Consider the following 72089-nt stretch of genomic DNA (forward strand, 5'->3'; position numbering starts at 1 on the left):
CCAAAGTATACAATAATGTATTTTTTGGCATTTAGATTCAGACCATGATTTTAATACCAGTTATTCATTTGAGGCAAACCTTCTGGTGTGATGGCTAACTCATTTGGGGATTCAATTACTGCTCCTAGCTTGCAGTTATCTGCAAACTTAGTCAGCCAGAGCCCTTTGATGTTGGCTTTTATTTCAGAAAAGTAGAGGCTAAAGAGCAGAAGCCCCAACTGCAGGACTCCAATGGTGACTGGTCTCTTTATGGAGATAATTTCCCCTATTTTGATTATCTGCATCATATATGTGAGCCATTTGGTAATCCAGTGGTAACTTAGGGGGTTTAGTCCCAGTTTAATTAGCTTTATATTATGCCTGAGTGGAGAATTATGCCAAAATCTTTGGCCAGGTTGAGTTAAATGGTGTGTACTATTTTGCCTTCATCCACTGTTTTGGTGACCTTTTCAAAAAATCCACCAGGCTGAGTAAGCATGAACTGGGACTGATATGGCCACACTGAGATGGGCCCAGTGTTTAGAGGTTCCCAATGTCCTGACTGATTAATACCATGATAAGTCTTTTCCATGCCCTCTGATACTGCAAAAGCTATTCTGAATTTGCCAAAGTTCTCCTGAGTTTGCCAAAATATTTCTAAGTTTTGCAAAGTTTTTCTGTGTTTGTAGAAGTTCTCCTACATTTGTGCATTTTTTCTGTATTTCTGAACATTTCTCAGGGTTTGTGAACTTATTTCCAAGGATTCCTGATAGTGCAGAAGTTCTGACATTTGTTGTAAAGCATTTGTTACTGCTCTTTAGCTCAAAACCAGTTTGTTTTACATTAAGAGGGTTTTTTTTCACTCTAGTGGGAGCAGGGGTCTGATTCAACCCATCCAAGTTGGGAACTGCTGGTGGAAGGCTTATTGTGTGTTTATCTGATTGGCCTGAGGACTTAACTGTATAAAGGTCTTTCAGCCTGCTGGTATAAAAGAGATGCACACATGCAGTTACCTGTGCCTTCTATATAAGCAAATCTCTCCAGTTTAAAATCCTCTATAGGAAATGCTCTCCATAGTCTCCCACTGTTCACAGATGCTGGAAGAACTGCCAATTTTTGCACAGGGCAGCAACAGTGCAGGTCATAGTATACTACTAAACACTGTCACTTAGACCTTTAAGTGACTCTCTCCTCCTCCGTCCCATATACTAAAGATCTGGTGTAATGGCTAGGTGCTTCTCTGTCATCTCTGCTTCTGACCTGGTGGATATGGGCATCTTGATGCAGCGTAGCTACTGCCTCATGTTCACTGACAACTATTTAATTTAAGAACAGACAAACACAGTGTGTGTAAGAGATGCAAATACATAATGTCAATAGAGACAAAGCTCTCACATGCACACATGAAAAATGCAAACCAGGTTGTTAGCGTTGCACCCAAAACACTCACTACCAACACTAAGGAGCAAACACATAGACCCAAATATCCAGAGGTACTCACTTGTAATCTATCCAAACCCCTAAGACCTCCTGAAAGCATCTCTTAGTGGTTCTGCACACATTCAAAAAAGACAGCATCTCACGCAACACATAACTCTGAAAATCATAGTAGCCCCATTCCAATCACATAAGGCAATATACCGCATAGCCAAACATTCTAGTTATTGGGGATGCCCTTGTAAGACATACTGAAGTTCCCCCTACCAGGTTAAACAAGGGGGAGATCACAGTGAGCTGTCTGTATGGAGGCAGGATCTGCTAGATAACACATGTACTTAGGTCTTTAAACCACAAATACCAGTATGACACAGTCATAGTCCATGTTGGCGTAAATGCCCTAAGATGTACCTCACTGGACTATATGAAGAGAGACATGGTGGAGCTCTCTAAATATGTGTCCAAAGTGGGTATAAATCTAGCCTTGAGTATCATCTTACCTTCACCAATGATGATGCCACAGTACCAGCAAAAAATTATTGATTTCAACAATTGGCTTAGTTTCTGGTGTCACAACAAGGGAATACAATATCTGTCAGCCTGGAGAGACATGATCAATAAACCATGAAGCTTAGTCAGATAGTTTGCACTTGTCACTACTTGGCTTCCAGATAGTGGCATAAACTTTATCTATCCCCATAGTGCCTTATTTTAGGCTGTACAAAGTTGTTAAACCCTTCAACATAGCAAAAATCACTCATGACTTCTTAAAGGTACTGCTGCTGAATGCTAGGAGTTTAAATAAAAAACTGCACTCCCTGGAAGCACTCCTAACCATTGAAAATGCAGACATATGTGCAGTCACGGAAACATAGAACCACAGAAAGCACCCCGGCTATCAAAGTAGCATGACTCGCTTGAGCGGCTCCATACCCAACTAACCATAGGTGCGACCCCCTATCACATCCTTGCTAGTTACATATCCTTTAACATGAGTTTGGAAAGCCACACCTCCTATTTAAACCTACTGGATTCTCTTAACATTCAGCTTAACACCATACGTATGGGTGATTTCAACTACACCTCTGTAAAATGGGAGACTTATATGACCCATAATTCAGTTGCTCAAAGTTTTTTTGACTTTGTCAGCACAAACACCCTGGAGCAACTAGCTAGCTCCCCAAATAGAAGCACAAATATCCTAGACCTAGTATTTCTGAACATGGAGGGATGCTACCCCCTTTCATGCATTAACTTCTCCCTGGTACAATCTGAGCACAAAATGATCTGCTTTAGTATTAAAACTAATCTAGAACCCCCATCAGACTCCAAACCTATAAAGTAATTTGCTAAGTCCAATTACCTCAAACTAAGTGACAGCCTATTAAACTTCCCAACCTTTCTGAACCAGGATGATACTGAGGCCTACTCTGAGCTGTACACAAATGCACTGTACAACCACATTCATAGCTGCATATTTGAGGCAGTACCTCTCTGAGTCAAACCTATGATTATTGGCAAAAATAAACCACCCTGGTGGACCACTAGCATAAACAGGCTATTCAACAAAAGGAAAAAATGTTCTCCAAAGCCAAGAAGGAACAGACAAAACAGTGTAAAAAAGACACTCATTAGTCTAAACAAACAAATTAGAGAGCTGGTCAAGTCTGACAAAGCAAACTATGAGGCAAAGATAGCCTCCCAGGTGAAAAATAACCATAATGCTTTTTTAATTATGTTTGTAACCTCAAGGGAAATGCTCAACAATGTGCTGAGTTAATCATGAATGCCAACACTTATACCCAGCCCAAAACTATAGCAAACCTGCTGACTGACAAGTTCAGTTCAGACATCTCCCCCCATAACTTCCTACCACACCCAAAGAAATACCCGCGACCAACCCCCTATCAGCCATTACAAGAGAACAGATCCTTACTGTGCTTGCTAAAGCCAAAACCACAGTCTTCATGGGTCCCGCAAACATTCCAGGATGCTTGTTAAATAGCTTAAAACAGAATCTGTCAGGATCACTAGAAACTCTCTTTAACCACAGCCTCCAGACTGGCTTTGTCCCAGAGGAATGGAGGACTGCAACAGTTGTCCCTCTGCACAAGGGGACCCTATCAACTGAACCAGGGAACTACAGACCCATAAGCTTGACCAGTCTTATCTGCAAAGCCATGGAGATAATTATCATGGACCTGATCAATAACAATATAGTAACACCCTAAAAACTGGACCAGCCCCAATTTGGCTTTGTTAAAGGGAGGTCTTACCTGTTCAGTCTGGTGGACTTCTTTGAGAAAGTCACCAGGGCCATGAATGAGAGCAAAAAATGGCACACACCGCTTATCTAGACCTAGCCAAAGCTTTCAACACAATCCCCTACTCAGGGATCATTGATAAACTCACTGAGTTAGGCATAAACCCCTACATCATTAGATGGATAGCCAACTGGCTCACTGACAGGACACATGTCATCTGGATAGGTGAATCCACTTCTGATAAGAAACCTGTTACTGGCAATGTCCCATATGGCTCAGTGTTGGAACCCCTCCTGTTTTGTATATATTTCTCTGAAGTGAAAGCCAATGTTGGGGGCCTCTGGCTCACCAAGTTCGCTGACAACTATAAGCTGGGAACAATCAATGAATCCCCAGATGATGTTGACATCTTACAAATAGGCCTATAAATGACAAACGACTGGTGCCAAACCATGATCTGAGACTAAATGCTAAAAAATGAGTAATCATACCTGTTGCTCGTCCCTCTAAGTACAGAAGGCAAACAGTGGGGTAGTTTGTTTAGATGCTTTATTACATAGAAACATATCAGCATGGATGGCATCATCATAAAATATAAACAAACTGATTAACAGACATACCTTACATACATGCATGCTCACGTCTCAAGAGCTTACTACAAAATGGCTGTCAGGCTCGCACATGCTCAATATTTTTACACTCTTTACATCTAATAGGTTCATAGACATTTGATAGGTTCATAGATTAGTATTAGGCTAATTGCTCTTATGGGCCACTTTAAGCCTAGCCAATTACCCCCTGTGAGAATCAAACCCCGTAATTTGTGTCTATAAGGCAAACACCTTAACCATTAAGCCAACCTCCCACCCAGAAAAAACAGTGGCATTTGGCCAATATCCTAGTACCTACCTATGAACCTATAAGAGCAGCAACTTCTTCGACTGTACGCATTGGATGATGTGGTCTTTTCAGTGCCTTGTTCAAATCTCGTGGATCAGTACATATTCTAAAGTCATCTGAGCTTTTCTTATGAGCTAACACCATGGAAGATACCCATTCAGTTGGTTCACTGACTGGACAAATTACACCTTGTTGCACCATTTTTTCTTGTTTGGCTTTGACTCTGTCCTGCATGGCTACTGGAACTTTTCAAGCTGGCCTGCTAACTGGGCTGACATCCGCTTCTGACTTCATGGAGCACATAACTGGAAGCTTGCCTAGTTTATCTTCGAAAAGATCAGCATAGGAAGAAAAAATAGACTGGGTGAAATTAGAATAGTTGTCTTTTAAGCTAACACAATGGACTTCCTTATTAAATGAAAGCAATTCCATTTTCAAACTGTCTCTGAACCCTAATAATGACTGGACATGCTTTTTGATGACATAAATAACAAGTTGTAGCTTCTCCCAGCAAGGTAACAGGAAAGCATTACTGAGGCTTCCATTTGTATCTCTTCACCACCATAAGCATCAAGCTTTGCATGCTTTGCCAAATCAAGCCTTTCACTTTCACATACTCTAGCAAATGTTTCTGCTGACATAACATTGCACTTTGAACCAGTGTCAACTTTGAGCTCTATGGGTTTCAATTTATCTGAACAGTACAAAAAACGTCATTCTTTGCTTATAAATCTACTGCATTAACTGTTTCACTAAGCACTGACGCACCATCAACATAAAAATTAGGGTCACAGCTTTCTAATTGATCAACTAATTTCTTGAAAGTTTCTCTTTTAATAAAAGAATGTGTGTGTCTTAATTTATAAAACCTTTTGAAATTATTCCACTTATTACATTTGTGGTGTTGTTGACCAAAAGCTAAGCACCTTACCCTTTTAAATTCATGATTTCTACCACAGTTACGACAGTTAGCAATGAAACTAGGTTGGGGTCCATGCTTTGAATTTGCTGACTCACTCTTATGTGTCACTGAGATTGTGCGAACTCTGGAATTTGAAAACTCTGGAGTTTACCAGTGAGTGCTGCAGGGGCTAGAGTTGCTGCCATGTGCTTAGGCCTGTTTCTTTTAATCACAAGTTGCATATTATCAACATGAGCTCTAGAAGTTACTGGAAGCATGTATTTCTCATTTTTAAGCATATTTGTGTGCTTTTCTGTGAGCTGGTATATCTGACAAATCTCAGTGGCCTTATTCAAAGTTAAATCACTGTCACAAAGCAAAATCTTTTTCACAGCATCATCTTTAATACCACATACAACTCTGTCTTTTATCAACTTATCCCTTAAATCAGCAAATCTGCACATTTTAGCCTTGTTTCTCAAGTCAGTTTATATATGCTGCAAAAGTTTCACCAGGCTTTTGATCTCTTGTGTAAAATATGTGCTTTCCATTGTAATGTTTGTTTGGGGGCTTACACATTTTCTCTAAATTTACATTTTTAGCACTCAGGGTCCTCCTTTGACTCAGAGGTACAACAATATAATGGTTTTCTCCCTTTCTTGCAAAGATAGTGGGTGCATACACAAAGGAACGTTCCCTTTCTATGGCTTCTGACCCAGTTAACTTAAACAGAATAAATGCCTTTGTACAGTCATCTTTATCAGAAAATGCAGCCTGTATGAAAATGTATTCTTGCTCAAACTCTCTCCAGTTCTCTGCAATATTAGTATCAAACATAAGCGGACCTGGTTTTCAAAATCTGTCTGTCATGTCCACAAAGTATGTACAAACACATTGAAAAGAAGCCCCTTGTAATCATATACAAAAAAGCTTATCTCTCAGCAGCTTGCAGTAACATTCGAATGCACAATAAACTATTTAAAATACTGTACTTTGCAAAATATGCTCTAAAATTGCTGTATTTTGTGAAATAACTGTACTGTAACATTGCACAAAACATGCGAACACTTCATATGCTTCTTATAACTCAGATAGCCTTATTTAATATGAAAAATAAATGCTGTGTAAAAATGCAGTCGTTTCTTTTTATTTTATTCATTTTATACAATTCGGACTTTATTTCAAACATTTTCCATAGTAATTTTAATATTTCTGTCAGTATCAGATATTTTGATTTATTTAAGGCAAGAAAAAAACATTTATATGCCATGAAGAAGATTAAACTGGAGAATGCCCTAGCAAGTCATGTCTACAATCACCCTGGCCACGATTTTACATTTATGATCATTGACCAGTTGAACTATGAGAATTGGGGGGGGGGGACTGAATCCCTGAAATTAGAAATGAAGGAGCTTATGTGGCAGTTGAGACTTGAAGCCTACCATCACCCCGGCCTCAATAGTATGTTATCTATCAGCTGTGTCCTTAAGCTGAGGAGTTTGGAAAGATGATGCATGGGGGGTATAACATCAGGTGTGATTTGGACATAGGACCGGCTGAGCGATCTTGATATATATTTTATATTTTATACCATGTTTGGTAGATGGAATGTCTTTTTATCAATATTTGAAATATCATGGCATGCTTTTTATTTATTTTAATGTGTCAGTCTTATTATGCGTATTTGGTTCAAAGTAAGTGTGCTTTTATAATATTATTAACTTTCGATTGCATTATTTAAGTGCTATGTAAGGAACAGTATTAGTTTTATAGTTGTATATTTTATATCACATACAACTTTTTATATTGTGTGTTTATGGGATAGGAACATTTTAGTTAGATTGAAGCTACTTGTGCCTGTTCCTTTAAGGTAATTGGAGGGTGTGTTTTGTAATAGACTTTGCTTGCAATGGCTTTAAATGTAGAAGCACTTAAGTGTGAGTTGTTATTTTTCAAAGTCTGAAGAAGTTGGTGCAGGGCGCCGACGAAAAGCAGTATCGTGGTGCTTAATAAAACTGAAGTTGTTAGTTTATTGGCGTCTTGTTTGCTTATCCCTTTGGAATTTAAAAAGACCTGCTTCAGTGAGTTTGGCTATCTGGCTTTGTTTATCTTTGATGAGTTTCACCTCTCTGACTGTGCTTATTGGAGGTGTTTAGTTCTGCTGCTTGGAATTAGGAACTGTGTTGGCTTAGTAGCAGCTTGTTGTTTTTGCCTTTGACTTCCAGAACAAGCATATGTGTGTTTGGGAGGCGTTTAGTCCTGCTGTTTGGCATCAGGAGCTGTGCTGGTTTAGTAGCATTTTGATTTATTTAAATATTGTTTAGAGCGTTATGTATGCTTCGTTTTATATTTTGTGAATATGAAATTATTTGGGCAAGGTTTAAAATCTGAAATTTGTTTCTGATCTGTTTTGCGAATAATACCCACAAGTAGGGGTGATTCACTCCTATATATTCCTTCAATGCTAACCAGATGCCTCTCGGATTCAAATTGGAGAAACTGGAACTCTTTCTGGCAAGAAGTCATTTTAACCATGCTTCTTCTGACACTATGTCACTCATCCCTCTAAGTACAGAAGATGAACAGTTCGTTTAGATGCTTTATTACATAGAAACACATCAGGATGCATAGCATCATCATAAAATATACACAAACTGATTAACAGACAGAACTTACGTACATGCACGCTCACATCTCAAAAGCTTAGTCCAAAAGGGCAGTCAGGCTCGCATGTGCTCAGTATTTATAAACTTGTGCAAGCCCTTGGATAACTTCTTAAAGCTATACACACACACATATTGCTCTACAATGCCCTACAGTAAACCAGATAGCTCTGCAAATTATAATATTTATAGCACACCCCTAAATGTAGACCCAGTGATGAGGGACCTAGGAACACAGATAGTAACCTAAACTTTGACCACCATGTAGCTACAATAGTGAGGAAATCCTTCTGTGTGGCTCAACTTATAAGTAAACGCATGGCATCAAGATCAAAGGAAGTCATAGTGCCATTGTATGTGGCCCTTATCATAGCCATAACTGAATACAATGCTCTCTTCTGCATGTACCTAACCATGTGCTTACACCAACTGGAGTGGCCCCAAAAGTTTCTCACTAAAAAAATACAAAGACAAACATCTTATGCATACTGACTAAAATCTATATCCCATTACTCTGTATCATATTGTTTATTGAGAAGGGACTTATGCCTGACCTACAAGGCATTCTCTAATCCAGCCCTGATGAAAATATTACATATTTCCAAGAAAAAGTATACAAGGGTTATGCATTCTGTGATGCCCATGCACTGACCCAGCAATCAAGGAGCCTCAATCCTCATCATTAACACCAGTGAGGGGCATCCACATTGGGAAGGATAACAAATACACACACAGTAAAGTATAATTTCCCTTAAGAGCACACAGAGGTCACAGTCAGTCTGGGGCTGGTTTCTCTCTTTCTCTCCAGATCCCCAATAAGACTCCCCACTGGCACAGTTATTGAGTGGGGTCCTTAGCCAGGGTCCCAAGCCAAGTCCTCCTAGCGCTCTCTCTGTCCAACCAGTGCTTCATGTCACTAAAAACATGACTAACTAACTAATAAAAAGATCTACTACTAGACATCTATCAGAATAAATATGAAGAATTATTAACTGAAATACTTTTAACAAAGATTGCTTTCATACCAAATAAATACTTCATCAGGTTTGTGTGTAAAAAAACATACCATAATATTAATGAACATGTGTATAAATCTACACGTGAACACCTAAGTTGGCTGAAAACCATAGCTATAATTGCTAAGGTGGAAATACAGTGAAACATTTTTAAAATAAAGCATTAAGGCCTTGGAAATCTGTTCAAGTGTGGCATCTAACTTAGAAAGCACTTAGTCTGAACTTGTACATTTTTAACACAAGCAGCTATTAATAGCCCAGTATATGTAAAATGCTTTACAGCTGACTCTGTATAATACAAACTAGCTTTTGCAGTAATCTCTTCTTGTGCTGTAATATCTCTTCTGGAGTTGGGACAATAAAAGCCATTTCTTTTACTCATAAATATGTCATAGCATCTGTGTCTGCCTCTTTGGGGCTTGGTGCAGGGGAGAGATCAACATGCATGTCAACATTGGAAAAAGTATTTCCTTCTGTCCGGCTCCTAATATTTCCCCCTTTATGGTAGCTGAAAGTAGATTCAGTCAAGTATCCTACTTGTTAAACCTTCTTTCCACTCTCCTGTCTCTCTCTTGTCTTGTACCAATATCTCATCCTCTTTGCAGTACTGAAATACACATACCTTCAGAATCATCTCCCAATTTTACTGTTACATGGATTATTTTTATTACTACAGTGTACTTTATGCTGGCGAGACCCACTCCCCTAATCCCAATTCCTCCCCCACCTCCACTTACATTACACTGTACTTATATCCCAATACTCCCAACCCCTTTCTTCTCAACTTCCAATAGCATCTCAATCCACAAAACAAACCATCCATTTCCGGTTACTCCAAAAATACCTAGACATACATCCACACCCGCCTAGTTATATCTGCTTAATTCAATTTCACCTTTCACCCCCATTTCCTTTATTGCAGTTGACATATTCTTAGATCACTTCCTCTCATTCTCTGTCTTCTCTTTCTTCCAATTTCTTACCTCCTCTATTTTACCACATATTCCACCACCATTTGTCTTTCTTGCAATCTCCACATTTGTCCCTCCTACCAGATCTGTATTTGTTTCATACACTTAAATGTATCACATTCTACCACAACTGTCCATATCCCTACTCCCTAATTACACAATCACTTCTATCTTAACCTCCTCCACCTGTTTTTCTTAATCTCTTACTCTATGATATAACGTCTTTTCTCTACTAAACCCATATTCCTTTCACTCATACCCCTAAGTACCACTGTTAACCTACCGATAGCACTCTGTTCTATATATATGATAACTCCATCACATAGTGTTATACAGTCCAATAACACTTTTACCCCCATTCTTACTTATTGCCCACTTAACTTCTTTTCATTCCCACTTCCACTGTCCATACACCCAGTACCATACCGACAACACATGCACTGTACCAACAAACCCAAGTCAGCTTACTTTCTCAGATCATGCCTTCTCCAGCACTTATAGCTATGTTTTCAAATACAATCTGTACCTTTATAAGCAAATTGAAATGAAACTAGCCACAAAAATAAAAACAAGATAAAATGCCTCATCCTCTACCACCATACTCCACTTCACCTACAACTAAATGGAGATATCCACTCTATCCCTGGACCCATAAACCTTCTATTTTCAAATCAAGCAGGCCAATATCAGAACTATCCCTCCTCAAACAGGCTCTTCTCTATACATCCTTCACATTAACATCAGAAGTATATGTAATAAAATGATTCATTTTCTTGTATGGCTAGCTTTGTACTCTCCAGATATAGTCATTCTCACAGAAACTTGGCTAAAACCTGAAATAAAAGATAACTAAATACATCCAAGCTATAATATATTAATAGCAGACAGAAAAAGATAAGAGCAGGATGAGTTGCTATTTTCTATAAAAATGATCTCCAGGTAACTCACTTTCCTTGCACCCTTCCATGGTTCAAGAATACTGAAATCCACATCACTTCCTTCAATTAAACCCACATAAGTCCTTATACATAACAGCCGTTTATATTCCTAAGGTAACACACCATTAGATGGATTTTTCAGAATATATTGTAAACCAGTCAATACTGACATCACCCAGGATAATTGTTTTTATTTGAATGTGAATAGACATCCAGAAGAGGATGTCCATTAATACAACAAAAAGATTTTTCAACTGGGCATTGTCAAACCTCACACACACACACACACACACAGACACACACACAGACACACACACACACACACACACACACACACACACACACACACACACACACACACACACACACACACACACAAAAAGTCCCTAGAGACGTTAACATTAAATGTCTCTCAATCTCTGCAAGCAGCCCTGGAGACTCTATAAACCTGGTATGGCCTCTGTCAATTGATTATTAATACCAGTAATGGAACAATTCTGAATTGGGTTTCGACCTCAGAACCCAGTAATTTCACATTTTCTGGAACTCTGGCAGACTCACTTAGTGACCACCTCATCATATTTACTACTAGACAGTAAGCTTCTATACACAGTCAACAATACACAAAACAAACTGACAGTCTATGTCGCTTCAATAAAGATGCCCTAATCTCAGATCTAATAGTAGTAAATTGGGATAACCTCAAATATCTTCTCTTAGATGATGCCATAGTAAAGTAATACCTTCTTAAATATTTTAAATGAGGATGTCCCTGTAAGAAGCAAATGTGCTAAAGCTAACCTTGCCAATGGTTTTCCAAAAAATACTAAACAAAAAATGAAGCAGGGAGACAAAAATGACTTTTATAGACCGCTTACAAACCTTGCCAAATATTGCATAAGTTCTGATAAAAAACATATTACTGAAATTTCCAAACATCAGCTCATAGCGACCCCAAAACATTCTGGTCCTCTGTAAATATGGTATTAAACCCTGGATACACTGTGCCACCTATTCCCACTACAAACAATGCTAATGATTCAAAAAATATTTCCAGTCTATTTAATACTCACCTTCTACAGCAACCCAAGCTTGCTCCATGCAACCCAACTCAACTTGTCAACTACCTTCACAACTTCTCTTTGTAACCAGTACCTACTTCAACCATTAAAAGGCTTCTGCCCATCTCTCTTGCACAAGATCACGTACCAACTAAATATATTAGAATATCAGCGGTACCAAAAGCCTTCCCAGTATTGATCTTAATAAACCACTCTATCAAGGAATCCTACGTCCCCTTACTTTGGAAGAAATGTTGCAACATACACTTCCAAAAAGGTGCTAACTCTACAAACATTATCAGCTATAGACCCATTGCTAAATTACCCTCCACCTAAAATCCATAGAAAATGCATACACACTCAGCTACTCAGTCATGCCACACAATTTTCCCTGCTATCCTCTTCTTAACATGTTTTTTTCTTCACCACAGCACCACCACTGCCCTAGTCAACTTCATTAATGCTGTCAATTTAAGTAGAAATGAAGGCAACCTTGTAGCAGCCCTTTTCCTTGACCACTCCAAAGCCTTCAGCACTGTTGCTCATCCCATTCTGCTACAAAACCTCTGATCTAAGACTCAACAGCAATGTACTGACATGGTTCCATAGTTCTCTCTCTAATAGATCTCATAGGTTCATAGGTTCATAGGTTGGTACTAGGCTATCAGCCCTAGGGCCTATACAAGCCTAGCCATAACAATTCCCTGGCTATTTCTTCCCACACTATTTACTTCCCTTAGGTGGCAGAATGATCTTTTCTCCACTTTTCTTCCCATAACAGTAGGCATCCCCTAAGGTTCCATTCTTGTCCCTACTCTTTAACATCTTCATCAATGACGTCTCTAAAACAACGAAAGTTGCATCATTAATATGATATGCAAGTGACTCCACTATCATCTGCCCAGCAAAAAGCCTAGATAATTTACAAGAATTAACACAATTCCCTCATTTCAGAAGAAATCTGGCTAACCAAATCATAATTATTTCTTAACCTCAAAAATCTAACCTTATTCTTTTTACTCCCAAACTGAACACACAGAAAAATAATCTCTATTACATCTACAAACAAAATAAAATTGAACTAGTTTCACACACTAAACTTCTAGATATATACAATGATGAAAATCTAAAATTCAGTTACCATATTTAGCACTCATTCAAAAAAGCTCATCAGAAGTTAGGCTTCCTCTATAGAGCTAAACTTTTCCTGACCACATCTGCAAAGAAACATATTGCCACTTCTCTCCTTCTGTCCACATTACTCTTGTCAGCACCAATATTTACCAACATGCAATCCACCCTGCTAAACAAGTTAGACCAATGTACGATAAGATTGCGAAATTTCTCACAACCTAGTCCTATAGGGCTCTTCACTGCACAGTTCTCAGACAACCAAGAAATGCAAAAAAAAACCATTATGGCCAGGATTCCAAAGAACGTACTCAGACAGTCGAAAAAATATAAAAATTTAATACAATAAATAAACCAAATAATCGTGTAGTAACAAACATCTAAAACTTTAAAAACAATACATTCAAGTGTGCTACGGGTTAAGCGCTTTCATCCACTCCCATTGTGAACTTCATCAGAACACGTAGCACATCAGACTGATTGTTTAAATATGACTTTTTTGGTGCCAATGGGCTAATTCATTTAGTCCACATATTTAAAGCTGTATACTTCCTATATAACATTAACTACAGCTATGTAACTTTGCTAATGCATTAATATTAGTATATCATCACAAACATTGCGTACATACTAACTGACATAAACTAAACCTAGATATTCATATTCTATGACCTCATGCCCTAGCTACAAAAATGGGCTTAACAGGAATGTTATAATTTAGACCTGGGGGGGGTAGTAGCATCAAGCAACAATTGCCACTTTACTTCCTTTTGTCCCAATATAGGCTTTATGTTAACACCTCTAGGATTTATCCTAACCTGTTCTAAAATACCAAATTTAAAATTATGGCTATTCCCCCACTTCTCAACATGCCTATATAAGGCATTATTTTTATTATTTTTCCTAAACTTGTATAGGTGGTCATAGATTCTGTTCTTAAGACTTCTGTCAGTTTTTCCCACGTAATATCCAGGACATATTGTACATTTGACTAAATATATTACATGTTTAGTATTACAATTCCCTGTTTTAAATGTAACCATAGTTTTGTTGATATCCCCCAAAACTATCTTATCATCCTCTAATATAGTGTGGCATTGCCCACATGTCCCGCACTTCCTGGTATGACCATTTTTACTATTCATCCTAATAATTACCCCACATTTTTCTAGGCTACTCTTTAAATTCAACCCAATCTTATATACAAACACTGGTGCCTCACCCACAACTTGTGTAATATTCTCATCTGCCTTTAAGATATTCCAGTTGTGCGTAATAACTTTTTTAACTTGATTTACAAAAGGACTGTACTCTAAAATGCAAGCAAGGTTAAAATGCAATTCACTACCAGCAGATGTAGAAATAAGAGGCGGTTTCTGTACCAGTCCCATACCCAATAAAGGTTTATATTTACTGCCCCATTCACTTATGACATATCTAGTAATATCATTAATTAATCCTTTAGGATAACCCTGTTCACTGAACACGCGTCATATAAAATTTATCTCCCGCACCATATCTTCGTATTGTGAAGTCATTCTGGCAGCTCTAATACACTGCCCTTTTAATATATTTTTCAATTGACTTCTTGGATGATTACTTGAATATTCTAAGTAGGCATTACTAAAAGTATCCTTCCTATGAATACATGACTTAAACCCAGTAGGTGTGTGGCTGACAAAAGTATCCAAATAGGCTATACCTTCAATGTTGTGATTATATGTAAATTAAAAAAATGTACTTGTGTTGTTCAAATATTCAATGAATTTCTTAAATTTATCCAGAGAGTCATCCCATAAAATAAATATATCTTCCAAAAAATGAGTGTAGTATTTAATACTACCAGAAAACTCACTCTTGAACACATATTTATCTTTCCAATCAAGCATGACAAGACTGGCAAAGATGGGAGCACAAGCAGCTTCCATCATTACCCCTTGGTCTGCCTGTATTGTTCTCCTTCATAGTAGATATAATTGTGTTCCAAAACAATGGACATACATTCTAATATAAGGCTGATACTATCCTACTCCAAACCAGCATACTTCCTGATGCTGTTACAAAAGGCATCCAAGCCTTCTTGCTTCGGGATGCAGGAAAAAAGGTCAATCACATCAATAGTGATGTATATAAGTTCCTGTTTCCATAAATTAGATATTAATCTACTCAAAAAATCCCAGGAATCTTTTATAATATGTGGGACTCTATTGTAGATATGCTTCAGCCACCTATCAATCACTACACCTATAGGGAATGCCTTTGACTGACTGCCTGAAACTATAGGTCGGAAGGGAGGATCTTTTATTTTTTTGTGTATCTTGGGGATACCTATTATAGTGGCTAATATGGGAAACTTCACTTTCATAAAGTTATAAATATCGGGGCTAATTCTATTCTCCAAATGAAATTCTTCCAAGTACATATCTATTCGTCTATACGCAATGCTTATCTCATTTATGGATACTATTTCATAGTTTCCAGTCTGTTGTAAAATTTCGTACATTTTATTCACATAATCCAAAGAGTCATAGATTACCACTCCTCCGCCTTTATCAAGTTTCATGACCCTGATGTTAAGGTCACATTTTAATTGCTGTAAAACTTCAATTTCTTCCACTGTCAAGTTGTTTCTAACATTTTTACCCTTGAAGTTATATTGCAATTTATATATTTCTCTAGTGACTACTTTTTCATATGTAGCAATACTAGGGTGTGTGGGGGGAACAAATGTACTTCTCTTTTTAAGTACACTATCGTTGTGTGCCTCGCTACTGTCATGGGGTATCATTTCATTAACGAATACAGCTAAATTGAGTTTCCTCAAAAAAAAGCTTAAATTCCATCAAGTTGTCCACAATATTAAAAGGTGTCTTGGGTGTATATTTCATACCTCTGGACAACAACCTAAAGTGCTGATGTTCCAACTTAAAATTAGTGTAATTATAGATGTTAAAATGACCTAAACTATACACTATCCCATCAGTAATTTTAATTACCAAAGCTCCATTTCCATTCACCTGGACTGCTTCCACTACCCCCTTTGCTCAACCCACTTTTGATTTGTTCTGTTCCAATACGGCCTGTGTGATCCCCCCGATCTCTGTTCCAATTGTTTTTCGACTGGGAAAAATACTGATGTGACCAACCCTTCTGAAAATTTGGTCTATAATGTTCTATTCTATTGCTATTATCAAACCTAGATGGGGACACCGGTCATCTATCACTTGTTGATGATATTCCTGTTGACGTGCATTTCCCCTATTTCCCCCTTCCATATGCCTTATGAAGTCTGTATTGCTTCAAATCCCTCTGTAACTTTTTACATTTCTTCTTATAAATTTTCTCAGTCTTGTTATCAGCAATATCAAACTGTTTGTTGTATAATTTAGGACATTATGTAAACAAGTCATTCACTATAGCAACGCTCAGTTTTTCAACTTCATCTAATAAATGACATAACTTTTCATCATTGTATTTTATAATTAACTTCATGTACTCAAAACCAAACTTGTCAAACAATGCACTAAATTCATTGCAAATCTGTTCATTAATATGAATACCCATTGGTGCTTTAAAAAATCTTAAACCTACAGGTACAATTTTCAATTGTAAACATTTATGTAAATAAGCGTTGTCCAATTTGATGCCTTTAATAACTCCCAATTTCTACCTAAGGGAGTATATCAATTCTTTCAAAGTTCCATTATAATTACTCCCCTCACTGCCATTATGAGAGATACAAATACTAGAATGGGTGAAACTCCCAAATTATCTTAAATACTCTCAGTTCCTCATCTATGAACCAGAGAAATGTTCATCCCTTGTCAGTCTCATTCAACTATACATCCTGTATACACTGTCATGAGCTCTCCAATCTAATGATAAATGTCTTCTGCAAGTCATCAGATCTAATAATTAATCAGGTGACGCTTTCTCTTCATTATGCATCTCCAAAATCCGGAATGATATTCCTCTCTTCCTAAGGCAAGCACACTCAAGATTTTAGCTTTGTTTTGAAAGAGACTTTTATCTAACAAATGGATATGTCACTGCTCCTGGATAGCACATAATGTGAATATGTAAAGCATTTAATCATCAGATCATCTACATCTCTTTGAGTATAAACACAAAATAGTAATAGTAGTATAGTAGTTCATCTAATTACCTCCTATAGTCCCTTCTAACTTTTCAACCTTAGCTCCTCATCTATCCCTCTGTAAAACATCATTCTGTCTTCCAGACAGACACCTACTCACCTCTTAGTAAGATATTACTCCTCATATTTGACAATTTGGCTTTCTCCTTCTATCATCATCTCACTAGCCCATAATCTTATCATCTCACTAACCCATACTGACTCAAAACTAATAATTATTCCATGCTTCCCTGCACTACTGTTTATTCTTTTTCTTATCTACATAGTTTTTTCCCTTTTCTTTACTCTTTGTGTCTTAAATACTGTCTTACCCTTTACATTACTCTTTTTGTTTCAACTTTGATAAGTCTTGTTTCCTATTTTCTGTAACATCTACAAATAATTTAGTATGTAGTTCACTGAAATGTTTACTTTTATTAAGTGAATATATTATCCAACTAGTCTTGCTGTTTTCTGTCATTCCTATCCATACTTTAGTATTTATTGTCTCTCAAATTAATTCTTTCTGAAATATCCACTGTTAACCATGTTAAAAGTATTTCAAAATTTCCTAAAAATTTGTCAAAATTTCTATGTGGAGCCAAAACATAATACATACAGTGCAGTCCTCATTTACGATGCTCTGTGTTGAATACTAGTGGTTAACTATGTTCATTTACTATTCTGCTGTGTCCCCCCCTCCCCATTCCTCTTGTAGCAGTCAACAGTTTCAGAGTATCTTTCCACACCGGTTGGGCCCATCTGCAGCCCCAGAACATGTGGATTATTCCTCACTCCCTTATTCCTTACCACCAGCACCTAATGTTGGATTATTCCTCCCTCGTTTGCTAGCCTACTTGGAGTAATTATGTTGGCCTAAGTATCTGCTCTATGATTTTCTGCATCTTTTGTATCTGATACTATTTTGGTAACTGTCCCTGTCTTCTTTCTCTCTATGCCACGCTTCCTCCCTTCCCTAACTGCTATGTTTCTTTGCTTCCCTCAAAGTGTCTGTTCCTGTCTTTTCTTTTACATTTCATATATCATTCTGCTTCTCCTTTAACCTATTTTTCTTTCCATTTCTTGCACAATGCCTTTGTCCTCTCCTCCTCCTTTTTAGTTTCCTTTCCCTTCTTGTACACATGCCCTCTATCCACATTTCTTTTAATCTCACAAAGCTGTACCATTTCCTTAGGTAATCCAGATTCTTTTGTGAAGTCCTCAAGGGTCTTAAATACTATATTTCCTTCTGCACCTTTCTCTGTCATTTCTTTTTCTCTCCGTATTCCATGCCTTTTCCATGTTTCTTCCTGCTTCTGTCCTGTGACATTCCCACCCCTTCCTTCTCAGACATCTCTGTTTCCTACTTTTTCCCCATCATACTTCCCCATTCCTTCATCACTGCTTCATTCTGTTGCTTGAATCCTTCCCACTACATGCCCCTCCACTACCCTTCCCATGTTTTCTTAGCTCCTCCTTCACTTGCTAAACACATGGTTATATTTTCTGTGGGTGCCATTGTGGGTAGGTGTGCGACTCTTATTCTGCCCTTCAGCTTATTCTTGGTTTCTTCCTTGCTAATGCTACTCTATTTCCCTTCCCTTTTCTATTTAGCCTTCTACTGTCTTCTGGAGTTGCCCCAGTGTTTTGCTGTTTGGGATGATGAGTAGATTCAGCATGTTGTTATTGTTAATGCTATCATTTATAACAAACTTCCTATCCCCTTTGACATTTTCTAGTACCTTTTTTATCTTCTCCCTTTATTTCTTCCATGCTCTTCCCTATAATGTCCTTCATTGTGTTCCATACTCTCATCCTGAGATGTTGTACTAGATGGCCTCTTGTATAGCTCCAATCCCTCATTTTCCTGCTCCTATTCTAATCACCACCATTTTTGTATGTTGCACTTTAGGCTAGATACCCTTTTTTAAAATTATTTTAGATTAGTAATAAGTGTTAGTTATCAACACATAGCTGTCTGCATACATAATACACACTGAGCAGATCCCCTCTGTTTTCACAAAGTTTGCTCAGTTTTTTCTCATCTTCAGAGCCAGCTTATCTATAACTCTTGTGAACAGGCATGTGGAGAGAAGACACCCCATGCTTCTTTCCTCTTCTCACATCAACAGCATAGAAATTCCCCAATTTACCATAACCTCTATTTCTGGGTTCCTGCACATTGCTTTGACCCATCCCTATGAATTCTCTCAACATATGTCACCTTTCCAACTCTTCCCACAGAAATTCCCACCTAACAGTGTGAATGGCCTGTTGGAGGCAGAACAAGATTATTCCTGCCTTCTCATATCGTCTTGTTGCCTCCACTTCATTGAATTCCATCATTACCCATGAGGCATCCCCTCTCTTGTGGCCCTTCACAAAACTATTTTGTCTTTCTTGGATTATTTTCATGAAAATGTGCTTGCTAAGATCTTTGCCAATACTGTAATGCCATTATTTATCACTGTAGTCACTTGTCTTTGTTCTGCTTCCCCATTCTTTGGGAATCACGACCACCCTTGACCTCCTCATTGTGTCAGAGACTCCCTCAGTCTACCTTCCTCCAGTCCTTCTTTAATGTTTCCCAGACTACTTTCCCTCCCCATTTGTAGAACTCAGTTGGGTAACCATCAGTCCCACACTTTCCTTAGTTTCATTGGTTGTACAGCTTTCCTAACTTCTTGTGCATTGATGGTCTTTGTTTAAGTTATCTTGTTGTTTTCCAAAACTTTGTATTGCTCTTCCCTTCATATTCATTTCCATTCACTTTGCTGTTTGCCCCTTCCTCCCTCCCTGTACATTTGTTGTATTATTTTCTAAACGTTTCTTTAATCTCCATGTCATCCTCTCTTGTGCCACTAACCCTGTCTTTACTCTTCCTAACCTACTCTCCTCTCTTACTGCTTTATACTTTCCTGCCAGACACCCCCCTGCTTCTTTTCTCATAATGTCCAGCTTTAATTCTACTGCTGGGACTATTTTTGTTTCAACTCTTCTTTCATTGCTGCTTCCTGTATTTCTAGCATTTCCTGATCTGTTCTCCTTTCCAATCTTCTTTACTCTATTTCTGTCAGTCTTTTTTCTACTTGCTTAATTACTTCATTCTTATTTCTCCTTCCTTCTGTCCATTAGGATATTAAAAACCTGAAATAAAAGATAACTAAATACATCCAAGCTATAATATATTAATAGCAGACAGAAAAAAATAAGAGCAGGATGAGTTGCTATTTTCTATAAAAATTATCTCCAGGTAACTCACTTTCCTTGCACCCTTCCATGGTTCAAGAATACTGAAATCCACATCACTTCCTTCAATTAAACCCACATAAGTCCTTATACATAACAGCCATTTATATTCCTAAGGTAACACACCATTAGATGGATTTTTCAGAGTATATTGTAAACCAGTCAATACTGACATCACCCAGGATAACTGTTTTTATTTGAATGTGAATAGACATCCAGAAGAGGATGTCCATTAATACAACAAAAAGATTTTTCAACTGGGCATTGTCAAACCTCACACACACACACACACACACACACACAGACACACACACACACACACACACACACACACACACACACACACACACACACACACACACACACACACACACACACACACACACACAAAAAGTCCCTAGAGACGTTAACATTAAATGTCTCTCAATCTCTGCAAGCAGCCCTGGAGACTCTATAAACCTGGTATGGCCTCTGTCAATTGATTATTAATACCAGTAATGGAACAATTCTGAATTGGGTTTCGACCTCAGAACCCAGTAATTTCACATTTTCTGGAACTCTGGCAGACTCACTTAGTGACCACCTCATCATATTTACTACTAGACAGTAAGCTTCTATACACAGTCAACAATACACAAAACAAACTGACAGTCTATGTCGCTTCAATAAAGATGCCCTAATCTCAGATCTAATAGTAGTAAATTGGGATAACCTCAAATATCTTCTCTTAGATGATGCCATAGTAAAGTAATACCTTCTTAAATATTTTAAATGAGGATGTCCCTGTAAGAAGCAAATGTGCTAAAGCTAACCTTGCCAATGGTTTTCCAAAAATACTAAACAAAAAATGAAACAGGGAGACAAAAATGACTTTTATAGACAGCTTACAAACCTTGCCAAATATTGCATAAGTTCTGATAAAAAACATATTACTGAAATTTCCAAACATCAGCTCATAGCGACCCCAAAACATTCTGGTCCTCTGTAAATATGGTATTAAACCCTGGATACACTGTGCCACCTATTCCCACTACAAACAATGCTAATGATTCAAAAAATATTTCCAGTCTATTTAATACTCACCTTCTACAGCAACTCAAGCTTGCTCCATGCAACCCAACTCAACTTGTCAACTACCTTCACAACTTCTCTTTGTAACCAGTACCTACTTCAACCATTAAAAGGCTTCTGCCCATCTCTCTTGCACAAGATCACGTACCAACTAAATATATTAAAATATCAGCGGTATCAAAAGCCTTCCCAGTATCGATCTTAATAAACCACTCTATCAAGGAATCCTACATCCCCTTACTTTGGAAGAAATGTTGCAACATACACTTCCAAAAAGGTGCTAACTCTACAAACATTATCAGCTATAGACCCATTGCTAAATTACCCTCCACCTAAAATCCATAGAAAATGCATACAAACTCAGCTACTCAGTCATGCCACACAATTTTCCCTGCTATCCTCTTCTTAACGTGTTTTTTTCTTCACCACAGCACCACCACTGCCCTAGTCAACTTCATTAATGCTGTCAATTTAAGTAGAAATGAAGGCAACCTTGTAGCAGCCCTTTTCCTTGACCACTCCAAAGCCTTCAGCACTGTTGCTCATCCCATTCTGCTACAAAACCTCTGATCTAAGACTCAACAGCAATGTACTGACATGGTTCCATGGTTCTCTCTCTAATAGATCTCATAGGTTCATAGGTTCATAGGTTGGTACTAGGCTATCAGCCCTAGGGCCTATACAAGCCTAGCCATAACAATTCCCTGGCTATTTCTTCCCACACTATTTACTTCCCTTAGGTGGCAGAATGATCTTTTCTCCACTTTTCTTCCCATAACAGTAGGCATCCCCTAAGGTTCCATTCTTGTCCCTACTCTTTAACATCTTCATCAATGACGTCTCTAAAACAACGAAAGTTGCATCATTAATATGATATGCAAGTGACTCCACTATCATCTGCCCAGCAAAAAGCCTAGATAATTTACAAGAATTAACACAATTCCCTCATTTCAGAAGAAATCTGGCTAACCAAATCATAATTATTTCTTAACCTCAAAAATCTAACCTTATTCTTTTTACTCCCAAACTGAACACACAGAAAAATAATCTCTATTACATCTACAAACAAAATAAAATTGAACTAGTTTCACACACTAAACTTCTAGATATATACAATGATGAAAATCTAAAATTCAGTTACCATATTTAGCACTCATTCAAAAAAGCTCATCAGAAGTTAGGCTTCCTCTATAGAGCTAAACTTTTCCTGACCACATCTGCAAAGAAACATATTGCCACTTCTCTCCTTCTGTCCACATTACTCTACTCAGCACCAATATTTACCAACATGCAATCCACCCTGCTAAACAAGTTAGACCAATGTACGATAAGATTGCTAAATTTCTCACAACCTAGTCCTATAGGGCTCTTCACTGCACAGTTCTCAGACAACCAAGAAATGCAAAAAAAACCCATTATGGCCAGGATTCCAAAGAACGTACTCAGACAGTCGAAAAAATATAAAAATTTAATACAATAAATAAACCAAATAATCGTGTAGTAACAAACATCTAAAACTTTAAAAACAATACATTCAAGTGTGCTACGGGTTAAGCGCTTTCATCCACTCCCATTGTGAACTTCATCAGAACACGTAGCACATCAGACTGATTGTTTAAATATGACTTTTTTGGTGCCAATGGGCTAATTCATTTAGTCCACATATTTAAAGCTGTATACTTCCTATATAACATTAACTACAGCTATGTAACTTTGCTAATGCATTAATATTAGTATATCATCACAAACATTGCGTACATACTAACTGACATAAACTAAACTTAGATATTCATATTCTATGACCTCATGCCCTAGCTACAAAAATGGGCTTAACAGGAATGTTATAATTTAGACCTGGGGGGGGGGGGGTAGTAGCATCAAGCAACAATTGCCACTTTACTTCCTTTTGTCCCAATATAGGCTTTATGTTAACACCTCTAGGATTTATCCTAACCTGTTCTAAAATACCAAATTTAAAATTATGGCTATTCCCCTACTTCTCAACATGCCTATATAAGGCATTATTTTTATTATTTTTCCTAAACTTGTATAGGTGGTCATAGATTCTGTTCTTAAGACTTCTGTCAGTTTTTCCCACGTAATATCCAGGACATATTGTACATTTGACTAAATATATTACATGTTTAGTATTACAATTCCCCGTTTTAAATGTAACCATAGTTTTGTTGATATCCCCCAAAACTATCTTATCATCCTCTAATATAGCGTGGCATTGCCCACATGTCCCGCACTTCCTGGTATGACCATTTTTACTATTCATCCTAATAATTACCCCACATTTTTCTAGGCTACTCTTTAAATTCCACCCAATCTTATATACAAACACTGGTGCCTCACCCACAACTTGTGTAATATTCTCATCTGCCTTTAAGATATTCCAGTTGTGCGTAATAACTTTTTTAACTTGATTTACAAAAGGACTGTACTCTAAAATGCAAGCAAGGTTAAAATGCAATTCACTACCAGCAGATGTAGAAATAAGAGGCGGTTTCTGTACCAGTCCCATACCCAATAAAGGTTTATATTTACTGCCCCATTCACTTATGACATATCTAGTAATATCATTAATTAATCCTTTAGGATAACCCTGTTCACTGAACACGCGTCATATAAAATGAATCTCCCGCACCATATCTTCGTATTGTGAAGTCATTCTGGCAGCTCTAATACACTGCCCTTTTAATATATTTTTCAATTGACTTCTTGGATGATTACTTGAATATTCTAAGTAGGCATTACTAAAAGCATCCTTCCTATGAATACATGACTTAAACCCAGTAGGTGTGTGGCTGACAAAAGTATCCAAATAGGCTATACCTTCAATGTTGTGATTATATGTAAATTAAAAAAATGTACTTGTGTTGTTCAAATATTCAATGAATTTCTTAAATTTATCCAGAGAGTCATCCCATAAAATAAATATATCTTCCAAAAAACGAGTGTAGTATTTAATACTACCAGAAAACTCACTCTTGAACACATATTTATCTTTCCAATCAAGCATGACAAGATTGGCAAAGATGGGAGCACAAGCAGCTTCCATCATTACCCCTTGGTCTGCCTGTATTGTTCTCCTTCATAGTAGATATAATTGTGTTCCAAAACAATGGACATACATTCGAATATAAGGCTGATACTATCCTACTCCAAACCAGCATACTTCCTGATGCTGTTACAAAAGGCATCCAAGCCTTCTTGCTTCGGGATGCAGGAAAAAAGGTCAATCACATCAATAGTGATGTATATAAGTTCCCGTTTCCATAAATTAGATATTAATCTACTCAAAAAATCCCAGGAATCTTTTATAATATGTGGGACTCTATTGTAGATATGCTTCAGCCACCTATCAATCACTACACCTATAGGGAATGCCTTTGACTGACTGCCTGAAACTATAGGTCGGAAGGGAGGATCTTTTATTTTTTTGTGTATCTTGGGGATACCTATTATAGTGGCTAATATGGGAAACTTCACTTTCATAAAGTTATAAATATCGGGGCTAATTCTATTCTCCAAATGAAATTCTTCCAAGTACATATCTATTCGTCTATACGCAATGCTTATCTCATTTATGGATACTATTTCATAGTTTCCAGTCTGTTGTAAAATTTCGTACATTTTATTCACATAATCCAAAGAGTCATAGATTACCACTCCTCCGCCTTTATCAAGTTTCATGACCCTGATGTTAAGGTCACATTTTAATTGCTGTAAAACTTCAATTTCTTCCACTGTCAAGTTGTTTCTAACATTTTTACCCTTGAAGTTATATTGCAATTTATATATTTCTCTAGTGACTACTTTTTCATATGTAGCAATACTAGGGTGTGTGGGGGGAACAAATGTACTTCTCTTTTTAAGTACACTATCGTTGTGTGCCTCGCTACTGTCATGGGGTATCATTTCATTAACGAATACAGCTAAATTGAGTTTCCTCAAAAAAAAGCTTAAATTCCATCAAGTTGTCTACAATATTAAAAGGTGTCTTGGGTGTATATTTCATACCTCTGGACAACAACCTAAAGTGCTGATGTTCCAACTTAAAATTAGTGTAATTATAGATGTTAAAATGACCTAAACTATACACTATCCTATCAGTAATTTTAATTACCAAAGCTCCATTTCCATTCACCTGGACTGCTTCCAATACCCCCTTTGCTCAACCCACTTTTGATTTGTTCTGTTCCAATACGGCCTGTGTGATCCCCCCGATCTCTGTTCCAATTGTTTTTCGACTGGGAAAAATACTGATGTGACCAACCCTTCTGAAAATTTGGTCTATAATGTTCTATTCTATTGCTATTATCAAACCTAGATGGGGACACCGGTCATCTATCACTTGTTGATGATATTCCTGTTGACGTGCATTTCCCCTATTTCCCCCATCCATATGCCTTATGAAGTCTGTATTGCTTCAAATCCCTCTGTAACTTTTTACATTTCTTCTTATAAATTTTCTCAGTCTTGTTATCAGCCATATCAAACTGTTTGTTGTATAATTTAGGACATTATGTAAACAAGTCATTCACTATAGCAACGCTCAGTTTTTCAACTTCATCTAATAAATGACATAACTTTTCATCATTGTATTTTATAATTAACTTCATGTACTCAAAACCAAACTTGTCAAACAATGCACTAAATTCATTGCAAATCTGTTCATTAATATGAATACCCATTGGTGCTTTAAAAAATCTTAAACCTACAGGTACAATTTTCAATTGTAAACATTTATGTAAATAAGCGTTGTCCAATTTGATGCCTTTAATAACTCCCAATTTCTACCTAAGGGAGTATATCAATTCTTTCAAAGTTCCATTATAATTACTCCCCTCACTGCCATTATGAGAGATACAAATACTAGAATGGGTGAAACTCCCAAATTATCTTAAATACTCTCAGTTCCTCATCTATGAACCAGAGAAATGTTCATCCCTTGTCAGTCTCATTCAACTATACATCCTGTATACACTGTCATGAGCTCTCCAATCTAATGATAAATGTCTTCTGCAAGTCATCAGATCTAATAATTAATCAGGTGACGCTTTCTCTTCATTATGCATCTCCAAAATCCGAATGATATTCCTCTCTTCCTAAGGCAAGCACACTCAAGATTTTAGCTTTGTTTTGAAAGAGACTTTTATCTAACAAATGGATATGTCACTGCTCCTGGATAGCACATAATGTGAATATGTAAAGCATTTAATCATCAGATCATCTACATCTCTTTGAGTATAAACACAAAATAGTAATAGTAGTATAGTAGTTCATCTAATTACCTCCTATAGTCCCTTCTAACTTTTCAACCTTAGCTCCTCATCTATCCCTCTGTAAACATCATTCTGTCTTCCAGACAGACACCTACTCACCTCTTAGTAAGATATTACTCCTCATATTTGACAATTTGGCTTTCTCCTTCTATCATCATCTCACTAGCCCATAATCTTATCATCTCACTAACCCATACTGACTCAAAACTAATAATTATTCCATGCTTCCCTGCACTACTGTTTATTCTTTTCTTATCTACATAGTTTTTTCCCTTTTCTTTACTCTTTGTGTCTTAAATACTGTCTTACCCTTTACATTACTCTTTTTGTTTCAACTTTGATAAGTCTTGTTTCCTATTTTCTGTAACATCTACAAATAATTTAGTATGTAGTTCACTGAAATGTTTACTTTTATTAAGTGAATATATTATCCAACTAGTCTTGCTGTTTTCTGTCATTCCTATCCATACTTTAGTATTTATTGTCTCTGAAATTAATTCTTTCTGAAATATCCACTGTTAACCATGTTAAAAGTATTTCAAAATTTCCTAAAAATTTGTCAAAATTTCTATGTGGAGCCAAAACATAATACATACAGTGCAGTCCTCATTTACGATGTTCTGTGTTGAATACTAGTGGTTAACTATGTTCATTTACTATTCTGCTGTGTCCCCCCCTCCCCATTCCTCTTGTAGCAGTCAACAGTTTCAGAGTATCTTTCCACACCGGTTGGGCCCATCTGCAGCCCCAGAACATGTGGATTATTCCTCACGCCCTTATTCCTCACCACCAGCACCTAATGTTGGATTATTCCTCCCTCGTTTGCTAGCCTACTTGGAGTAATTATGTTGGCCTAAGTATCTGCTCTATTATTTTCTGCATCTTTTGTATCTGATACTATTTTGGTAACTGTCCCTGTCTTCTTTCTCTCTATGCCACGCTTCCTCCCTTCCCTAACTGCTATGTTTCTTTGCTTCCCTCAAAGTGTCTGTTCCTGTCTTTTCTTTTACATTTCATATATCATTCTGCTTCTCCTTTAACCTATTTTTCTTTCCATTTCTTGCACAATGCCTTTGTCCTCTCCTCCTCCTTTTTAGTTTCCTTTCCCTTCCTGTACACATGCCCTCTATCCACATTTCTTTTAATCTCACAAAGCTGTACCATTTCCTTAGGTAATCCAGATTCTTTTGTGAAGTCCTCAAGGGTCTTAAATACTATATTTCCTTCTGTACCTTTCTCTGTCATTTCTTTTTCTCCCAGTATTCCATGCCTTTTCCATGTTTCTTCCTGCTTCTGTCCTGTGACATTCCCACCCCTTCCTTCTCAGACATCTCTGTTTCCTACTTTTTCCCCATCATACTTCCCCATTCCTTCATCACTGCTTCATTCTGTTGCTTGAATCCTTCCCACTACATGCCCCTCCACTACCCTTCCCATGTTTTCTTAGCTCCTCCTTCACTTGCTAAACACATGGTTATATTTTCTGTGGGTGCCATTGTGGGTAGGTGTGCGACTCTTATTCTGCCCTTCAGCTTATTCTTGGTTTCTTCCTTGCTAATGCTACTCTATTTCCCTTCCCTTTTCTATTTAGCCTTCTACTGTCTTCTGGAGTTGCCCCAGTGTTTTGCTGTTTGGGACGATGAGTAGATTCAGCATGTTGTTATTGTTAATGCTATCATTTATAACAAATTTCCTATCCCCTTTGACATTTTCTAGTACCTTTTTTATCTTCTCCCTTTATTTCTTCCATGCTCTTCCCTATAATGTCCTTCATTGTGTTCCATACTCTCATCCTGAGATGTTGTACTAGATGGCCTCTTGTATATCTCCAATCCCTCATTTTCCTGCTCCTATTCTAATCACCACCATTTTTGTATGTTGCACTTTAGGCTAGATACCCTTTTTTAAAATTATTTTAGATTAGTAATAAGTGTTAGTTATCAACACATAGCTGTCTGCATACATAATACACACTGAGCAGATCCCCTCTGTTTTCACAAAGTTTGCTCAGTTTTTTCTCATCTTCAGAGCCAGCTTATCTATAACTCTTGTGAACAGGCATGTGGAGAGAAGACACCCCATGCTTCTTTCCTCTTCTCACATCAACAGCATAGAAATTCCCCAATTTACCATAACCTCTATTTCTGGGTTCCTGCACATTGCTTTGACCCATCCCTATGAATTCTCTCCACATATGTCACCTTTCCAACTCTTCCCACAGAAATTCCCACCTAACAGTGTGAATGGCCTGTTGGAGGCAGAACAAGATTATTCCTGCCTTCTCATATCGTCTTGTTGCCTCCACTTCATTGAATTCCATCATTACCCATGAGGCATCCCCTGTCTTGTGGCCCTTCACAAAACTATTTTGTCTTTCTTGGATTATTTTCATGAAAATGTGCTTGCTAAGATCTTTGCCAATACTGTAATGCCATTATTTATCACTGTAGTCACTTGTCTTTGTTCTGCTTCCCCATTCTTTGGGAATCACGACCACCCTTGACCTCCTCATTGTGTCAGAGACTCCCTCAGTCTACCTTCCTCCAGTCCTTCTTTAATGTTTCCCAGACTACTTTCCCTCCCCATTTGTAGAACTCAGTTGGGTAACCATCAGTCCCACACTTTCCTTAGTTTCATTGGTTGTACAGCTTTCCTAACTTCTTGTGCATTGATGGTCTTTGTTTAAGTTATCTTGTTGTTTTCCAAAACTTTGTATTGCTCTTCCCTTCATATTCATTTCCATTCACTTTGCTGTTTGCCCCTTCCTCCCTCCCTCCCTGTACATTTGTTGTATTATTTTCTAAATGTTTCTCTAATCTCCATTTCATCCTCTCTTGTGCCACTGACCCTGTCTTTACTCTTCCTAACCTACTCTCCTCTCTTACTGCTTTATACTTTCCTGCCAGACATCCCCCTGCTTCTTTTCTCATAATGTCCAGCTTTAATTCTACTGCTGGGACTATTTTTGTTTCAACTCTTCTTTCATTGCTGCTTCCTGTATTTCTAGCATTTCCTGATCTATTCTCCTTTCCCATCTTCTTTACTCTATTTCTGTCAGTCTTTTTTCTACTTGCTTAATTACTTCATTCTTATTTCTCCTTCCTTCTGTCCATTAGGATATTAAAAAAACGATCTTCATTATTTTCCTGCTCTTTGCAAACTTCATTCCATTCCATCACTGCTTTTCTGTTGAGATCATAGGAGGTTACTAGGTTAATGGCCCTACAGCAGAGCCCTTTAAGCCTAGCTTTTCATGCCCCAATTTTCCCAATTATCAATACCCACAGGCTAGAACAGCTTTAGTATATGCCTGTGCCTTAGGACATCTACAAACTGCCCATGTCCATCATGGCTACAGGTGACAGGCCAGGGGTGACTTTGCAATTTCCCATCCATTGGTCCAAACTGCATCTCAATAGGCTTAGGGAAGAGCTCTGTTTCACATGAATGGGGGAGCCTGTTCCAGAGAAGGGCTAATCCCTGAGAAACTAATTGCTTCATCTGTTTCATTTTCCTTTACTGTTTTTACCATCTTCCTCAGCTTCCCCTTCTCTTCTCTTGTTGTTCCCTCAGTTTGTAATGTGCCCATTTCCACCTTGTAGCCTCACTTTACTCCCTTTCTACCCTTGCTCTCAACATCATTGCCCATGGCCTGCTATTTCTTGCTCCCCTGGATCTCAGTTTCTTCCACTTCTTCTATCCTCTTTCCTGTTCTGAGTTTCTTGCCTGGTCTATTGGTCTGTACTAGGCAATTTCTGGTAAGATAATACTCCTTTTATTGTAGATATCTTTCTCTCCAGATGTTTTTCCACTCATTCACTTTCATATTTTCTTCAAGATCCCTCCTCATTCTTCAATTATACTATTTTTTCCCAGATAGTCTTGTCTTTTTCTGGATCTTAGGTGACATTGAATCCCCCCCCCCCACGACTTCCCCATCATCCCTGTTTATCTGTTCTGAAGCCTCAAAAAAGTTAATAAAGAAATCCATTTCTTCCTCATTTGGTACATATGCATTTCCTGTGTTCTACCTGTTAGTTTTCCTGCCATATTAGCTGTATCCCTCTCCACTTCTTTTTTTACTGTCTATGTGGGTATTTGCAATACTTTTTTCCTCAAAATTTTTTTTATTTTTCAAATACATTTGAATGAATTCCATAGTATTTATACATAACATCTTAAATAACTATGTACACTATTTACATTAGCCTGACACTATAACAGATATTAATGTATATAGTTACTTTATAAGTATGTCCAATCCATTATCAGAGTGTCTGGTCACTTATTGTATAGTGTCAATCAATGATAAGACTTTTCCCCAAGGGTTGTTGATAAATGGCTTTGGATAAATTCTTAGTTCTTTAATTTTAATTTCCAATAATGCTGTGGTCTTCAGTAGGCTGTAGAAGTCTTCCAAAGTTGGTATTGTGTTTATATTCCATCTTCTTGTTATACACTTCCTTGAAATTGCAAGTATAGTCCATACTAGATACATGTTTGACCTATTCAGATGAGGACCTTTGTTCACATTTAGTAATACAAGCTTTAGTTAAATAAAATGATTAATTAAATAAAGCTTGTAGAAAGTTATTAATACCATTCCAAAATGGCTTAATTTTAACACAATCAAAGAAAACGTGGTTCCAATCTGCATTGTGTACTTGATCACATCTCCAACATATTCCTTTTATGGAAAAATTAATTTTACTGATTCTGTCTGGGGTTAAGAATGCTCTGTGCAATCATTTCCAATTAAAAACTTTCCAGTATTGTGTAAAGGATGTATACTTTATTGATAATATGGTATTTGTTTTAATATCTTCAGTTAACTGTATTGAGTGTCCTTTTGTTATATAGTTTCAATATGAGGTTTTGGGTGTTGTTTTATAGTTTATCAATATTTTGTAAAATTTTGAAATACTGTTTCCCATGTCAAAGTCATTATATATAATTTCATATATGTATTTCGTAAATTTAGGTATTTCTTTAAATGAAAAGATTTCTACTTAAATCTTGTGAATATGACAGAATACTCTGTAAAGTTAACCAGTACTGTTGTGGAATTTTGTATGTTGTTTTTATTACTTGCATATCTAAAACTTTTAGTTCTTTGATACATTGGAGCCAACAAACAAATCCTTTCTGTTCTCAGGAATTAATAATGTCTCTATATATTTTATGTGGAAAGTTCTTTGTGATTATAAATGGTGTTAAAAGATCAAACCATATTTTTAAATCTATACTTGCATTAATAATTTTCCTAAATGAGTCAATGTAATAATTAATCATACGAGTTTTAGTGGGTTTAGTTATGTTATATTGCATACTAATACATATGTGCCATGGCAAATTGTTTTTATCTGTTAATTTGAATTTTTTTTGTAAATCAAATTCATTTATTGATATTACAGTTAGTAATTCTTTCCAATTTGCAGAGTAATTTGGACTTATCCAATCTGACATTGTTTTAGATATTGATGCTTTTATATATGTTTCTATATCAGGAAAGTTTAATTCTCCCTATTTCCATGGTCAGATATGATGTATTAAAGCTATTCTGTTCATAGGTTCATTGGTAGATACTAGGCTATTGGCCCTAGGGCCTATATAAGCCTAGCCAAACGGTACCTTGGCTTTTGGCACCCAAGAAAATTATTTTCCTGTGCCCCTGTCAAGCAGAGCCACAGAAGTGATACCCAGGGTGACTTTCCTATCTCCCATCCAATCATCAAGATTTTTCTTGAAGAGTGCTAATGAGGAGCTTTGTTTGATATAGATAGGTAGTTTGTTCCAGAGTATGGGAAGTCTCTGGGACAGGAATCTATCCCTCCAGCATGTTCTGTTTATTGTGGTGACAAGGTTTAGGTCTCTAGAGTGTGTAGCTTGGAGGGATTGGGATTTCTTTAAGTGGAGCATGTCCAACAGCTCTGGGTTTGAAATAGCTTTGTATGTTAGGCAGAGATCACCTCTGAGTAGGTGATATGTGACAGAGTAAAGCTGGAGTTTTTTGAGACAGTCTGTGTAGGGCATCTGTTTGAGGCTGGTAATCCTCTTTGTGCGGTATTTCTGCGGCCTTTCCAGTTGTTGTAGATGTCTTGTGAGGTGCATACCAAAAGGGGCATTGTACTCTATAATGGGTCTAATGAGTGATGAGTAGAGGGGAACAATGACTTATTTTTTCCTGGATGAGAAACCTTTTGTGATGAGGTGTGCCACATAGAAGGATGTTCTATCTACTGTGGCGATGTGATTATCAAAGGAGAGACTACTGTCCACCTTTGTCCCAAGGTCTATTATCACACTTTCGGTGTTAAGCAGACTACTGCCTATGTGGTAGTTCATGGCTATAGAGTTTTTACCAAAAGGAATGACAATGCACTTTTTGGCATTGAGCTTGAGGCCATGGCTTTGACACCAGGCATCTGTCTCAGTGAGGCCCTTTTGTAGGATGTCCACATCGTTAGGAGTTTTGATTATGGCTCCTAGTTTGCAGTCATCTGCAAACTTTGTTTCTTTTGGGAAACCATAAAAATTTTATTAGGCATGAATTTATTTCTTTAAGTAAATTCCTTTCTGGTAGCAGTTGTATTGCCAAGGCTATATATAGGATCTTGGCAAGTAAAACCATTTTTATTAACTGTAGTCTATCTTCAAATGTTAATATTATTTTGTTCCATTTTTCCACAGAGATTTTAATTATGTTGATGATATTATTGTAGGTTTTTTGAGAATAATTCATTATTATCCTTGCATAACTCAATTCCTAGATATTTTAAGGTAGATTCTTGTTTCCCTACGATGTGATCCCCCTTAGTCTGCAGTTCTTTTTTTTATTTAAAAATAAAAATGTTTATTTATTGAACTGGAGTGCTGAAGTCATGTGAAATTTGTCAATTAATATATCCAATTCTTCTGTCTCTTTTGTATTAGATAATGTTAGTAATATGTCATCAGGAAATAGCATTACTTTAGAATTGTATTGTTCTTAAAGATCTATTCCTTTGATTTTTATATTGTTACGAATTGAATCTGCCAATATTTCAATAGCCAGAGCAAACAGAATCGATGACATGGGACATCCTTGTTTAGTGCCTTTTGTTATATGTATAGATTTAGAGGTAAAAGGATCTAACTTGACATACACTAAATTATTTGTATATATATTCTTTAGGAGATGAACAAAAGATGCAGGAATTTTAAATAACATTAGGATTTTTAATAAATAGTCCCAATTTAGGGAATCAAAGGCTTTCTGTATATCTAAGCCAATTATGAGTGTTTCTTTATTTTCTTTATTAACATAATCTATAAGAGAAATTATCCTTTTAATATTGTCATGTGTGTGTCTATGATATATAAATCCATTTTGATCATTATTTATTGTTTTGGATAGCGGTATTTTCATTCTGTTAATTAATATTGTCATAAATATCTTATAGCCATTATTTAATAATGATATAGGTCTATATGAGGTACAGAGGTTTGGGGATTTGTTTTCCTTTAGGAGTGGAGTGATTAAGGAATATCTCCAAGAGGGTGGTATTAAAGCTTGTGACTGAATTTCTAATAGAGTTTTATAGAAGTGGGATAGTATCTTTGAAGGAAAAAGTTTATATATTTCCATAATTATGCCATTTATACATGGAGCTTTATTATTTTTACCCTCTTTTATTATATCTATAATTTCTTTGTAGGATATGGGTGCTTGCAGATCTAGTTTTAATTTTTCTGTTTTTTTTATATTAGAACATTTTTCATCTAGATTTAATTGATCGATATGTGTATTTTTTTATGAAATGTTCCATATGGTGATTTCTATAGGTATCAAGAATATCACCTATATTTGAGACATTTTTCCTTTTCTTTTCATGGAAGATACTTTTAATGTTATTAGCTTTTGATTGTATTTTGATTATTGTTGATAAATTATGTAGATATTTGGGAGAAGTGACCAAGGTATTCATTTTTAGTTTTTCTAAAGCTAAACTAGTTTTATGTGTTAGAATTTCATTGTGTTCATTGTTTAATACATCTACTTTCTTTTTCATCTCCAAGTGATTTTGATTTTTTCAGCTTTTTCTGACAAAAGTTTTCATTGTAGATCTAATAATTCAGAATCCCATTCTCTGATTTTTTTTATATCAAATTGAGGTTCTACCATATATATAAGCATTTAATGAGTCCCATATCATTATTTATTTATCTTTGTGGTGTAATTAATATCTAAGAAGAACTGTAATTCAGATAATTACCAGGGTTTGAACTGTTTAATTTTAGTTATATATGCTTGAATTCTGGAGTTAAAGATTAATCATTTCGATCCATTCTGAAGTTTTAGTATCAATGAATTGTGGTCTGAAAAGGGGTAGAGAGTGATTGAGAAATTGATGATTTTAGAGTGTAAGTCAAGGGCAGCAAATATTTTATCTATTCTAGTTTGGGTACCAAATCTGTGATCTTGATGGGAAAACAACAAAGATTTATCTTCTTTAAATTTGAAAGTATCTACAAGATGAAATGATTCTACCCACTTGTTTAAAGCTTTTGATACAGCAGGTGTATGCAGTGGTCTTTTATTTGTACTTTCAGAAATAACAAATATATAGTTAAAATGTCCTCCTAATATTAAGTTGCCTTTATAATAATTGTTTTTAACAGTTTCTGTTCTAATGCCTGGGAACCAGTATAGATTGGCTAGGAAACATATTCTGTTATTATATTTAACTATTACTAATGCCATAAGGCCTTCTTTATCTTCATACTTACAAATAATTTCTCGGTTAATCACATTTATTTTCCATAAAATTATTACCCCTTTTGTCTTTGTGTTATAAGTGGATTGTGCCAATATCATATTCCATTAGTAATTGTCATTTGTTTTGAAATGATTTCTTGAAGGAAGACAATTTGTGCTTTGTTCAGTTTTAAATATCTCAGTAGATTTGATCTCTTGCTAGGATTGTTTAAGCCATTGGTATTAAAAGATAAAGTTAAATCCATCTTAGGTTATTTAGACTATGTATTTTTTGTTTTATTGTGACTATTAAACATTTTCCTCTGATAACTATAAAGTATATGTTTGAAATTTTAAAGGAAATTATCAGTTTTATACTTTGAGTGTTTACCAATAAAGTAATGTTTTGGTCAGGCATACTAACAATGTTTTTGTGAAATAAATTGTGAAATAAATTTAAATTAATAAATGTTAACAAAACTAAGATCCACACTAGCCATGGAATGAAAATCATTCCTAATCTGATGGATAAACCTAAATCCATCAGATTATCACACATACCTTGACAATCCAGAACTTCTGAGCTCCATAAATTGAATTATCATATGGAGAATATTTGTAATAGGAATAAGCAATATTTATATTATTTTGAACAGATATAGTACTATTGTAGATTAGACAGAATTCTAATATAATATAAATGTCTACTTATTGTATAAGCAATTAATATTTACATGAAAGATAAATGACAAGCAATTCACTCATAATAAAGTAGGATGCATCATATATATAAAACCTCAGTAAAAGATTATAGCACACAGTTATTTAACATATTCACCCTTATTGATGAAGTCTTTCAAAACTTATTACTTAATATAAATAGATGGCAATAATATTTATACCTAATGTTTATAATACAAAGTATTTTACTGGATATTTATTTATTTATTTACATTTGTTGACCGGGAGAGTCCGACTGGACACAGGTCCATTTTCAGCGGAGGCCCAGGGAGAAAAGCTCCACATTATTATTTGCATTATACAGTTAAAAAAACATAGCATTTAAATATAGACATTGGTCCAGTTAAGGATGCAAGACAAGAAGAAAACAGATGTAAAACAGCTGTAGAGCATAGTACAATTTTAAAATATGGTGACATATACTAAACATGGTTAAAATGTAGTTGAGATTCATCAGTGAACAATTGATACAAACTGATTTTGAGTTACATAACAGCCATTAGCAGTTGTTGCTACAAGAAGTTAGTATTATGTGGTAGGTAGCTGGGAACATGAGTAGCCAAGCTTGCTAAGAGTAGGTTGTTGATAGGGGGCTGAGAGAGGTAGTGGGTGGGGGAGTGAATGGTATTAGGGGGGGCTGTAAGGGCATATCTGGCAAGTTTTGAAGTGTGATTTTAGTAAGGATTTAAAGTGGGTGCAAGAAGTTACAGAGGTAAGTGAGGATGGGAGGGAGTTCTAGAGTTTGGCTATAGTGCAGTAGAATAATGCTTCTCCAGCAGAGTTAGTGGTTCTTGTGACCTGTAGGAGGTTTTTGTGGCTGGATCTTAGTGGTCTCATGGTTATGTAGGGTTGGAGTAGATTCTGGAGAGATGGGACTTTTAGTGGTTGGTTTATTAGTTTGCGGGCGAGTGTGAGTTGGTACCATTGAAGGAGGTGGGGGAGATCTAGCCAACCCAGTTCTGCTAGTGAGAGACAGTGGTGAGTACGGTAGGAAGCCCCTGTGGCGAATTTGGCGATTTTGTTGTAGCAGGTTTTGAGCTTATTTAGATCACATTGTCTAAGGTTAGTAAATATTGGAGAGGAATAGAGTAGGGTAGAGATAAGATGAGAATTTGCTACCGAAATTTTAGCTGCTTTGGTAAATAGATACTGATTTCTATATAATGCTCCTAGTTTTTTGTGCACTTTTGTAATGGTCATGCAAATGTGAATGTCAAAGTTCAGTTTATTGTCTATTTCTACTCCTAGTAATTTGGTGTGTTTTGTAGGATGGATGGTGGTGTTGTCTTTTGCTGTGATGTTAAAGTGAGAGCTGTCTAAGGTAAGTTTGGTGGGTTGGAAGATTAGTAATTTTGTTTTGTTTGGGTTGAGTATTAGTTGGGCATCGGATAACCAAGTTTCAATAGAAGAAAAGGCTTCCTGTGTGACTTTTTGCAGTTCTGGTAGGGAGTGGGCTGTGCAGATGATGGTTGAGTCATCTCCATTTTGTATGAGTGTGCCATGTGTTGTGGCTGAGGCTAGATTATTGGTGAAAATAGAGAAGAGTAGGGGTCCCAGGATGGACCCTTGGGGAACTCCTATGGAGACTGGTAGTTGGGGGGATAGGTTGTCCTGCCAAACAAATACTTGTTGGCGGTCAGACAGGTAACTCTGAAACCAGTTGATGACTGTTTGAGAGAAGGATAGGTTATTGAGAAGAGAGATGAGTTGTTTGTGTGGGACCATATCGAAAGCTTTAGAGATGTCTAGGAAGGGAGCTGAGGAGAGATAACCTGCATTTTTATTTTGTAAGATAGTGTTAGAGAAAGAGAGTAAGGCGGTGGTGGTGCTATGGTTAGGTCGGAAACCATGTTGTGTGTTATAGAGGAGGTTGTTAGCAAGGAGGTGATCTGAGACTTGAGAATGAATGCATCTCTCTAGTATTTTGGAGAGTGGCGAGAGAATAGCTATGGTGCAGTAACTGGTTAGATCTGTGGAGGGGCCTCCTTTGTGTAGGGGAATTATGTGTGAGACTTTCCATAGTGTAGGAACATAACTTTCTGGCAGAGATCTGTTAATCAAGAGTGATATGGGGTAGGCTAGAGAGTCAGCTGCAAGTTGAATGTATTCACCTGGGTGGTTGTCTGCTGCTAATCTGGTGGTTTTAAGTTTAGTTAGTAGTTGTTTTATTTTGGAGGTAGGAACAGGAAAGAAAGAGAAGCTAGTTGGGAGACTGTTAGTTCTAGTTGATGGTGTGGGTTTATGGGGGGGGGGTTGTGTTGTCTAGCTAGTGATAGTACGGTTTGTGTGAAGTGATTGTTGAAAGAGGTAGCAATATTTTCGGAGGAGTAAGTTAAGTTAGGAGTGGGTGTACTTACTTTACCTGGGTGGAGGATGGAGTTTATTGAGGACCAGAATTGTTTGGGGTTATGTTGTGAGGAGGTAAAGGCAGACTGGTAGTATTGGATTTTGTCCTGTTTTATAAGCTTTTTGGTTCTATTGCGTAGTTCTAGGAATTTTTGCCTAGTAAAGGGGTTTTTGGTTTTGCGCCAGTTGTCCCATGCTTTATCCCAGTTTTTCATTTCAGACTTCATGTTTTTTTGTAGCCATGGGGATTGTTGGGCTCTAGTTCAGGAATGTCTTATGGGGGCATGGTAATTAAGGATGCTTAGGAATGTTTTATTAAAGTAGTCAACTGTATCATCTAGTTTGAGGTATTTTAGAGGTTGCCAGTTACAGTATTTTAGGGATGAGCTGAATAAGAGAGGGTTGAAGTTAGTTTTTTTGCATATTTGACAGTAGATGGTGGGTTTTGCTTTATAAAGGCATTTAAGTTATATTTCATTGTTTGCCAACATTTAAGTAATCACTTTATTTGTTGCTAACTTACTTAAAGCACCAAGTTTGTTTTATGTGAACATTGATGAAAGTTAGTGCATTTTAATTATCAGTGCATCCCTCTTCCCCCATTTCCTACACATAAGGATTTTCATGAGAGATGAGTTGTTTGTATGGGACCATATCGAAAGCTTTAGAGAGGTCTAGGAAGGTAGCTGAGGAGAGATAACCTGTATTTTTATTTTGTAGGATAGTGTTAGAGAAAGAGAGTAAGGCAGTGGTGGTGCTATGGTTAGGTTGGAAACCATGTTGTGTGTTATAGAGGAGGTTGTTAGCAAGTAGGTGATCTGAGACTTGAGAATGAATGCATCTCTCTAGTATTTTGGAGAGTGGCGAGAGAATAGCTATGGTGCAGTAACTGGTTAGATCTGTGGAGGGGCCTCCTTTGTGTAGGGGAATTATGTGTGAGACTTTCCATAGTGTAGGAGCATAACTTTCTGGCAGAGATCTGTTAATCAAGAGTGATATGGGGTAGGCTAGAGAGTCAGCTGCAAGTTGAATGTATTCACCTGGGTGGTTGTCTGCTGCTAATCTGGTGGTTTTAAGTTTAGTTAGTAGTTGTTTTATTTTGGAGGTAGGAACAGGAAAGAAAGAGAAGCTAGTTGGGAGATTGTTAGTTCTAGTTGATGGTGTGGGTTTATGGGGGGGGGTTGTGTTGTCTAGTTAGTGATAGTACGGTTTGTGTGAAGTGATTGTTGAAAGAGGTAGCAATATTTTCGGAGGAGTAAGTTAAGTTAGGAGTGGGTGTACTTACTTTACCTGGGTGGAGGATGGAGTTTATTGAGGATCAGAATTGTTTGGGGTTATGTTGTGAGGAGGTAAAGGCAGACTGGTAGTATTGGATTTTGTCCTGTTTTATAAGCTTTTTGGTTCTATTGCGTAGTTCTAGGAATTTTTGCCTAGTAAAGGGGTTTTTGGTTTTGCGCCAGTTGTCCCATGCTTTATCCCAGTTTTTCATTTCAGACTTCATGTTTTTTGTAGCCATGGGGATTGTTGGGCTCTAGTTCGGGAATGTCTTATGGGGGCATGGTAATTAAGGATGCTTAGGAATGTTTTATTAAAGTAGTCAACTGCATCATCTAGTTTGAGGTATTTTAGAGGTTGCCAGTTACAGTATTTTAGGGATGAGCTGAATAAGAGAGGGTTGAAGTTAGTTTTTTTGCGTATTTGACAGTAGATGGTGGGTTTTGCTTTATAAAGGCATTTAAGTTATATTTCATTGTTTGCCAACATTTAAGTAATCACTTTATTTGTTGCTAACTTACTTAAAGCACCAAGTTTGTTTTATGTGAACATTGATGAAAGTTAGTGCATTTTAATTATCAGTGCATCCCTCTTCCCCCATTTCCTACACATAAGGATTTTCATCTGTCATTTATTATAAAATGAGTGAAATTATAGGTTAAAAACAAGTTCACTTATTATGATTAATGATTACAAATTCCCTTTCCATATTTATAAATTGCCATTTTATGGCATATACTGAACGTTTTTAGATTTAAATGGCAACATTCTATTTTGTATAATCAGCAAAGGTTAAACTGAGTGATTATTGTCAATTTAATACTATTTGTTCAGAATGTGATTGTTACATTCTGTGACATTCCTAGTTCAGGCTTCTATTGTTTCCCTTGAACAACTTTGTCAGTTTGATGTCATGTATAAAACATTAGTTACCTTGGTAACAGCTTAAGTATTATATATGGTCAAGATGGGTTACAAAACCACAATTCAAGTTAACACAATTACATGACTTGTTATGCATATTTACTTATATAAGAAAATCATCATGCTTCCCCTTGATGTTCAATATAGTGTATGTCATTTATGACAAGTTAAAACAGTATTTATTAGTGTTTATTATACACAAGCCCATGTTATTAAACTGAGTGTCCATTGTCAATTTAATACTATTTGTTCAGAATATGAGTGTTACATTCTGTGGCATTTCAAGTTCAGGTTTCTATTGTTTCTTTTGAACAACTTTGTCATTTTTGATGTCATGTATAAAGCATTAGTTACCCTGGTAACCACTTAAGTATTATTTATGGTCAAGATGGGTCACAAAAACTACAATTCAAGTTAAAGCAATTACATGACTTGCTATGCATATTTACTTATATAAGAAAATCATCATGCTTCCCCTTGATGTTCAATGTAGTGCATGTCGTTTATGGCAAGTTAAGACAGTCGTGTTATTATACACAAGCCCATGTTATTAAATCATGTCTTTAATATCTAAATTCAGCAGACTGCTTCATCTTATATGATGATTATATATTTTATGTCTAGATTTGCTAAAATCATACATTACATAAGTATTGTATGTGAGTGTGTGTTTTTTTTTTTTGGCTGTTTTTTACTTATTTAAGGACGACAAGCTGTAATGCTTTTTCTTATTATTAGCTCCTTCCACGCATATTTATACAGTCCATAGACTTTAAATTATGAGACCCTTCTAGTTTCTTATTTGTTATAAGTATATTTTCATCCTTACATACACACATATCAGTACTTCAAGCACGGGCAACAATGCCCATCCAGTTTTGCCGGAATACCATTCACTAGTTCATGTGCTGTGTTTTCAGGCTGTTCTTAAAATATCCAAACCAATATTTGTCCTGTTCCAGTTTACCAGCCTGTTCCATGCAGTGGCCACTCTGCCAGTGAACCACTCAACACATCTTCCATTCCCAGAGATATTTCCACAAAGGAAATCTGATGACTCTCTAGCACTTCCCAGCAACCCCAAACACTCCTAGAATCAGCTATCCCCATATGCCCAATATGTCCAAGCAAGCTCACCTCCCAGACCACTGCAAAGGGTACTGCACAAGACCAAGTGCTCTTAGTCTTTCACAATAACTCAGACTTCCACTGTTATGTAAGTCCTTAATGTGTTTGGACCAAAATACATTTTAAATATAAAATTGCGCTTATTATTTTATTTATTTATTTTTTATCAAGAATCAATGTAATGAGCTAAACGAAGTGTTGGGAGACCATCAATATGTGTACATGTGCTTTAAAACAGCCCTTTTATTATATATATATTTTTAAAACCAAAAACTTCATTGCCGAGAATCATCTTGAAGGCTCCTCAGAGCCTTTAAGCATTATCGTCACTCTATCTTCATTACCATAACAACCTGGGAGCATCTGTTTCTGTTAGTGTGTCTGTATACTGCATACCAGAGGCTCGCGATGCACCTGATGCAAAGTTTCACTTCACAGCAACTTCAAGCTTAAATTCCCTTCCTTTCAGTGAGGCAGCAGCCAGGAAAAGAATGGAAAGCAAACAGAGCAAAAAAAAAAAAAAAACTCCCAACAAGCCACCACAACAAGAGATAACCCATTCTTCCAGCCTTCCTACCTGTCACTCAGCAGATGTATAAACAAACTATTCTCTTCCAAAATATCCCAAATCACAGTTTTATCCACCCCCTTCCCCCGGATCCATGTTAAAACACCAAATGTCTCTTCCTAATACACAAGCATCAGTAAACCTCGATCACAAGCCGCAACCCACAGCTTCCTGTAGACGAAAACGGCAATATACAACAGCTGCCAGACGCAGCTGCATCCACATACACCATATCAGGCTTAATCAAACAGCACTCAAAGCTATGATACCTGCCATAATTCATATTAACAATGTTTAGACAGAATAATAATGACATTTGTACTAGCTCTCAGGCACGGCTACATCCACGCACACTATATCAGGATTGATCAAACAGCACTTGAGGCTATGATACCTGCCATAATTAATATTAACTATGTTTAGACAGAATAATAATGACATTTGTACTAGCTGCCAGACACAGCTACATCCATGCACACCATATCAGGATTGATCAAACAACACTCATAGCTGTGATACCTGCCATAATTGATATTAACTATATTTAGACAGAATAATGATGACATTTGTACTAAGAGCTTGCTACTATTATTTAACCAGGATATACATGACATTTCTAAATCATAGTTTAACTGAAAAAAGCATTAGTCTCCATGAGAGCATATTTTTTTCCAAAACACTCTACTGTTACTGCTATTATATATGATGTTAATTTGTTACATTTGAGTCTGAACTCTGATGAATGGTACCTTGTTGAATTAGTTAATTAATTACTTAAATTATTATAAGTAAAATCAATGAAAAATGAACAAGATAAGTATTCACTGAGTTCAAGTAGGGGAATAGAAACTTCTATATATTGTATTATATGTTGCTTTGTTTGGCTGATGACATACCAATGGAAGCATGGAGGTGCTTAGGAGAAATGGCAGTGGAATTTTTAACTAGATTGTTTAATGAAATTTTGGAAAGTCAGAGGATGCCTGAGGAGTGGAGAAAAAGTGTTTTGGTACCTATCTTTAAGAATAAGGGTGATGTGCAGAGCTGCAGTAACTACAGAGGGATAAAATTGATCAGTCACAGCTTGAAGTTATGGGAAAGAGTAGTAGAAGCTAGGTTAAGAAGGGAGGTGATGATTAGTGATCAGCAGTATGGCTTCATGCCAGGAAAGAGCACTACAAATGCAATGTTTGCTCTGAGAGTGTTATTGGAGAAATACAGAGAAGGTTAGAAGGAGTTGCATTGTGTCTTTGTAGAATTGGAGAAAGCATATGACAGGGTGCCTAGAGAAGAGTTGTGGTATTGTATGAGGAAGTCGGGAGTGGAAGAGAAGTATGTAAGAGTGGTACAGGATATGTACGAGGGAAGTGTGACAGTGGTGAGGAGTGACAAATCAGTTTAAGGTGGAGGTGGGATTACATCAAGGATCAGCTCTGAGTCCTTTCTTATTTGCAGTGGTGATGGACAGGTTGACAGATGAGATCAGACAGGAGGCCCCGTGGACTATGATGTTTGCAGATGACATTGTGATCTGTAGTGAGAGTAGGAATCAGGTTGAGGAGACTCTGGAGAGGTGGAGATATGCTCTAGAGAGCAGAGGAATGAAGGTCAGCAGGGCTAAGACAGAATATATGTGTGTAAATGAGAGAGAGAGCATAGATGAATGGTGAGGATGCAGGGAGTAGAGTTGGTAAAGGTGGACAAATTTAAGTATTTGGGATCAACAGTTCAGAGTAATGGTGAATGTGGAAGAGAGGTGAAGAAGAGAGTACAGGCAGGGTGGAATGGGTGGAGAAGAGTGTCAGGAGTGATTTGTGACAGATGGGTACCAGTAAAAGTGAAAGGGAAGGTCTACAAGAGGGTAGTGAGACCAGCTATGTTATATGGATTGGAGACAGTGGCATTGACAAAAAGGCAGGAGTCAGAGCTGGATGTGGCAGAGTTAAAGATGTTAAGATTTGCACTCGGTGTGACTAGGATGGATTGGATTAGTAATCAGTATATTAGAGGGTCAGCTCATGTTGGACAGTTTGAAGACAAAGCAAGAGAGACGAGATTGCGTTGGTTTGGACATGTGCTGAGGAGGAATGATGGGTATATTGGGAAAAAGATGCTAAGGATGGAGCTGCCGGGTAAGAGGAAAAGAGGAAGGCCTAAGATAAGGTTTATGGACGTGGTGAGAGAGGACATGCAGGTGGTTGGTGTGACAGAGCAAGATGCAGAGGATAGGAAGAAATGGAAAGAGATGATCCGCTGTGGCAACCCCTAACGGGAAAAGCCGAAAGATGATGATGAGTAACCCATCTTGACCTACCTTTTTTGTGAAGAATTATTGGACTCTTTGAACATTCTGAATAAATCATAACTGTTTCTCAGTTGTTTAAGAAACCCTCCTTTTTTAAATAAAAACAGATGACAAGTGATGTACCATATCAGTTGATACTTTGAGAGATGTAGTTGTAAGAGTTATTTTTTGGGGGGGGACAGCTATCTTTGCATAAGATTTTTTGTTTCTTCTTTCTAGCATCAGTCCAAGGATTTGTTTCTTTTATTCTTTTAAGAGTAGGGGCCGTCCATTTCATTTCTTCTGGGATAGACACTACGTTGTTGTTTTTGATGAATATAGTAGCTTCTTCTAAGTCATTAAAGGTCCTCATCTCATTGGCAAAAAAAGTATTTTTATATTGGCTGGAAAGGCCAGCTGTGCTTTAATGTTGTTTTGTTTCAACAGTTTTATTATTGGCCAGACTTTTTCCCTTTGTTCTACTATTCTGGAAGAATAATCATTGTCAAACCTTATCAGGCTTTGATTGTATTTTAAGGGTGATTTTTTCCAAGCAGATTTTAATATTAGTTCATTGTCCAGAAATGAAAGAAATTGTATAACTATGGATCTAGGTGGAATATTTGTTGAATTTGAGTGCTCTATGCACCCTTTCAATTCCAAATGAAAGGCCCTCTTTCAAGTCTAAAAATTCAGGAATCCAGGTTAAGAATGAAATAATGTCTTCACCTTCAGTATTTTCAGGCAGACCAAAGATCCTTATGTTGTGTTTCCTTTCCCTGTTTTCCAAGTCATCTATTTTTTTAAGCAGCCATGTATTCTGTTTAAGAAGAAATTATTTTTGGAATTCTTCCGCTTTGAGTTTCCCTTCAATGTCATTTAGAGAAGTCTCTATATTTATTATTTTTGTATGGTGTTGCAGTAATAGTTCCTTAAGAGTATCAGTCTGTTTTTGAGAATTTAATTTGAGGTTTTCTAAGTCATTTTTAAAGCCATCCATCTTCAAAGATAGTCCCTGTAAGGTAGATGTCATCAATTGCAGTTCTTTTTTCAAAGCAGCATCTGGATGAGAATTCCTTGAGTTGTTCATATTCAGTGACTCAATATATCTCCAAGTTACTTGACAGGAAAATGTTTGTATATCTCCACCAAAATTAATATTTATATAGTTTAGTAGTTTATCTATAGATGTCTGATATTTTAAACTTACAAATAACATTTCCTATATTATTATACTAGCTTATGGAGCTCTCAAAATTCACTGTTCTCAGTTGGCCATCTAGGCTCCGCCCCTTGCAATACTTTTTTGAAGATATTTGTCACTGTCCATTTACTCCTCCTGCTTTATTAGCACATTCCTTTTGGTAAGTCAGGACTCAGAAAATTACCCTCCTGTGTTTAGTTTTGCTTCTGAATCTTGTGTGCACTTTCTTCCTTTTTAGGGAATGAGATGTCCCTATATTCCAATTTAGCATTTGTATTGTGTTCCTTGCCTCCTTTCTTGAATTCCCACTGGGTTTTTTCATAAAACTGAGTCTGTTACTCTGCTTGACCCCCTACTTCCTCTCTCAATTTGTACAATGTTGCTCACCAGCTTACCTTACACATTACACTGGGCCTCAGACCTTTCTTTTACTGACATCACAGTTCCCTTTCTCTCCATCTTTTCATTTCTCCTCAGTTTGCCTCCCATGATCTAATGCATTAGGACATAACCCAATGCTGATGTTCACAGTTCTTTTTCCATTCTCATTACCCTAGTATCGTCTTTTTTAAAATTGTATAATACTGTTACATTTTTTAATTATAGTTTTCTCATAGTCGTGGCTGATGTCCCATTTTCCTGCCCTTCTTGTCAAAGTTTATACCCCTATTTCTCCCATTTGAATTTAAAGAAATTCTTACCTTATCAGAAAGGTTGAGGCATCCATACCCATGTCGCTCTTTCACTCTGATTGGATCCAGTCATTTTCTTTTACCTGCATTCCCTACTCCTTATGATTTCATGTCCATTTTTAGTATCAACTGGTATGCTGCAAACACTGTTTTCTGATCCCTACATAACCAGCATCAGTTTCACATCATCTTGCCTGGCTGTTCCAGCATTAACATTTCCTGATTGCTTCCATTCTTCTTCCCTTCTTCTCCTCTTCCTCCTCCAGTCTCCTTTGACATGCCTGCTTCTGATTTTGTGTATTGCCTGTGCTGATTCTCACTAGACAACTTCATTATTACCTCTGTTCGTTTCCCTGCATTTCTGTAATAACAACATTTATGTAGCCTCTGTTGCTTCTTTTGTCATTCTTGTTGCTTATAGTGTTTGTTTCTTTCCATCTTCCAGGGTGATGATGATGATGATGTCATGTTTTTGTAATGCCCTTCCACTTCTCATTTTATTTTCTGCAGTCATCTTTATATGTATTCTTGGGTTCTATGAGTTCCTCCTGTTCCCTGTTCTTTCAAGATTTTTTTGTTATTCCATCTGTTATGGGGAGGTTTGAATTTGTGTTTGTTAGCACTTTGTATTCTGCTTGTCACCCACTCTACCATTAAATGCTTGCCATCTGTGACTGAGGAATTTGTCTCCCTTCCATCATGCTAACAATATGGTAGCTGGAATATCCAGGAAGCTACTACCATTACTTTCAGTGCTGATATATGACTGGACATTGCTTCCTTTGTTTATACAATGAGTTGGAAAAGTCTTCCATGTAATGGTATTACCTTAAGAGACCTGTCTTGTCTCAAAATGTCTTTCTTTGTTCTGTAGCCATTAATGTTCTTCACACAATCCCTGTTGCAGAATTTCTCACAAATGGAACCTAACTTCTAGGATACCCCATATGAATGACCAATATAAAAGCACATCATTCTTCACATAATGTATGTTTGCCTATAGCATAAGCACATATGCTAGTATATGAGGGATGGACAGACACCCCCAAAACTCAGAGCTTTCTTATTGCTAGTTTGCATATGCAGATTTCTCTCAATGTCATACCTAGTCATCTGTTTTGGCTGGATTCAGCCTAGAGATTCAAATAGCTATAAATACCCCACTGAGGATCCTTCCTATTTTTTCAATATTTTTCTGGGAAAAATTTACTTCATGTCATTAAGGAAAAAAAAAGGATAGGGTGAATCTGGGTATCAGACTCCCACCTGAGTTGTCTATTTTGTCGGGGGCAGAATACAGAGTAAAACTTTTGTAATATTCGTCATGCATTTACCCCAAAAACTATCATGAATAGACTTAACACTATTAAAACTTATCGTGAAAACCATATACTGTATGATTGATGACATTCACTTGACTGAATCTGACAAAGCTCATCAAAATCTTTAAACTCACCTGCAAACAAAGTTCTTATAATTAGCTATCTGGTTTCATAACAGGAAGCTACTTTTAAATACAAATAAAACAAATGCCATATTGTTTGTTAAATCGCAATAACTTGTCTCCTGTCCATCAATAATATTCAAAGACCATAAAGGAAACAGCATATGTCATGCAAACCACCAATTATACTAGGTCTCACCACACACCGTCACCAAAGTTCTCTCACACCTCTATCTATTGTAACTAAAAACAGCAGGAAAGAAAATAACCTGCTTTGTTCTCATAACAGATGCAAGAATGCATCATTGCAATTTACTAAAAAAACAGAACAGTCTACCCATTATGCAAAGGGCCATGCTACTTCATGCAATCTTGTTATTTAAAATACTTAACCTTGGCTACTGTCTCCTTCTATAAAGGATCCTTTTTATTAGGGAACAAACCGACATGCTAAGAAATAACCAGAATGACTTTCCTACCCTGCTTCTATGAAATTTCAAAATAACAATAGTTGAAAACGCATTCTCTAGACTAGCACCATCCACCTTCCCAATGAGGTAAAAAAATAAACTTTGGAGCAATTTAAAACGGCCCTAAATGATCATCTATGAAAAGAGGCCAAGTGTACCTGGTATCACAGTAGTGGCTAATGTTCATATCCTCCTTTATTCTTAGACACTGTTTTGCAAAATATATGTACCACTAAATGTTTTAATTTAATATATTTAACACCCTAAAAACTACATTTTACATAAATGGAACAAATGTTTTACTCTTGTTTGTTACATCAATTTTATTTGAATTGTACATAAAAGCTATATTGTAAATATCGATATTGTATATAATATTGTACTGTCTTAATTGTCTGGGTCATATCTGAAGTGGGACAATGTTATATATCACTCATCCAGTAAACAAACTGCAATAAATAAAATATTATAAATAAGCAAATGACCCCAGATGTTAGCTCATGCTGTCATGGCATCATTCCCCTCATCCTCCAACTTAGTCTGTCAATTGAAATAGAAGGGCAAAACTAGTAGAGAAGTACTTGAAAGCAGCCATACATCCACTTCTCTTTGTCATTCTAAGATGGGCGATTCCAGCAAGACACTTTTGCAGCCTCTGGACCATTCATCAGCTTTTAACAGTGCCCTTGTGGATGCCATTATGACTAAGGAATTTAGACTGCCCCTAATGAATGACTGCACAGCTAATTTAGCCAGAAAGGGAGAACCTGGGTTAGTATTACCTGAGGGTTAATTGGGCATTCAACTACTCCTTGCTTGTGAGGACATTCAGGACTCTCTGGTTGAAGTCAGATCTTTAGCTTCCACCTCTGGGAACATACATCTGGATGTTCCCCATAAACGTACTCAAAAGAAAAACATGCATATTTCTTTCCCCTCTACCCCTGTTTCCAGTTAGCATCCCATTAAAACTGAGTGGTTTAATTTTAGCCAGGGCCTTTTCAAAGCCCTCCAGATCTTCCAGACTGGTATTCTTCACCTTATTTTTATTTATCTATTTTATTTATTTATTTGCAGTTTGTTTGCCAGGATAGTCCACTGGGCCATGAAGAGCCCGATTTCAATGGAGTCCTGGGAAGAAAAGCTCCAGAATAGTACAGAAAATCAAAGTAAATACAGACAGTAAAAATACATAATAGTAATATACAGAATGCGAAATACATACATAATAGTACAGAAAATCAAAGTAACTACAGATAGTAAAAATACATAATAGTAATACACAGAGTGCAACATACATACATAATAGTAGTACAGAGGATTTTTTTTTTTTTATTCATTGCTAGAGCTGTAGCTTATAGACACACTAGGAGTTTATTTACAGAAAGTAATAGCGTATGGAGGGAGAGTGAGGTAGGGGAAACTATGTAGAATGGGACCAAGAGCATTCCCACTATGAAGAAAGGTATGAGTACAGTAAGGATTTGAAGGCAGAGAGACTATTAGTGGTTTGGATGAGAGGTGGGAGAGAGTTCCAATGTCATGCTAGAGAAAAGGATAATAGATGTTTACCTGGCGGATGGGCAGGTTTGGGCAATTTTATTAGGTTTTGTGATTTAGACCTTAGACATCTGTTAGGTTGATGCATTTGGAAAGTAGAGGCAAGAGAAGGGCATAGGGAGGGGCTAAAATTATTTTGTGAGCTTGGATCAGTTGATTATAGGTGAGATAGTTGGGTAGCTCAAGCCAGTTCAGTTGGTGTAGGGAGATACAGTGATGGGCAGAGGATCTATGGCCGGTTGCAAACTTTGAAATTTTATAGTAGCAGGAGGCAAGTTTGGACTTGAGGGAAGATTGTAAACTAGTGAGGATAGAGGATCCATAAAGGAGGGAAGGGATAAGGTATGCAGAAGCTAGAGCAAGCCTGGAGGGAGGAGAGATATAGTGACTGTGGCAGTAAAGTAGGCCTAGTTTCTTGTGTGTTTTTTTGATGTTTGCATGTATGTGGCTAGCAAATTTTAGCTGATCGTCAATGAGGATTTCTAATAGTTTAGCAGTGGGGACTATTTCGAGGACAGTATTAATGTGGCTAGTGATAGAGAAGGAGGTTTTGTCGAGGGAGGTGGCTCTAGATGGGGTAAATATTATTAGCTTGGTCTTGGGTGGATTGAGTGACAAATGGTTGTCTAGCATCCATTGTTCAGTAGATGTGAAGGCATTCTGGGTTAATTTTGCTAAAGAGGAAGTAGAGGTATCAGAGCAGATTATTGTTGAGTCGTCAGCATATTGGATAAGGTTACAGTTAGGAATGGCATGGTAAAAGTCATTTATGAAGATACTGAAGAGTAGGGGACCCAGAAGTGAACCTTTGGGTACACCTGTGGGACTGTTTAGGAAGGAAGAAATAGCTTTTTTACACTTGACTGCTTGTTGCCTGTTTGATAGGTAACTTGTGAACCAGTTGATAGTAGAGTGGGATAGGTTAAGTTTAGAAAGTTTAGCAAGGAGAAGGTTGTGAGAGATGGTATCAAAGGCCTTTGAGAGGTCTAAAAGGAGGGTGGATACGATGTGACCAGTGTCTGCACCCTTAAAAAGGAAAAGGGATTTTTCTTCTTCCTTTGTTGAGGAAGACCTTTCTAATTTAGACCACATTATGCTTCGCAGATGAATTCTCCACTTCAGGATTTGAATCAGAAGCTGAAAAGACATTATCTTCAAAACTCCCTGAAGAAATGATTTCCTTTTGAGATATTATTGCAAAGAGAAAGGACTATTTTAAATGGGAAGGCAAAAAGATTTCTGACTCCCAAAATACATATTATTAACTCTTAAATATGGATACTCCCAAACTCATAGCTATCCCTCTAGTTGTAGAATCATTAGAAGGTGATTTCCTGGCTGCTTCCTTATTCCCTGAATCCTGTCCTCCAGCCTCTAGAATTCCAAATAGTGCTTACAGAATCAATGCATGCCCTGAGCCTTGGCAGCCTTCTTGGTGCTTCATTGTTGCTATATTTAAATACACTAAGGACTGATTATTTGGGAGTTGTGCACTCCTAAACCTGAGGCTGTAAGTATTTTTATGTAAATCACACCTCTTTACCATACATTCCTTGCCATAATTTTTTTGTCTTTTTGTTCTCTCTTTCTGTACCCATGATGCAGTCTACTTTCCCTACAAAATTAATAAGAAAGCAAGCTGCCACCCACAAATATGAAAACAAACTCTTTCTGCTGAACTTACTCCTGAGAATGATAACACTGCTCTGTCCAATATAATAAATATGCAGGTTATGTATGTATCTTTAAACAAGTGGCATTTCATTTGGGCAAATGTAAATTGTAGTGGAGTAAATATACCCCCTCTACAGGTCTTTTGGGTTCTGTTACTGCCTCCAATGTATGCTCAACTTAAACTATTAACAAACCCTTTTTTCCTCCCTCTCACTAAAAGCAAATGTTCCTACTATCATAATCTCTAGCAGTTTGTAAACCTTACTATTTCTCTGACCAGCAACAGATTGTTTTTTTTTTCCTGGCATGCTATACTGATCCGGTGGGAGGTATAGCTCCACTCCATTTGTCCTATCTTCACTTGGGCTCACTTTAATCACATTTTGTACCCCCATTCCCACCCACTCATCCCCACTGATTTGCAGGAGGAGCTAGTTAGGTTATTTAACCTAACTAGCTCCTCCCCAAAATCAAACTAGACAAATAAAACTCATGTCTTTAACTCTCAACTCCTCTCATTCTGACTTCCTGGTAATCAACCTGTCAGTGATTCACTTTTACTCTGATACTTACAAAATTACCGATCATTGTGATAACCTCCCAACTTCTAGCACTTATGCTTATTTCTCTGTTGGCACACATCATAACTAAACACCATAAACTCCAGTATTTACCCTCCACCTGCAAAACAAACATCTCAAAATAGGAAAACTCTAATTTTATTTTTGCGCTATCTCTGTGTCATGCTGTCTCCCTAGACTATTACAAAAATAAGATCACAAGCCACAGTTCTGTTTTCTAGAAATTCACAGATAAACTAAAACCAAATGACTGTATCCCTATCACCATACCGCAATAACAATAAAACTAAGTGATATCTACCCAGACCCTAGACCAAACTAACGTATTACACCTCTTCCTTCAAATACAGAACTAACCCCAAACAATCTAAGTGATCATGTAAGTCTAAAAATATTTCATGCAGATGTAGGAACCATCTTTAACAAACTCCCTGAATATTTGCCTGGCTAGCCAACCACTCTTCTGATATTCTTGCAGCTACTAAAACCTGGTTGAGACAAGAAATAAAATCTGAAAAAAAATCCTACCACCTAGTTTCAATATACTCATGTTAGACAGGAAATATAAAATGGCAGGTAGAGTAGCAATAAAATCCATAGATATATACAAACTTTCACATTATCATATTGCTATTCCCCCATTTCTACATGCAGAAGTACTTATAACACTCATTAAAGTCAGCACTCATAAAGAGTAGTCACAGTAGGTATATACTTACCCCCAGAAAATAATATCTCTGTCTTACAGGATATCGTCTGCTGGATCCACACACAAATAAAAACAATTATGCTGGATGATGTTATTATTGACTGACTTACAATAAACTCTGAAACATCCATCTAACAGGATGCAGTTGTATGTGTTCACTCAACTTAACAAGACCACAATACAATATAACAGACATACTACAAGGGAATCTGCCTTAAATTGGATTCTTACATTCCAGACACCCACCCACCCATATACACACACACACACACACACACACACACACACACACACACACACACACACACACGCACGCACACGTGCACACACACACACACACACACACACACACACACACACACACACACACACACACACACACACACACACATATATTGTTAAACTCTTTCAGCCTACTTTATTATATATCAGACTCAAGCACTACTGAAACACCAATTTAATGAAGTCATAAACGTATCCAAACTCCAAAATGAAACATTTATCACCTTACAACATTATAAGAGGAATATACCTAAAACCTTGCCTGTAGATGACACTGTCTTAGAATTTTACAAAACCTTCTAAAAATGTCCAGCGAACATGTCATTCTCAGAACAAAAAGAATCAAAGCCAACTCTGCTCCATTGGTTGTCCAGGAATACCAAACAACTTATGAAAGCAAGAGACAAAGTTTGGAAAATATTGCAACAAAGCAGAGCACCTTCAAATGTATAATAACTCAGACAACTAAAAAACAGGTAAAATGACCCATTATAAATGCTAAAAATCATTCTATATAAAAGTACAGAACAAACATCAGGTTAATCCCAAACTCTTCTGGGCCTCAATAAATAACCTAACTCTGCGCAAAACTACTTAACCTATGCCATCTATTCTACACCAAAGTGAAAACATAGTCACCCAACTTAGTTCTCACTTTATTCAAACATTAGCCTCCCTACTCAAAAATAAAACTGCCAATAATCTGTTACTTCCAATACAAATGACCAACCAAGAGAATCTCTTCTCCTTCAGGTCAGTCTCTACTTCATTTAACGAAAATTGTCTCTGTAAGGTAAAATATACTTCTTTAGCTCTGGACAACCGTCCCACAAAATACATAAAGATAACTGCATACCCTGTATCTTGAAGAAACAATGACACTCCAGACTAAGAAGAAATGCAGGAGGATGCGCACGAAGTAGTGAAAACAGTATATAACCAGCTCTCGAACAGTTCCATACCCCGTATCAGAGAAAGTAACAGCAAACCACACTCCAAAGAAGTAAAATGCATGAATTTTTATTCAAACAATAAGCCCTTTCATCCCTGAGTGTAAAACAGGACTTCCTCAGAGTAACAGTTAAAAGAGAATGTCCAAGCTATATAGCAAAATTAATCAAGTACCTTCCCCCTTTAATTCATTTAATTGATGTTCCCTAGCAACTAAATACATCTCCAATTTAAGAAACCATGCTGAAGTGTAAAGGCTGTAAAGTCTGTACAAATATCTTAAAATACTTAATACCAGCATATTTAAAAAATACATACATTAGGCAAATTGTATTTATATTTATAAAATATTTATATCTGGGTTTTGTTAAGTGTACAGTACTCTCCTTTTCAACCAACGAGAGAGATAGAGAGAGTATCATTTAAACCAATAGGGCCAGTGGCATTTGTTCTTATTTGCTATGCAAATTCCCTGCACTCCAATCTGGTGCTCCATGGTCCTCCCCTCAAGTCAAAATCAAGTACATCTACTATGAAAAAAACAAATTCATGTCCAGTGTGTGCTTGAATGTGTTTCCACAAAGTTTTTGGGTTTTGTCTTTTTATATCCCTCTTGTGCTCATATACTCTATCTTTTAAAGCTCTCTCTGTTTTACCAATGTAGAAGTAATTACATTTCTTACATAATGCGACATATACAATACTTTTGATGTCACAGTTGCATCTCTTTGGGTATGTTATAGTGCCATACTCTTTTAAAATAATACTATCTCCTTAAAGTATATATGGAAACCGGGAACATATCCCACATTTTACCATTCCATACTGGTACCCAATGGTTTTTGGGGGTTGGAAGCCTTTTCTTAAGTAATTTTTAATATAACAGTCTCCTCTAAAAATAAACATAGGTGTTGTCACAACTTTCTTCATGTTCATACCACAAATATCAAACATATTCCAATTGTTTTTAATAATGTTTTTTATAGCCCCTATATTACTGTTGAAAGTTATTATGCAATCTCTATTATAATCCTGTTCAAAATTGGCATCAGTGGCTGTCAAACCTTCTCTAAGACCCAAAATGCCGACAGTAACCGTTCACCCTTTTTTCTTTGACTTCCTTAAATGTTCCTTTGGAAAACTCACAGGGATAGCCTCTGTTTAACAATATTATATATATACAAATTTTCACACTCCTGATAAAACAAATTAAGAACAGACTCTATTCTTGCTATTCTTACTAATTGGCCCTTGACAAGGGGTGGCTACTATCGAAATGTATTAGAGAGTTGGAATAAGTAGGTTTCTGTGTAAATTAGAGATAAAACCTTTGTTAAAGTGGTCCACTTTCAGTTCAACATCCAAATAACAAATAGTGTCAGTAGATGTATTCAAAGTAAATCTTATGAATTCGGTAATGGTATTTATATAATTAAAAAAATCCCTAAGTCTTGTCTCGGAATCCCACCAAAAGATGACTATGTCATCCAAGAAATGGCCATAAAGTGTCCAGCCATTCTTGAACCCTGATCTAAAAATGTATTGGTCCTCCCAGTATGCTAAGACAATACTGGTGAGTATGGGGGCACATGCTGCCCCCATTGTCATACCATTTTTTTTGTTTAAAAATGATCCTTTTGAGCCAAATAAAATTATTGTGTAGCACCATCTCCATTACAGAGCTTAAGACCTTGATCATTGCATTGTCTAGTTGACTTTGTGGCCTCAAATATTGAGCAAACCAATCAATGCCACATGCATTGGGTATAACTGAAAATAGGTTTTTTATAACAATTGTTGCCAGTATGAGTTGTTCAGCATACAAATCCTGGTGGATTTTACTTAAAACATCCCATGAGCCCTTGTAAGTGTTGTTCACATTCTTAAGTGTGTCCTTTACTTTTGAATCTATGTATCTAGCCATCTCATAGGTTTTTGAACCTTTGTCATCAACTACTGGTCATAAAAAAAGGTCATGAATATCTTTGTGGATTTTCAGAATTCTGAAAATAGTTGGGATACATGGGAATTCAACACTCAAAAAACTCTACTCTATTTCACTGATTTGTCCCTTCATGAGTAGTTCGTAGATCACCTTATGTATTTTTGAGTAGGCTATACTGATTTGGTTTTTGGATACCTCTTCATAATTATTGGGAAATAACAAACCCTCTATCCTTGAGTTATAATCTAGGATATTCATTATAACCCCCCCCCCTCCTTTGTCAGGTTTCATACGTCTCACTTGTTTGCCATTACAGATGTCTCTCAATAGTCTCCTTTCATCCTCACTGATATTCATTTTGTATCTAAGTTCCCTGTTATTTAACAATTTTCTAATGTCATGTTCACAAAGCTTTTCAGAAAGCATTATTGTTGGGTGCAGTGGGGGTTGTACAAACTGGATCTTTTGAACTTCTCCATGTCTCTTACATTGGTGCCAAGGTCTCCCAGCAAAACTCCTAGGTTTAATTTCCTAGAAAATAGATTTAAATCAATCAAGGTATGTACTAAATTTCCTCTTGTAGATGGTCCAAATATCATCTCCTTTTCAAACAAAGAAGCATGTTCAACAGTAATGGGAACAGAACTAAACTTGTAAATTTTGATGTCGCCGTTGTGGTTTAGCACTGTCACTGGTAATTCTTGGAATTCCAGTTCTTCCTCCCCCCTCCCTTCCTCTTCTGTTGTGGTAATGGCCCCCAAGGTTCTTTTCTCAAGTACTGTTGGGGGGTTCCCGCCATTCTGGTCCCTTTCCTCTGGTTGATTAACCTCTTTGACCTTTGGAATGGGGGCAGTCTAAAGGGATCAAAGGTGTATTAATATCCATGGGGAAATTTCCTCACAATCTGCTTCTTGGCCATATATACCTCTATTGGAGTGGTAGGGGGGTTGGTAAGCCCTTTGTTTTTCATAATCACCCTTATGACAAAACAATTTCTTTTCTTTTTTATGTTTCACATCACTAAGTATTTTGTCAACCTTGATAAATACATTATTGTAATCACCCATGTAATTTTCAAACAATAAATCATTTGAAATAGTAGTATCCAGCTGGATAATTTCAGTGTCTAAACTGTCCATGGTAGTTTGGTTGTGCTGTATAAGTATTTCCATTGGTTCGGACTCATGGCAAACAAAGAGGGCCAAAAGATTATAGTGTAAAGCCAAGCCCTCTTTCAATCCAGTGGGAGACTTCCATGTCAAGCACAGTAGCTCTCTAGCCCTCATTAAGAGGAACCTGGACAACTGGATGGGAAACAGAAAAATACACCCTTGGAATCCCAACAGTATCCCTGCTGGACAGGGGAAACAGGTGCTGACTTTGAGGGAACATGGGCAAAATTCTTGGCTAGGCTTATAACGACCTTCAGGCCAATAGCCTAGTATCATCCTATGAACCTATGAACCTATGTCCTGAGCCCCTTAGGGACTATTCTCTGTTTAAAACACTCACAGAAATAGCAATTTTCAGCCTATAGTTTATTATACTTGGTTTATTTTCAAATGTGTATAGTTGTGTAATAAAACTAAGGCCAGAACCATTACTTTGTACAGTACTTTGCCCAAACTCAAAGTTATTGTGAAGCCAGTCACTCAAGACAAAAGGATTGTTTACAGAACCTTGATTACAGTTTCTTTCTCTATAAATATTTAGCATTTGGTTGTTAGGTCATCCATGTTGAATTCCTCCAGTAGTAGAACAAGCTTCTCTTTGTGTGCATGGTACACTGCTGCTTCTTCCTACAGTTTCCAATTGCGGTCCATCCGGTGTCACAGAAGCATTTGTATTGTCATCCATTCCATTAAGTTTTTGTGTCAGTAATTCCACAAGTTGAGTCAGGTTAGCTAAAGAAGCTTCAATTGTCTCCAATTGGCAAGGGCTGCCATGCCGCATTACTTCCTCTTCAAATAAAGGAAGTGACAGCACTATTGGGTCAAGGATCATTGCAGTGAAGAAACCAAGAAGAAACAAAGACACTCCAGACTAAGAAGAAATGCAGCAGGATCCACCCCAAGCACTGAAAATAGTATATGACTATCCCTCGAACAGTTCCACAGCCAGTACCAGAGAAAGTAACAGCAAACCACACTCCAAAGAAGTAAAATGCATGAATTTTTATTCAAACACTAAGCCCTTTCATCCCTGAGTGCAAAACGGGACTTCCTCAGAGTAACAGTTAAAAGAGAATGTCCAAGCTATATAGCAAAACCAATCAAGTACCCACCCTCTTTAATTCATTTAATTGATGTTCCCTAGCAACTAAATACATCTCCAATTTAAGAAACCATGCTAAAGTGTAAAGGCTGTAAAAATTCTGTACAAACATCTTAAAAATTCTTAGTACCAAACATATTTAAAAAAACACATACATTAGGCAAAATGTATTTATATTTATAAAATGTTTATGTGTTGGTTTTGTTAACTGTACAGTACCCTCATTTTCAACCAAAGAGAGAGAGAGGGAGAGAGTATCATTTAAACCAAAAGGACCAGTGGTATTTGTTCTTATTTCCCATGCATATTCCCTACACTTCAAACTGGTCTTCCATGGGCCTCCCCTCAAGTCAAGATCAAGTACATCTATTATGAAAAAAAAAATCCATGTCCAGTGTGGGCTTGAATGTGTTCCCACAAAGTGTTTTTGGGGTCTTGTCTTTTTTATCCCTCATGTGCTCATATATTCTATCTTTTAAAGTTCTGTCTGTTTTACCAATGAAGAAGAAATTGCATTTCTTACATTATGCAACATATACAATTCTTTTGGAGTCACAGTTGCATCTCATTGGGCATGTACAGTTACCAAAACCTACAAATAAATATTTCATAAATATAAATACAATTTATTTATTTATATTTATTTATTCCAGTTTGATGACCGGGGAGGTCCACTGGGCTCGGGGAGCACGTTTTCAGTGGTGGCCCAGGAAGAAAAGCTCCACAATACATAGTTTAGTTACATGAATTAATTACAAATAATCTTTGCATTACAAACAACAGGTAGCATTCAGAAAAAGAAAACAAATAATTACAAATTTGTATAGGTGAGAAAGACAGGTATATAGCATGGTGGCTACATATTACAGTTTAGTTATTTATACAATCTACATTTGTGAGTGAGGTTAGCTTGCTGTGAAGGTTAGCCAGGAGTATAAGCAGAGGAGAGCTTGAGAGGTATGGGGTGAAGAGTACAGTTGCCCCCAAAAACTTCTGTAAAGAATTACACTCAAGCCAAAAGCTCTTATAACTACCTCATAATTTGGTAATAATATGTCCCTATCCTGCTCACATCAGTCCTCAGTAAATATCTTACTGAATGATAACACCTTCTAATAGTGTCCATTATATGTGAGTCAAATATATGTCCCCTCATCTCTGGAAAAAATCCTTTGTCATTTCTCTTACATAAAAGATGCTGTTCTACTGACAACTTTGACAATAGGCCCAGCCCACAGCAATACTGTCTCCTCTTCCAAAAATCCTAGAAAAGTGTAGTCATTTTTAACTACTCAGATTTATTCTGGAACATAACCTCCTCTCTCCAATGCAGAATGGTCTCAGACCCAATCATACCATTAATACAGTATTACTAATTTTCCTTAACACAATTAATCAGAATAGAAGCTCAGATGACCTGGTATCCATGCTCTTCCTGGACATGTCAGAAGCATCTGATACTGTCTGCCACCAAAAGCTTCTAAATAAACTTTCCTCCCAAAGCCTTGTGAATTCTTCACTCCACTGGTTCTACACTTTCTTAACTGATAGTGAGCAAGGTTTAACATGGCAGAATAACTACCCCTCATCCTCCTCTTCCTCCCTGCCCATATCTGTAGGTGTCCCCCAAGGATCTATATTAGTTCCTTTACTGTTCAGTCTGTTTATCAGTGTCTTACTGTGCATCTGTTTAATATGACGATGTCTCTTCTCTTATTTGCACAGCTAAAAATTATCTGCAATCCAACAACTAACTCAACAAAACTTCTCTTCCATTGAAATGTGGCTCAGCAATTCCCCACTTATCTTCAACCCTGAAAATTCTTCTGCAGAAGTCTTCAAAAATTACATGAAAGAGGGAAAACTTATTAAAGGTGTGAAGCAACAATTTCTGTATCCAGTTCCTAAGTTTCAAAGGAATTATCCAGCTAATTCAGGACCCTTCCTTCATAAGTCACCCAAGACACCTAAGACAACAACATCTGGAAAGGATTGGTTTAAAAATAAATACCATATGCATAGGAAACTTATTATAATGGTAAATGTTTGAATAGATCATTGCTGTATTGCACATACCCTCCCTCCATCCCCTTTATTAGTTGCTTCTTTGGCCATCATGGGGCATCCTATCACATCTATTTACTTATTTTGTACATATATTCTTGGTGCAGCGGTTAGCATTGCTGCCTCACAGCAAGAGGTTCACCGGTTCGATTCTCAGCTGGGGTGCCTTCTGTGCGGAGTCTGCATGTCCTCCCTGTAGTCGCGTGGGTTTCCTCCGGGTGCTCCAGTTTCCTCCCACATCCCAAAGACATGCAGTAGGTGGATTGGACACTCTAAATTGGCCCTAGGTGTGAGTGTGTGCATGTGTGTGTGCCTTCTGTGGAAGGTTGGGCACCGGGCTGGCAACTCGACACTGTAAAACTCCACTGCCAATCATGAGCGGACAGATGATCCACTGTGGTGACCCCTAACCGGGAAAAAGCCGAAAGAAGAAGAATTCTCTTACAGAATTTGACTCAGAGATCTGGGGATCTCCAATCTAGGGGGTAAGAAAGGTCTGAGTTTCTGGTGTGTCCATATGTCCCTCTTATACTACCTCATCCGTTCATGCCAAGGGCAAATGTATGGCACACGAGGAAGCAGCCTGAGTTTTGTAGATTGTGCAGATGTATGAGGTATCCTAGCAGTTAGATCCCATTTGGGAGAAATACTGGAACAATGATGTAGTTGAACATTACGATAAGTTACCTACAGAATTATATATGCTAATATGTGCCTTGTCATGTACATGTGTCAACTATGTACATTCATTCTAAACCAGCTATCAGTCCTTGGGTAGTGGAAATCTACTGTCAGTTAGTTCCAGCATAAAGCTTTCCATTCCTTTCCAAATAGATTTTTTTATTTTTCACTGCCTTTTATGCTGCATAACCTGGATCTGTTCTCTAAATTATCTGGTAAACGCTTTGTTATTTTACCATATTTTCTAATTCCTTCAGTCTGTTGTTAGGTTCCTGTACTTTCTTCATCAAAGCAGCTCTCTCTTCTTCATGGTACATTTTTTTATTCATTCTCTCAACTTTCTTGTCCTATTGCTTCAGTACTCCCATGCCTTCAACTACATATATCAATTTCCAGAAGATTTTGCAAAACTGTTCCTCCTATGGGGTTGCTCTGAATATTGCCAGCAGCTTCTCCTGCTGTTCCTGTTCTTTCATCTACTTTTTTTATTCCTCTGCCAGAAACCACCTTTTCTTTCTTTTTTTGGCTAGTTGTCCAGAGTTGTGACCTCAAGCAACCATATTGTTTGAGCTCACTGTTGCCCCTCTTCTTTGGCATAATTTTTTGTCAAGATTGTCACCTTAGCATAGTCATCTGTCTTGAGATATTGGTCCTATGCTTAAGTCTTAACTTTATGCAGCCTAGAAAGATGCACCTTTAAACAAATACCATCATGCCTGTTATAACACAACTATTCCATCCTGGCGATTGATTACTCCAAGTCCTTTCTCGTCTGCTGCTGTCATCTCATTTGTAGTGTGTATTTTCTTGTATTTTAAAATGTTCATTGTTGTATTAAGTTGTTGCAGTAGTGCTCTCTGAATTCTCTCCAGACATTCGGCCTAAAAAAATGTTCTCTTTGCACTAGTAATGCTGAAAAACATTCTCTTACCAATCAAAATTGCAGCTATGGTGTGTCAAAGAGGATGGCTAATCCAGGTGTAAGGTGTTAGGGGTTATGAACGCCAGTCGTTGATGAGGCGGCAGTGCAGCAGTAATATTCAGAAAGTAATGAGAATACTATATTTACAATGAGGAGTGAATCACTAATGTACTTAATGCATGGCACAATAACTGTAGCAAGCTGCTTGTTAAATTTGAAACAAGCAATTTGCTGCAGTTTTAAGCACAGGACCTTTTTTGTACTTTGATTCAGAATGAGGATTTCTTTTTACTCCTTAGCGTAGAATTGATGGGCACCAAATCGAGGAATGCATAAGTCACTATACAAGCTAGTTACGGCTCTGCTAATTATGGACTCTTCTAGAAAAGGCAACTTACTAGTCTGCACAGAAGAGAGATTTGGTTTCTGAATAAACACAAACTGATATGGACTATAGTCATAGACATTCTGCACAGTGCTTTCATCACATCTCAGTCAGTTTCCCAGTCACATGCACTAATAACTTTTACTTATAACTTTATTTCAGTTGCTTTCTAATTGTGTTTTTCTAGGAGACAATTGCTTTAAGGAACTATATGCCAACAGTTTGAAGCTCTGTGACATCACTACTGAATTCTTCACAATTGCCACTGAATATTTCTGAGACAGACCGTACTTGCTTATCCAACTGTAAATAAGTTTCTTTACAATTTCTGATTGCCTGTTTTGTCCATAGCGTTACAGATGCTGAAATACATAAACTGATCAATGCTCTGAAGGTAATGAGTGCCAGGATCAGCTTCACGCATGTCCACAGTGATTGTGCCATTGTACTCAGAGGCCAGAGTCAGAATAGCAGCAAGCCTTTGTTTACATCTGCTTTCCTTAAAATAAAACAAACATAACTGTCAACAGTCTGCTTCAAGTTAGAAACCATTCAAGAATTATTTTATTTTCTGAATTACAAAGAAGTTTCTGCAATTTGTCCATTCAAACAAGTCCAAGTAGTAGGTGAAGTGTCTTTAAAACTTCCTGTTTCACCTCCCAGATCAATTTTTTCCTGAAACTGTGAAGAACTCTTTTTCACAATGGCTCTCCTGAGGACTTTATCTCAAGTGTTCACATATTCAATATCTTAAGCTAGTGATTTCAATAGTTGCTGGCTGTGAAAACATTTTTTTAAACACAAAACATCTTTAAATGATCACTTATGACATAGGCAAGCAAAAACAAACCATACTGACACAATCCCAGTTGGAAGCATTTTACATCACAAACCATATTGATACAATCCTATTTGCAAACCTTATATATCACATATAATCTACCCAGTCATTGTCTGTCAGACATTACATAGCTCATTCAAGCCCTGCCTTCTTTTAAACCTCATTCCTCCCCTTCATGTATTGTTCCCAAAATTTCCATTTTTTCCTATGTAATTTGCTCCTACCCTTTTCTAAAGATCCCAGTTCCAGTTGTTTTTTTCTCTGTTACTATATTCACTACCTCTAGTACAGTTGGTTGAGACTTTGATTTCAATTTAGTAATTGCTGTTTTGGCAGCCACCATAATTATACTCAGCAAGGCCTTACTATATCTAGGAAATTCTGATTCTGTATCATAGCTCAGAAAAATCATTTCCCTAGTTACATTAATTTGCTCACCCAGCATCTCTGACAGACTAGTCTGCAGGGAATATTTAAAGTCTGTTAACTCATTACACTCTCAGAAAATATGTTCCCAATTATCTGTTTCTTCTCCATCACAACTTCAACATTTGCTGTCTACCTGAGGAAAAATTCTCTGGAGTCTACTTGGGGTATAAAAATATCCATGTAAATATTTCTAAGCAAAATCCTAAATCTTCTAAATTTTGTTGCATATTTAGGAGACATATTGCTTATCCACTCTCTTTTCCCAATCCTTTCTAACCTCCTCTGATTAATTCTTATAGTTATCATGCAATATTTTATATGCTGTACTAATTATTCCTTTTTTAATGGCAGCTTCTGTTCTAGATTCTACAAAAAAAATCTACCAGTGCTGGTCTTCTGTTTAGGAACCCCCCCATTTCTTTCTCTTTGTCTATACTCTGATATTGATCAGTGATAGGGAAGGCAATCTCTAACCTGCATTCCAAATAAATTCTTGGCATCTTACCATTTTATTGCCTTTCCCTCTCTAGTTATTTGCTCCTAATAACTTGGTTTCTTGCCAGTTTTCTCCAATAAATCCCAGCCTCCTCTTGCCTATTGTCTGTATCCCTAACTGTAGTCATCCCTATTGGCAGAATCTCCTTTCTATATTCCTATGTTGGCTTAGCTCTTAGAATATTTTCTGTTACTTTATGAATATAATATTCTGTATAATTATTGTTATTCTCCTTAAAGGTCTGCATCCAAAATCCCAGTCTCTCCTTGTTTCTTTAGCTTCCTCCCTGTCTCATCATCATCCCTTTCCACTTTGAATTATAGATTTCTGTTTGTGCTATGTATAGGAGCCTTAACTGTGGTGCACTGAAGTACCCTTTCAAATCAAGTAAGCTCAATCTGCCCTATTCTGCTAAAAGAATCTGCTTATCACTCTTGACTGTTGCCATCTTCCACTCTCAGATAAACTCCTTCAGCTCTTTGCTAATTGCTATCCACAACTTTTCATCTGGTTGGTAAAATATGCCTAACCTGTGTATAAGACTAAAAAGGACTAAAATCATTTTAAATGCTTCTATCTTACTATCAATATCCATATAACAGAGCTCCCATTGTCTCAGTTTTTGTATTATCTTTTGTTTAGTCTCTTCTCACATATCCTTAGCTGCCACACCAAAGTCATTTTTAATCCATACTCCTACTAAATATTTAATTTTATCATGTCCCCATAAATATGGATATTGCTGACCCAATTTGTGTATTGGTACATAATTTACAGCTATTGCCTTTTTTAGCTTCATTAATGTTTTATCCTGAAAAGATATGAAACTGCTTCAAAATGTTACACAACACTGTAATGTCCCTTTTTGGTTTTGTCAGGTATAAAATATCATCTGCAAATACAGACAGCTTTTCTTGACTACCATGCCAATTATATCATTTTATTCCTCAGTCCCTTATTTTCTTTGCCAATGGTGCTAAATATAATACAAACAACAAAGGAGAAAGAAGACACCCCTTATGGTTCCTATGTTCAAGCAGAAATTATCAGAGAGGACCCCACCAACTTTAATTTTCACCTCTGATCCCTCATATATCCTCCTAATTAACCTTATAATTTTATCAGGGAATGCAAATGGTTCCATTGCCCTGTTCATAAAGTCCAAACTTACTCTGCCAAATGCTTTCTCTACATCAGGACCCACCAACAACAGTGGTATTTTCTTACATTCTGCTCCTCTCTGCATCATCAATGTTTTGTTAATTTTGTGAAATGTTTGCCTGCCCTCCACAAAACCATAATGATCCATATCTATCAATTTTGGCATAACTTTTGCCATTCTTTTAGCCATTATAGACATCAAAACTTTATAATTATGGCTTAGTATTGAAATGGGCCTTTATGAAACTGAATCTGATGGAATTTTACCCTCTATAGGTATTACAGCTACCACCACTTTCTTCCAAGATGTTGGTACTTCTCCTCCTCTTTAAATACTGTTAAACAAAACCTTCCAGGTCTTTATCAGTTTTTCCCTCCTAGCTTCCAAACTTCCTCAGGAATGCCATCTATTCTTGGGGACTTTGCTGTAGATTTATTATACATCATCATTTTATCTCATCTCCTCCTATCCTAACTGTTAGTAATAGAACCTCATCTGCCTCTAACATTGGGATATTTAATTCTTCCATAAACGTTTCCATTTGTACCGTTTCTTGATTTCCATATTTCTCTGCTTTATACAGTTGCTCCTCTTCTTGTTCTGTGAGATTCCTCCATTCTACAATACTTTAATGTTTGTCAGTCCCTCTAAATAATTATTGTTAGTTTTTAACAATATCTCCCTGTCTTTTATTTCCCCCATTTTAAACTCCACTTTAATTTTATCTCACTCCCTATGTATATTTTCAGAAGAAATTTTTATCTTCTCTAATATTTCCTGAATAATTTCCATTACCCATTCCTTGCATTCCTGTCTTTTCAACAGATAGGTGGGAAAGTGCCAGTGTCTCATTTTTATTTCATTATCCTGTATTTCTATTTTAGTTATTATTGGCGCATGATCTGAAATAGTTATTGGGTGCATATTAAGACCTTCAACTAAATGTTCCTGTGAAATCTAAATTCTGTCTAGCCTAGCCCAGTTTTTGTATATTGGGCAATAATATGTAAACTCACTCCGAACTCCTATTACTGAATTCACATTTTCCATTGCCAAATATTTTCATACATTTCTTCAAAAGTCTACTCTCCTTTATTATACTTTCCCTTCTGGACCCCCCAGACACATTTTCACTGCTGCAAATCAAGTTCCAGTCCCACCTAAAAGGAATATTCCTTGCTGAAAGCTGATTATTTCTCCCAGAATAAGTTCCATTATAGCAGTTTTGGGTGAATATAAATACATGCTAGTATAATCCTCCTCCATTGCCAATAGCCCCTTAGTACTACAAATCTACCACTATCATCTTTTTTTATCCTCTTCTATCACTATTGGAGCTCCTCTTTTAATTAATAAGTGCTCCTCTTTTCCTTTGTCTCCGGTATTCTGCTGAATAACCATCTTGAAATCCTTTATAAAATTCATATGTTCAGTTCTTTCCAATTGTGTCTCCTGTTGCATAGCTATTTGCACTCTACATTTTTAATATAGTTCAATAATCTTTCTTTGCATTTATATGTGAGACCATTGACATTTAACATTACAGAAAGCATCATTGTATTATTCCCAACTTTTATATTTAACAACTTTTTTGTTATATGTCTAGTTCCAACTTCTGTGTTGCATGTATACCCTGTTTGGCAGATTGAACCTTTATACAGTTATTTCTTGTTATATCCATTTGAGCCTATGCCACATCATCCGCAAATGTTGTTTTATTGAAAATCCTCTAAAAAAAAATAAAAAAATAAAAAAAATAAAAACACATCCCCAGTACTCCCTAAAACCTATTAACTTAATACTAACACACAACACTATGTACATCTTCAAATATTGAAGTTTTACCCTCCTAATAGGAACAAAATATTCCAAATTGGCAGCCACAGTCACAGACTTAAGTTAACCTAAAAGAAAGGTTATCCATGCTCAGATGCATGGTGCAGCCTGTGCTTCTACTAAGTTATTTATGGTTTTGTCTTATCTTTATAGCTATCCCAGCTAGAAAAACACCTCAGTGCTTTCAGAGAACATTATCTGCTAGCTAATTTCTTTTTTTTCTAGAGAATTTCTCTTTATCAGAATGTCGCCATGGAGACATGAAGGCCAGATACAGAATTACTACTAAACATAAATTTTTGCTAGAAAAAAGCATTATAATATTCAATATTCTTTTTCATTTACTTGCTTTCTCTTAAAACTTGTTACTGTGTCAAGCTAAGAGCCTTAATCCAGCCACTCCCCCATGCAAGAATGAAAAAAGCACATTCATTTTTCTTTTGTCATGCTCTTTTAACCAGACTTTTCTTCTTCTTTTTACATTGCAGTACCTACATTTCATAAAACTGAACAAAGAGAAAGAGAGAAGGAGGGAGAAAAACAGGAGCACCTGTTTACAATAGAATCCTCATTACACTTAAAAATAACTTGAGAAAATTTTACTTTATAGCATGCAAAGAAAGGCATACACTATAAAAATAGCACTATTAAGAAAAAAGTGTTTTACTTACAATTAAGTTTCTCCTTCCTCTTTCCATCCCCTAAGTATTTTTCCGAACATTAATGACATGAAGTAGGGCATATGCTTTAGTGTCCCTTGCAAGTCCAAAACAGTGCAATATCTCCCAGATTTTCTTGTTCTGTCATATTTCACAAATATAATTATTGCTTTGTAATCCCACATTTGTCAATTTCCAAGTTACTGATTTTATTCCTGTTCATCTCCATCTCCCAAACCCTGTATCTGCTTCATTTCCAAAGTATTCTCAATTCTTCTAGTCAACTATCTTGTTCCCTTCCTTCTCTCCAGTATTTTCCATTGAAGCACTGGAACAGGTTTCACTGGCACAGTTTCTCTTGGTGCCTTTAATACCAGAAGAATGAGAAACAGAATTTCCTTCTGTTTTACAGCTCAGTTTCTGTTGGACAAACTTTTGAATTTCTTCCTTAACATATACTTCATCAAAAAATGATTTTGTCCCTCCAGGAAAGAATATTTTGAAGCTAGATGGGTACATCAGTTTGAATCTCAAGCCTGCTTCTCAACATTTCCTGAATAGTGGAATAAATGTACTCCTCTTCTGCCTGGTGTACAATGCATAACCATTCTCCACAAACACTCTACCGTCTCCCATTTTTAGTCATTTGTCCTTCAGCCACACTGTTGTCAGAATTAGCTCCTTCTGCTGGTAGGATTGCATCTTTACTATTAAAGGTCTAGGCTGCTTTCTCATAGCCAGATTTAGAGCATACACATGATTTGCCCTTTCAACTAACAACTCCTGCTGCACAATATCAGTGCAGTTGCTTATTTGTGGTTTCATAAACTTCATATAGTTTGTTCCTTCCAGCTTCTCTGGGATAGCTGAAAATATCATTTTTTCTATGTGCCCTGTCCTCTAATTCTATTTTTTTTTTGAAACATCAGTTCTTCATCAGTTTCATAACCAGCCAGCCTTTTCTTCATTTTGACCTCTGATTTTTGCAGTTTTATCACCTCATCTGAATATCTGTTTAAAGCTTCTTCCATTTTTTCCAAATTTTTGTTGTTTGAGTTGATATACCCCATCAGTGTTTCATGTATTTTAACCAAATTTGTGTGCAGTTGTCTTATACTTTCCTCTAGATTACTAGAAGTCATGACTGAAGGTTGTACTGGTTTTTGTTGAACAGCTGCAGAACTTTTCCCAGTCAGTGTTTTTCCTCACCTTTTGTAGCTGATTTTCTTTCAGGTCTTCTCTATGTTTCTTTTTTCCTTGTATCCAGGCAGTGCACATCCTAGCCAGTTACTGAAATGTATCCAGAAACACAAAAGACAACTAACTAGCCTTCTCTGCTTAGTTTCTGTTTGCATACTGGGAGAGCTAGAATTAAGTATTTACTCAGTCTGCAGCCATCTTGGAAGTTCCTGGCTGTGTAAACATTAGTGTTTTGTCGTCATCCATATCCAGTGCTGCTTTGCCCTTTTTAAGGATGTCTTCTTATCCTTGTTGCTGTTACTTCATTACGTCCGACTCCTCGTGATCTCAATGACTTTAGCTCATCCTGCCTGTCTGCCTGCCTGTTAACCATTAAGGTCTTATAAATTCAAATGCATTATTTCATGAATACAGTCTTATTTATCTATCTGAGCTTTTGCCATCCTCTTACTCTTTTTTTTCGACTCATTCCTGTCTTAATTTATGTGGTTGCTAGAGAGTTCAATTATTAGTTTTATTTTTTTTTTAAATGTGTACTTTTCTCTGCCCATATGCCTGCAAGCCATATTTCTCAGCTTCATTGCTTGAGAATTATGGACAAAGCCAAAAATAATGGTGTGGGTGGACAAACACAAAACATCAGTGACAATTTGTAAATATTACTCTAATTCAATTACAAAGTTAATAGAACAACAGGTTTTGCATCTACGCAGACTTTCTAAAGAATGTGAAATATAAAACTGCAATGTAGACCTGGTTCAAGGCTCCAGAAAGCACCCCTGCATTACCAGGCTATAATTCATACTACACTTTTCAGCCACCTAACCTGGATGGAAACACTAAAGGTGAAGGCGTGTCCATATTCATTAAGGATATCCACACCTCCTGGCTAGTTGCTCAGCATAATGCATCCAATATTATCCAAGTGCAACTAACTCTGGGCAAGACTGCAATCCAAATTGTAACTAGCTACAGATCCCCCACCATGCCCCAGGATTCCCACTCCTCATTTCATGATATACTGGAAAATATTAGAGTACAACCCAACACCCTAATAATGGGTGAAACTACCCTACCATTTACTGGGAAAACTACTCATGTACCAACTCTTTTGCTCAACGTTTTCTGAAATTCATAAATTCCAATGCCATGGATCAGCTTATCCACACCCCCACCAGGGGCAGCAATATCATAGACCTGGTTATTACCAACATGGGCGACCGGTGTTCCACACCAGAGGTAATTTCCTCATTGGTCAGATCTGACCACAAGCTAATCAGAGTAGACATCCACATCCCGCCCCCACCCTCCATTAAGGAAACACCGTAAAATATTTCTCCAACTTCACGCTTCTTAAGACAGAAGTGGCAAAATTCACAACACCCATGCAGACGGACAATAGAGGTATGACTGCTGACTCCTACACAAATGCACTTTATAAGCACTTACATGAGTGCATGGATTGTGCTATCCCTAACAGAACCAAGATTCTATCCTCCAAAAAAAGGAAGCCAATCTGGTGATCTCCTGCCATAAACAAACTCTACAACAGAAGAAAGAAACTGTTGCAAAAAAGAGTAAAATCCCATGATGGAAGAATTCCGTGGTCAGCCTTAGTAAGAAGCTGAGATCCCTCATAAGATCCTCCAAAGCTAGTTATGAAAACAAAATTGCCACTGATTCTAAAGACAACCACAAAGCATTCTATAGCTATGTTAAGAATCTCAATGGCAACACTCAGATCTGCTCTGAGTTACAGCACAATGGCACTAAATATACAGAACCAACTGATATTGCCAACATCCTGGCAGATAGGTTCAGTGCTAACTTTACCCCACCCCTTCTAAAGGGCCCATATCTACACTGGAAGAATGCAAAGTTCCTGTAATCACTGCTGCACATGTAAAAAACACACTCTCCAAAGCCAAGAACACAGCATCCATTGGACCTGACAACATCCCAGGCTATGCTCTACATGAACTACAGAATGAACTGGCACCCCATCTAAGCACCATGTTCAATCATAGCCTCACCTCAGGCTTTGTGCCCTCTGAATGGTGCACAGTGACGGTTATCCCACACCACAAAGGGGGAGCCACCATGGACCCCAGGAACTACCGCCCCATTAGCCTAATGAACCTGGTCTGCAAGGCCATGGAACATATCATCATGGAACTTATAAGCAAAGACATTGGTAATCTCCAAACTCTGGACCCCACTCAGTTCAGGTTTGTAAAAGGCAGATCATATCTCCTAAACCTGACTGATTTCTTTGAAGCAGTCTCCAAAGCCGTAGACGAGGGTAAGATGGTTCACACAGCCTATCTAAATCTTGCCAAGGCTTTTGACACCATCCCCCACTCTGGAATTATAGATAAACTCACTAAACTAGGTATAAATCCCTATGTCACAAGATGGGTTGCCAACTGGCTCACTGACAGAACCCACACTGTGAAAGAAGCAGACTCCAAATCCAACTTCAGACCAGTGACAAGTGGAGTACCATAGGGTTCAGTCCTGGTTCCACTCCTGTTTGGTATCTACTTCTCTGAAGTACAGGCTAACACAGAAGGTCTTTGGCTAATGAAGTTCGCAGATGACTGCAAACTAGGAGCCAT

The sequence above is a fragment of the Protopterus annectens genome, chromosome 8.part0 (genome assembly GCF_019279795.1).
Source record: "Protopterus annectens isolate FY-2018-M chromosome 8.part0, PAN1.0, whole genome shotgun sequence".
In the NCBI taxonomy this organism is placed as follows: Eukaryota; Metazoa; Chordata; order Ceratodontiformes; family Protopteridae; genus Protopterus; species Protopterus annectens.